The 72,089-nt window shown below is 38.3% G+C and overlaps 2 protein-coding genes and 1 long non-coding RNA gene across 7 annotated transcripts in view; 1 reads left to right on the top strand and 2 right to left on the bottom strand.

The window, feature by feature from the left end:
* Window positions 1–293, top strand: part of LOC136833381 (myelin transcription factor 1) — an 862,112-nt gene extending 861,819 nt beyond the window's left edge. For all 5 annotated transcript variants that reach the window (XM_067095437.1, XM_067095439.1, XM_067095438.1 and 2 more), the window contains one exon: window positions 1–293. This exon is cut by the window's left edge and continues 3,189 nt beyond it. The gene's annotated coding sequence lies outside the window, so the exon portion shown is untranslated.
* Window positions 294–4,262: 3,969 nt separating this feature from the next.
* Window positions 4,263–8,921, bottom strand: LOC136833550 (uncharacterized). The gene is made up of 3 exons (XR_010851502.1): window positions 5,734–8,921; window positions 4,710–4,815; window positions 4,263–4,446 (listed from the first exon to the last, which is right to left on the bottom strand). It is a non-coding gene; the product is annotated as an uncharacterized lncRNA (long non-coding RNA).
* Window positions 8,922–22,485: 13,564 nt separating this feature from the next.
* LOC136833380 (glucoside xylosyltransferase 1-like) lies at window positions 22,486–48,929 on the bottom strand. The gene is made up of 7 exons (XM_067095436.1): window positions 48,190–48,929; window positions 47,071–47,212; window positions 36,982–37,116; window positions 28,317–28,509; window positions 27,723–27,872; window positions 27,004–27,176; window positions 22,486–24,923 (listed from the first exon to the last, which is right to left on the bottom strand). Exons 1-7 carry the CDS (start codon window positions 48,552–48,554, stop codon window positions 24,786–24,788), a joined length of 1,296 nt encoding a protein of 431 aa, XP_066951537.1. The 5' UTR covers window positions 48,555–48,929; the 3' UTR covers window positions 22,486–24,785.
* Between the last annotated feature and the right edge of the window lie 23,160 nt (window positions 48,930–72,089).

The raw sequence follows: 72,089 nt of genomic DNA, 5'->3' as shown, positions 1-72,089 counted from the left end.
GAAAAAATTAAAATGTTATATTTGAATGTTTCATATGCTTTGTTTTCCATAAATTTTGTTAGGAGTTATTGGACAAAATTGTTTAGACTTATTAGGTTTTGCCTGGTTTCTAAAATATTTATCCCTATTGCCAGCAGTTGAAAAGATACTCAGTCAGTGGATGAAGCCGAGTTATTTTGCGGCTGTTGTTTTAACTTGTGCCCATAATGTCAACTCTGCACCCTTGGGCCATATTTTTTGTATAAATGTACCTTATCACTGAATGTATTAAATTGTCATTTTGAAAAAAAAAATGATTATCCTTCACCAAGTGTTATTTTTTAAAACAAAATTTTGTGCATTGGAAAGGTCATATTTGAAAAGGAGTTCCATCAAGATGTGGTGACCAGAGGTTGGAAAATAATGAGATTTCATACCCCAAGATGGTTCTGCATGATGTGAAGTACCAGGCCCAGGAAATTTTGAACAATAGTATTGACAAACACCTGGCTCAAGGAAGAGCAATAGGCTTCACCCCAGGGACTAAAAGGGATTTATGTCAACAAAGGTGTACAAGTAAATCCATGATCTGGTGCCAAGTAGCTCCCATCTGTAGAGACCCCCATCTACAACACTAATCATAGAAAGGTCCACGCCCTGGTTTATGTTAATTTACTGAGACTACTTCAAAACATGACTAACAGAGAACAGTGGACCAAAGGGGATCCTCTGGGTACCTTGACCAGTGAGGAGCTAACAGGGATATCTGAGACATGGAGCAGCCAGAACAGAAGTTAAGACTCTACTACTACATAGTTACATTCCATTTACGACCGCTTGCTAGTACAGAGACCCCCACTTTTCCTAGTCACTTTAAAGATTGTGGACCCCACCACCCTAGTTATTCATTTTTTTACAAGAAACCTTTCCTAACTAAATAGCTACTGAGACAATGGGACATTTACGGGGTTTTAAAACAAGTTAAGTTTTTGTACATTTTTAAATACAAACCAATCAGTTTGCTAGCAAATATCCACCTCCTTTTTCTTTCAATATAATTTCCATTAATCTGTTAGGTCCCCAGCATTTATGTAGCAGAGCAGCCACCCCATTATGAAAAGACAACGGGAGATATGTTAGTCCCTTGTTTGGTCAAACATATCTCCCTTTGTCTTCTCAGAATGGGGTGGCTGCTCTGCTAAATATAAACTGGGGACCTTACAAATTATGGAAATTATCTTGAAAGACATAAAGGAGGTGGATATTTGCTATCAAATTGATTGGTTTGTATTTAAAATGTTTTTAAAACTTAGCATTTTTTTTTAATTTAACATGTTTTAAAACCCAGCAAATGTACCATTGTCTCAGCAGCTATTTAGTTAGGAAAGATTTCTTGTAAAAAATGAATAAGTAGGGTAGTGGAGTCTACAATCCTTTAAATGACTAGGAAAAGTGAGGGTCTCTGTACTAGCAAAGGGGTCGTAAATGGACTTTAACTTTGTAGTAGTAGGGTCTTAACTATTGTTTTGGCTGCTCCAGGTCTCAGATATCCCTGTTAGCTCCTCTTGCTGAGTGGTATCCTGATCTTCTAGCTCCTCTGGTCAAGATGCCCAGAGAATCCCCTTTGGTCCATTCTTCTCTATTAGTCATGTTTTGAAGTAGTCTCAGTAAATTAACACATACCAGGGGGGTGGACCTTTCTATGATTAGTGTTGTAGATGGTGGTCTATATAAATGGAGCTACTTGGCACCCAATCATGGATTTACTTATACACCTTTGTTGACATAAATCCCTCTCAGTCCCTGGGGTGATGCCTGTTGTTCTTCCTTAAGCCAGGTCTTCTAACTGAAGGAAAAGGACCTCTTTTCCTTGGTAGAGTTGTCCCTGCTTATAGGAGCTTTGCATGACTGTAGCCTCTGAAGTGGGATGCGACTCTCATCCTCCATAGCCTAACTCAGGTGCCAGAGAGCCCTTGTGATTGACAGTTAATTGTACAAGAGTAGCATTTACAGATCTATCAAGGGAGCATCTCAATCCCCCACAATCTTATACAGACATCTTGGTAGGGGAGACATTCGGCAGAAAGCTCTCCACCAACTTGCTAAGTGAAATGGCTAAAATTTTGTACCAGCTTGAAACATTCATGGAATTAATTTCAAATTTACTCCTCCAACTTTAACCACCTCCAGCACTGAAGATTATGGCCCCTCCATTTTTGAAGCATATTGGAGGTACTTGTAGACGGTACTTTTAACTTATCCCAAACAGAAATCCACTCCTGGCTTCTTGGAAAATGAGAAACCTGGGGTCACTGTCATGGGTCTGAGGAGATCTGAGCCTTCCTGATACTGGGCACAGAATATGTGACTGCCCCTGATAATTTGGCTACACTGTCTTCTGATGCACCCGAGGACTCGGAGACTGCACAGTTAATCAAGGTACATGCTTGTCGGGACACCTCTTCTCCACCAACTTTACCTTCGGAAAAGTAAAGAGGAACCCAAGACTGACCTGTTCCACAAAGCAAGACTGCTCTCAGCCAAAGCTTGTTGTGTGAAGAATGTAAACACGGTGTCATGTCTCCTCATGGCAAAGTTTGCCCATATGTCCAATGGAAAATTCAGTGGCTTTCCTCCTGAAACCAACCTCTACAACTTCACCCTCTCCTTTGCAGACAAGATTTCAGTGGTAGAAAAGCCAGCAAGCATGCTCCTCTTATGTCATTATTGGCATCATAGGATATATGCCGCTACAAAAGTTAAATAACAGGGAACCTTGTAAATTGCAGATTAGACTACCATGACCCAAAACACCACAAGCCAACTGCAACCAAAGCACTCTTAAGCGACAAGGGTCTCTCTCTCAAAGTACACCCCAGAGCTAGCTGTGTCAAATCTATGAGATCGATTCAACAAAGGAGCTGCAGTTGCTTTCCCAAGGTCATAAATGTCATGAGTGAACCAACAATCCCTTGAAAGTGTTCCAACTCGGGCTGCAGAATTTCTAAAGGACCCTCATCACCCAGTAGGTTTCTCAAAGCACAAGCTGGATACTCTGCCAAAAGAGTCGTTGACACACCAGTCTCCCCTGGTGAGCTCTCTTGGGGCTGGACACAAACAATCAGACCTAGTAGTACTGATCACTTAGCCATGAGCCAAGGTTGGCTCACAAGTAGAAAAGGCAAGCTCCAAACTGTGGTCTGCATTTCCATACTATTCTGAATGACTGAGGCCAAACTAGTACAGGCCATGGATGAATGCTCAAGTGTATTACAGTGCATCTGTGCCTCAGGAGTTTTAGACAAACCAGGAACATCCCAAATGTCTGCACAATTACAAAACATGAAGCTCACCATGATACCCAGCAGTATTGTACCGCTGCGACCTGTCCCCATGTGAACCTGCATGTTCACAATCTGGTAAGGGTGGCTCTACTCTGTGTACCTCAATTGAAGTGCAAATATTAGAGAAGTTCAGGGCAGTCACTATGGTTAGGGAGGATAGGAGAGACTATGGTTTGTAAGCACAGTCAGAGAATCCAGTGTCAGCCCTATTTAAGGCAGGCATCCCACCGAAGATGAGTGGACACTGCCACCAACCTCCAGAGAAAGAAGGTGCACAACAGCAACATGGGATCCTTAACCAAAGCTAAGAGATCCAAAAATGTCGCAAAAGTTGAGTAGTTCAGAATACTAAGGAATTGCCACAATGTGAAACTTATCTCGCAAAACTGCTGAGAAAGCAGAGGTAAGCTTTGGTGAACCATGAGTACTTGCCACTGTCTCACCTGGGGAGAGCTCAGCATGTGGGCAGGGAAAGAGGGAGGGGAGTCTGGGAAGAATGAGCTGAAAGCATCAAAGGTAGGGTACACCTTGGGCCTCACAAAGACATTGGCAAAAGTTTTTAATTTTTTTTGGCCATCTTCCACTGCTTGCTGAACCTCTTCCACTGTAAAGACCAGCCAACACACTCCTTGCAAGGCATCAAGACCTACACCTACAGAACAGCATAACTGGTTCCACTCGTGTGCATCACAACTTCACTGTTTACATTTTTGGTCGTTAGGCATTTGTTTTTAACCGAGTCAGCAGACAGCTGCAGCGTGCTCTGCACTGGTTACTCCATCTATGAAAGCACAGAATTGTATCCTAGGAAAAATACAAATGGCTTTAAATTTGGTATTTTGCCTTGCAAAAACAAATATATACAGAGAGGAAATAGTTTTATTTCCAAGTTTAGCAAAGTGCACAAAAAACATACCATCACCCAAAAAAAAGTGCAGGGTTATGGCAAGTGAGAGGGAGGGAGTCCCCCCCCTCATTTGCCCATCACAAGTTTCTAAATATTTTAACAGGCTTATGAAAAGAATATGCAGGCATGGAAATCACTCACATTTCTAGTCTTGTATGGTTGCCCCAAATATTTTATTCTTGAATTAGACTGGACCTCAGTAAAGATATAACCAAGCTGGACAGTGAGGCACAAAGAGATAAGGGGAAAAGATAAAAGATTAAAAAGGCAGGAAGCAATGCAGCTTTAGTAAGTAGTGGAGAACTTTTAATTATGCCAATATTGCATCATGCGTGGTAAACTCTTGGACGTAATCCCATACTGGGAGATGATGTCTAATGAAATCAAGAAGGTGGTCTAATATAACCAAAATCTCATCTATGCATATCCTAGGAAACACAAGACTATCAGTGAAATAAGGCAACATCACAAACACTTACTTCAAGTTCAACTGTGATCCTTATCTGACACCAAGTGAATTTTCTAATCGAGTTCTTTCATCCACAAGGAAAGAAGTACTCCTGAGAATTGGTCTCTGGTCAACATCTGTAGGAATAAACACAAAAGAACATCAAACATCATGACACTCTTCACTTGATTATCACCCAAAAGCTTTTACAAACCATAATAAATCATCATCAGGTTAATCTACAAAATCATTACCATTCCTACATGTTAGTTAGCTGCTCATGTGTAAAATTAAATCTTGCACAATAACTTGCCTACCATGTGTATGAGTATCTTAAAAAAATACTGATTATTAAGAGTGATAATAAAGATACAAGTACATTATGCATCAGTAAAATATAAAAATGCCCCAAAAATGTTGCTAATGCCTGTATAAATCACCAAAATGCAATTTTATTTTCTTTAACTCTGTTACTTTAAATAAAATTTATACATTTTAGAGTACATAGATAACCACCATGGCAAAATCATGTCATGGTGCATTGAGATTTTAAGCATTTACCAGTATCAATTTATTAATGAAGTTTATTTTTAGAGCAGTTTAACAAGACCCCAACTTCAATTTCAAGACTGATAAGGCTTACCTGAAGGACTTAAATAAAAACTGAAAATAAGACCAATGTAAAGTTTAAGAAGTTGGAATCTATGTAGAAAGAAACCATAGTAAGTAATTTGGGGTTGTCCTATGTTGAGACTGCCTGGATCATTGAAGTTGAACAGTGGATAAAAGATTATAACAGATAGGTTAAAACTAACCAAATGTATGATTCACTGATGTAAAATGCAGCATACAAGCTATCTGTATATTAAAACATGAATCTATTGTAGAAGGCCAGTTTCTGCAGTAGATTTTAAAATACCATTCTTATTAGTAACTCATCCCCACCTTAAGCCTCAGAAAAAATTCTTCTCTCAAATCCCAAGACAATTATTCCATTAACAAATGCAATACAAGTAAAGGGAACTAATAATTGCCATCATCATAAACATTCTTACCTCAGCTTTTCCCTTAGTGAGGTTACAAGAAATGTGTTCAATCCATCGTCTTCTGTCTGTTGCACTTTCTGCCTGAACTCCCATGTCTTGGTCTTCCTATATAGTACTATCCCCATTTTTCATGATTCCTGAAAGTAAATCCCATATGTAAAGACCTCAGGTTCGTATGTTAGGAGAAATACAAATTATTTTAAAATTTATTTTGTAATATTCTCTCCCCATTATACTCCTGCCATGAATCTTAACATCCTATATTTACTGATTTCCAAAATCCCATCCATTTTCCTTGCCAGTGACCAAACTTCTAATGCGAAGAGAGTACAGGTATTACATACCACCTCAAATGTCTTTGTTCTCTCTGCTGGTGGAATATGTATTTGCTTTTTACTGGTAGTCTATCTAGCTTCTAGTTTCATCCATGCTGCCGTTGCTCTTTCTTACTACTCTCTAAACTCTTGCTTCACAGTCCAATTTGTCACAAAGGTAATAGAAATGTTATACCTCTTCTATGAACTGTCCATGTATCACAACACATTTCACAAATCCTCTCTCTTCTCCCTTTTGCCCTTCAATACATCTCGGGAATTGAGAATCTCTTGCTCTTTATATAATCCTGTAATCCTGAGCACTTGTGCCACCATCTGTTACAATTGGTATATGGTTTAGTTTACCAGCACACCTTTCTCACAACCACATGGCCATTTTCCTGACTGTAATCTTTCTTTGTTTTCTTTCCTAACACCTCAAGCTTTATTTTGCACACTGAAAATCATTGTGTGCCTTTTCAACCACCCTAGCTGTTATGTTCACTCAGTCATGTCAACATCCTCCAATTCATTTCCTCATTCAGGTGGTTTTTGAAATATAGTGCTACATCTACTATTCCAGTAGCCTTATTTTCAGTTTTAATTACATTTTTTCCATCTTTCTTCACTTTCTCGTCCTGAATATTTTCTTTTTTTATTGTTGTGCTGGAGATTTTTATTCCATTCCTCTCTTCCTCCTTGCAACTACCAACTGCCTTTTAGCCTCCCTCCTCGGTTCCGTTTAAATCTATATCCTCTTGCTTGCCTGTCAGAGCATGAACAATCCTTTTCCCTTCAATTACCCATGTACATCTTTATTTCATAAGTCAACTTGCTTATTTCTGCTGCTGCCTTTTAAAAGCCTTCTTTGAAGTTTCCACTGACCACTTTTTGGTGCTATATTTCCTGACACTTTCTTAGTACCTCCTTTCTAAGAATACAAATTACTTTAAAAATTTATCATTTTTCAGTTTCCATTTTTTTATACTTATTCTGCCAGGCTCTTTTCATCTTCTTTCTATACCTCTCTGTTACTAAATTAGCTGCAGCAGTCCATGTTGTGCTAACCTACCTTCACCCAGTATAACAAAGCCTTTTTCTTTGATGCCATCCATAGTTTTTGCCACTCAAGTCAACCTGGGTATCTGCTTCTCCACTTGTACATTTACCAACTTCTCCCTGGGCTTTCTTAACACTGTTCTTAGCAACTCTAGAATATAAAATTGTGGCCAAAGGCCAAGTGCTAGGACCTATGAGGTCAATCAGCATTGAACGGGAAACTGAAAGTAAAAAGATTTTAAAGGTATAACCCGGATTAAAACCAAACCTTGCATTGCACTATGATACTACTATTAGGAGAGGGTGGAAAGCATGAGGGAAGAAAGAGAATATGAATGGAGGTACAGTAAAAGGAATGAGAGGGATTCTAGCTGAGGGCCAAAGAGATGCTGCTAATAACCTCAAGTAATGCCTACAGTGCACCTCGTGAGATGCACTGATGGCACTAACCCCCATTCCCTACATGGGTTCAGCAACTTTAATCCTTGGCTATGATAAAATTCCAATATTGCTTCTCCACCATTTCTAGATTTATACTCACATAAAATTATTGAAAACCATTTCATCCATTCCTTTGGCCATTTAGGTCTCCTCCTATCAGTATCCCAACTGACTCTTGTACTTTTTTCAGTGCAACTGACAGCCTTTCCCAAAACTGGGGAACTTTGCAATCATTGCATAAAGCTAATGAGCACCATCAAGAAACCGCAGGCAAGACTTTTCCATCACCTGAGGATACTGGTATACCCCCAGAAAGAAGACATCACTTTTGGCCTCCTGGATTTCATTCAAACCTACTAACCTGTTAAGTATCTTCAACTTATTTTCTAATACTATACTTAGTAAAGTATGAGATCTTGACATAAGACAGAATATCTCACTGGAAGTAGTTTTGGTGCCACTTGCTTGGCAAGCTTATCCACTCATAACTCTTGTTCTGAAAAGTGTGAAGCACTTGCAAAATTCTCAAAACTTAAAAGGATTAATAGAATTACAAACACCAAATGCTTCCGAAATCAAGGGAATTCCACTTGGAAGTCACCAACAGAAAAGGAAAGAATGCAGGCAGCATGGATAGCAGGCAACAATAATAAGTTTTGTAGCATGTGGTGGCTTTATGCTGTTGTGGGAATACAGTAAGACAAATTAAAGTAAATTGCAAAATTGTCTTCAGATGGCATGGAAAATTATTTTGAGAGAAATTTAAAATAAAACTAATGTTGGAATGTAAAGTGACAGCTGCATTTTACTTGTTACAAAAGTGTGCACAAGAGCCCTACTTTTTAGAATTAATCTTTGGCCATAAGTTAAGATGGGTTGCTCATTTGGAATCCCTTAAATGCTTCGATACATTAAATATTCTAAAAGACAATACTGCCACATATATCTTGAGTACATGTAATCAGATTCTTTTAATACTAAATGAACTACTTACCATAGTTTATCTACTTTCTTTGGATGTAAAATATCCATATATACAACAGCAACTCCACCCACATCCAAGATTTTAAGACTGCACTATGCTAGCATCAAATTATTATGCATAAATGGTACCTACTGTTCTTACCTCCAAGTAGTAAAAAAGATTGAGATTCACTTAAATCAACTAGTCCTGATATGTTGTTATCATTAGAACAGTTATAGGGAGCATATAATATACCCCTGAGAAGTTTCATTCTGTACAGCTGCTGCTCTGGTAATGTAGTAAAACTCAAATGGTATCCAAGGGATAACACTAAGCATTACAGAGACTCCAAAAGTGGATTACAAGTTGTTCTATACCCCACATTCTCCTTGGAACACAGGGTATTACCATCTGACATCATATCCTGTAAACAAACAAGTATAGGAGGCAGGTTAGGAACTATTACTTTCAATTTTCCATATTCAGCCCAGTCTAGAGCAAGATTAAATAAGTAAAAAATGCGCCGAAGAAATTAGTTTTCTATACAGCCACTACAGAGTATAATCAAGGCCACCGAAAATAGATCTATATTTCGGTGGCCTTGGTATAATGCTGTATATGCTGGTGGTGGTCTGTCCTGTATCATTGCCAGAAGCATGATTATGGCTAATTTTAACCTTAAATACTGTAAACTAAAAACTATTGAGGCTAGAGGGCTGCAATTTGGTATATTTGATGATTGGAGGGTGGATGATCAATATACCAATTTGCAGCCCTCTAGCCTCCATAGTTTTTAAGATCTGAGGGCGGACAGAAAAAAGTGCAGATGGACAGACAAAGCCAGCACAATAGTTTTCTTTTTTATAAAACTAAAAAGCTATAGAATTTTTACATTTCTGGAAAGCCATATATCTACAATGAATTAATGATGAAATTTAGGCACTTTCAGTAATTTTGTGCATTAAAGAGTTTGAATATCCATAAAATTATTGCTCAGATATAGGCCACAAAATTATTCATAGTGTCTTGGAAAGATTCTGTTCATTTGTTGTGGCTCGGAAAGACTATTACTAACTCTAACAAAATGTAAAAGTCAGGGTAAATGAAACATTGGTCAAAACCTTCCTTTAATTATAAATTACAATTTCAAGAAATAAACATATAATTTAGAAACAGTACTTTTTTTATAAATATAGTAATGAGCAGCATCCTACAAAAAAAAAATTACAAATGGCAATGTGATCCATTGCAGCTTGCACCAAAATGACTAGACCAGATAAAAATAGTAAAACACTACACCTACCCACAAAATGATACAAAAATTTCAGCCTAAATGAGATAAATTGGGGTATAAATACCTTACCTACAGTCAAACTGGAATTTCAGAGGTGACCCAAACATAACCCATAAGCTGACCTCATCAAAGATGAAGTTTAAAATTATTACATTTTATCAGTAATTGAAATCCAAATTAACATAGTCCCCCTGTCAACCTTGATCCTTATAGTAATCTCTAATCTGCTTTATTTCCTAGCTCTAATGAATCTACCAGATAAAAATTAACACTAACCCTTCATGGCATTCACAGTTTCTCTGGAAAGATATCCATCCTTATCCCTGTACTGTATTTCCCCTCAGTAAGAAACTTTCATGCTCATGTCCCTGACAACTCCTAGTTCTTTTAGATGATGACTACATCATTCTATGCACCTACATTTTCAAATCTTTGAACACTTCATGACAAGACCACATATATAAATATTATTATTCAAAGCAGCAAGCTTGATGCCTTACAGGTAATGAACTAGATCAGCACTTATACTATTATTACTGGATCAAAATTTTACTGTCTTACCCCTATCACTAACATTCACACATGTATTAGCTTTCTCATTAATTAAAACAAAATGCTACATATCTTTCTCATTTATAATTAATGACCTGACCTTTAACTATACAGCCCTTTGAATGCACTGTACTGTCCCTTTTATGATGAACAGTTCTGAAACAACTTTCCTTAACAGTACCTCAAAATAAACATCCCTGTATTAATGTCTATTTCAGAATTATTCTACCAAATACATGAAGAAAGTATACTAGGCCCTCAATCTTTCATTCATTTATTTACAGTTACAGTATATAGAAGCCTTTGGAATCTCTTGGATCTATTGGGTATAAACAGCGCTCAAATCAATTTTATTTACTGTTCAACTTTACCCAAATACTCTCAACCTGTACCCTCAACAATGACAGTAATACTGGGATACCAAAAAAAAGAATATTACCCATACTGTACTACTAATATCTCATAGTCATTAACTATTCAGTTAATGTACATTTTTGAAATTTTTCCTACCAAGATTAAGTAACTCCAGATGATGACCTATCAATCTTTCTAACCACTGTGCGGTCAAGCATTCATTAAAAAGAATTTAGTTTATATCTCAGGTTCCAAAACAGTTCTACGAAACCAACTCCTATTTCACATATGACAGCAATTACACACTGAATTCCCCAATCCTAAATATTACACATTCGGAATCCTCGTTTTAAAATAGTGTCTTACTGACTCTGTTCTCCTCCAACCCCTCTATGTTTTTCATGCCTTTGCAAAAATCAAAGTTATATCACTCAAATATATGAACTTATCAGTCTGGAAATAAGACTTGCGGATCCTGTTAAAATCTAATTATTATATTAATAACTGTGTAAACTAATAACAATGATACCCCATTAAAGCTAACAATATAGAACATCACTGACAACTAAATTTCAAGAGCCAAGCAAGAAATTATACTCTAATTCATTCTCAAGAACAGAATAACCAAACGATCACCTTAAAAGAGATGCTTCTCTAAAAATTTTTGCCTAGCTGAAATTGTAAATACAACATATAACCCCATTCAGCTCTTGGAAAACCATCAGCCTACCTCATTCTTTCTCTTTAAAAAAATCCATTTCAAATATCTCGCACACATGAAAAGATGAAACACAAAGAGTGTGATATTTACAGCTTTATACAGCACTCTTTTACACTGCTGGATTATCTCTCTACATAAAAAATTATAAAGGCTCAATGTTCACTTGAGTCACTTTATTGCATTTGCAAGCATATGATTAGATGTCTTCCACATATTACATAACCACTGAAGCCATGGTATGGGCAAACTTGAAACTACATCACATGGGGATAGTTGTATATCACTTTTACAACCTGTAGCCCAGTTGTTCTTAAGAGGAAAATCTTTCAAGATTGTTTTATATTTCTTTGCAAAACTTATGACTGTTTTGTGACCCCTCCTAGCACAAGCCACCATAATTTGAACAACTTGAATCTATACTGCATGAAGAAGACTTCAGATCAGTTTTTTGGTTTCAGCCCACAAGCCCTAGAGAAAATTAACCAACCACACCCAATTTTGACTATTTCTTAATCATCTCCCCTTAGATGAGGTTATGGCCCTCTTTTAGAAAAACTTCAATCCCCATTACCCAGTGATGCTTTGTGCAAAATTTGACTGAAATTGATCCATTTGTTCTGAAGGTTCTGAAAACATAAGTTTATGCCAAACAGACAAGACACTCACATCAGCCAAATTTTCATCTGATGAACTAGTTTGATATTTCAACTCAAGTGACCTAAAATGAAACATGATTTCAAAGTTGACCTGTCAACTTAATTTTATTAAGGTTGATATAAACCATAATATTTTAAACTTTCATGATACATGTTAACCCTTAAACGCCTAGCCTCTATTTACAAAAACGTCTCCCGTATGCCGGCAGTGTTCAGGAGTTAGCACCGAAGTGGAAAAAAAGTTTTTTTCAAAAAATCACAGCACGCTTAGTTTCTAAGATTAAAAGTTCATTTTTGGCTCATTTTTTTTGTCATTGCCTGAAGTTTAGTATGCAACCATCAGAAATGAAAAAAATATCATTATCATATATAAATATTGAAATATATGACAGTGCAAAAAAAATTTTCATATATAATTTTATACAAATCGCTGTGAGCAAAACGTTAAAGCTAACGGGTTATTTTTTTCTTTGTATTGTACACTAAATTGCAATGATTTTGGTATTTAACAAATTGTAAAACGATCAAAGCAACACAGAAAATATTATCACAAAATGATGCATGAATTACTTAACGCTTGGATGTAAAAAAATTTTGTCAAAATTCACCATAAATCGAAATATTCTGCTAGAGACTTCCGTTTGTTGAAAAATGAAGCTAATTGATTGAATATTACTCGACTGTAAGTGTTTTAGCTTACAATTGCAGTTTTCGACCATTTCAGTCGAGTTAAAGTTGACCGAAAGTAGAATTTTTTCTATTTATCGTGATTTATATGAAAATATTTCAAAACTGATAAAAGCTACAACCATGAGTTATTTTCTGTTGCATTGTACATGAAATTGCGCACATTTTCATATATAAAACTTTATGTAACGACTAATATAAAACGTTACCAAACATTATGACAAAGTGACGAAAAGAATTTCTGTGATGTTTGGCGAGTTACGCTAGCGGACGTAAGGAAAATGTTTTTTCAAAAATTCACCATAAATCGAAATATTGTGCTAGAGACTTCCAATTTATTGCAAAATGAAGGTAAATGATTGAATATTACTAGAATGTAGAGTTTTAGCTTACAATTGCGTTTTTTCAACCATTTTGGTCGAGTTAAATTTGACCGAAGGTTGAAATTTTGGCAGTTATCGTGATTTATGTGAAAATATTTCAAAACTGATAAAGCTACAACCATGAGCTATTTTCTGTTGTATTCTACATGAAATTGCGCACATTTTCATATATAAAAGTTATGTAACGACTAATGTAAAACGAAGCAAACATTACGACAACATGGCGAAAAAGAATTTCGAGATGTTCGGCAGAGTTACGGCGGCGCAGGGCGTAAGGAAAAGTTTTTTTTTTCAGAAATTCACCATAAATCGAAATATTGTGCTAGAGACTTCCAGTTTGTTGCAAAATGAAGGTACATGATTGATTATTACTCGAATGTAAGAGTTTTAGCTTTTAATTAAGCTTTTTACCATTTGGTCGAGTTAAGTTGACCGAAGGTTGAAATACAGCAGATTATCGTGATTTATATGAAAATATTTCAAAACTGATAAAGCTACAACCATGAGTTATTTTCTGTTGTATTCTACATGAAATTGCACACATTTCCATATATAAAACTTTATGTAACGACTAAAATAAAACGGTGCAAACATTATGACAACGTGACGAAAAAATTTCTGGCGCGGACGTAAGGAAAAAGTTTTTTTCAAAAATTCACCATAAATCGAAATACTGTGCTAGAGACTTCCAATTTGTTGCAAAATGAAGGTAAATGATTGAATATTACTAGAATGTAAGAGTTTTAGCTTACAATTGCGTATATTGACCATTTCGGTCGAGTCAAAGTTGACCGAAGGTTGAAATTTTGGCAGTTATCGTGGTTTATATGAAAATATTTCCAAACTGATAAAAGATACAACCATGGGTTGTATGTTGCTGTATTTTACATGAAATTGCACACATTTTCATATATAAAACTTTATGTAACGGCTAATATAAAACAGTGCAAAACTTACTATAAAATGACGAAAGAATTTCTGAAATTTTCGGCCGAGTTACCACGCGGGCGTAAGGAAAAGTTTTTCAAAAAATTCACCATAAATCGAAATATTGTGCTAGAGACTTCCAATTTGTTGCAAAATGAAGGTAAATGATTGAATATTACTAGAGAATGTAAGAGTTTTAGCTTACAATTGCGTTTTTCGACCATTTCGGTCGAGTCAAAGTTTGACCGAAAAGTTGAAATTTTTTTAGTCGGCGTGACGGATGCGTCCACTCGGCATAACAGACAATTTTAGCGGCGCGTATGATCGTCCAGTCGACGTTTAAGGGTTAATTGTATTTACTGTATATGAATCAACTCTAAGGCACATAATCATTTGTACTTCGCACCAGACGAAGTTTAACGTTTTTGTATAAGAATATTAGTATGCATGTAAAAAAATTACATGATTATTATTTTCGAATTACCTATATAACTATAATAAACAAGTTTAATGTTGTGCCTTCCTGATAAGTACAGGTAATCAGTGAAAGAAAAGTTAGATTTCCTATCAGATATAAATTCATCTTAAGAGCATACTTTTGAAAACTAAAAAATTATCTTTATCTTCCCATAAATCCTCTCAGTTTGGAATGTTTCTTTACACTTCTAAACATTTTTATCAATAAGGAATGTTTCTTCAATCAAATTTAAATTTGTCTAGAAGTGTTTATAAACAAAAATTTGTTACCATTTTCCATCAGTTGGAAATGTGCTTGGCCATAACAGTCTTATACGAGGTAACAAGAGTTTATGACAGCATACAAGTTAAAACCCCATTACACAACAGCTGCAAGAAAGCTCCAATGAGTAGACTGTAATACTCATTTCCTTAACATTTATGACCTTACAAAGGGACAAAATGCTTATCTAAAAATTTGTCAATACGTTCGTAAAGCGCACACTACACAACACTAAACCATTCTGCTGCACTAACAAACATATAATTGGACTTTTCCTATCTATTCATACACAAAACTTAAACATGTAAAGCTTAATTGTGGCCCCATCATGGACCCCTGATGATATGATCTGAATGAACTTTAATTTTCATGAGAACAATTGTATATAAGTTTCGTCAAAATATGGCCCTCTTGTTCTCTTGATTTTTAGATTTTCCACATTTCAACTCCTTTTTTTGACACCAGCCTAGTACCAAAAGCTGTGGTTTGAACAAACATGGATCTATATTGCATTTGGAACATTACATACTAGTTTTAGTTAATCAAGCCAAATAACTCTGGGAAAGATGTTTATATAACCACACTCATCTTTCACTGGTTCTTAATTATTTCCCATTGGAAGGAGTCTTAGGTCCCTTTTGAAAACATCCTGAATCTCTTTTATTCACTGACACTATGTGCAAAGTTTGGTTGAAACTGTTCCAGTTGTTCAGAGTAAGTTGAAAATGTGAAAAGCTCACACTAGACAAACAGAAACAGAAGTCGAGGCAAATTTTCTTCTGAAAAACTTTCTTTAGGTTTCACATAAATTTAAAATTATATACCCCTACTCAATGTTGCTTTGTCAATCACTAATGAATAAAAATGCAGTATTTCATTCATGGTTAAGATATAGATAATAATGATTTTTATGATAAAATAAATTTTTCAGGTACCTATCCTCTATCATTAGCTTTGTCTGCGCAAAGTTGCTGCAGTTTATATAAAGCTAATGATACAGAGGGTAGGTTTCACCTCAAAAATAACATTTTAACTTTCATGATATATGAGCATTTCATGTTTCTATGAATCAATTTTGTCTACGGAAGCAAAGCACTCAAAACTTGCAACAGTAAAGCTTCAGCACTGCAAAAAGATATTATTATCATGATCAAAATGCTACAGTATTACTCCCAAAAAATGTTTATCAAATTACTAATCTAGCTATAAAAGAAAATCTGTCTTTTTCTGATAAGCAAAGTTATACATTCTGATGGAAACAGGACTTTCTAAACAAGATCTTTCACTAATCCCAAAAGAATAGGATATTTCTTGAAATATATAAATTATGCTGTCATGCCCATTCTCCAATATCTATGGCCTTCCTTCAAGGGGATGTGAACCATCCACCATCAAGTTGTTGATACAAAATACCCTAGAAATTTCCTGAAAACCTAGCAATACATCTGCAATCTTTCACAGGATGTTTCCTTTAATGTCCTTGATTTGAAAATATACAAAGTACTTATAAAACAAGATACATCCGTGGAAGTTCATTCAACAGGAAAAACATTCAAGACCCCAGAATGCAAAATCTGACCACTGAATCTCACAATGCTACCTGTATGCTTAAGCATATGACCAAACCTTCATGTTACAGGAGATCCAACAAATAAACAAAAAACTTTCACACTTGGCTTAAAAGCTGAGATACCTCTTCATTACAAATAATAGCTGCCCACTACCTATATCACAATAATGGAAGCATACATGATAGGAAAAAGCTTTTGGTAAACTCAATATAGTACCAGTAAGATTAACTTTCCTAACTTTGTACTAAGCTGTTATGTAACCTTTTGTTTTTTAAAACCACCACACATTTCCTTAATACATACCTGACAACAATATGGCACTTGAATGAAAAAAAGGAACTGAATGTATGTTACAAATAAACTTACTGCAACAACTACATATGAAAAATACCTCTCTTCAGTACAATTCCGAAAATCTACATATTAGCATAAATTCTACACTGTGTTGGATACACAGGGTGTCTTAAGAGACTCGATCCATGAGTAAAATCAAATTTTTTTAAAACAAAATACAAATGTCTCCATACAATTGCGTTTGCCAAGCACTGACATATAAAGAAATGGCAATCTGGTAAAAAAAGTTTTGTAAACAATTTAATATTTTCCTCGAATATTAATTTTCTTTATAAGAGACTTTCATGACACCCTGTACTAGAGCAGAGATACAAAATATAACACCTTTCCCTAGAGATGTACAGTTTACTGACTAAAGAAGAGGGAATCTGTCTAAAGCAATACACATTGACTTCAAAAAGTAAGAAAATAACCTGATGTTTGCTTACCACTAACAGACAACATAAATAATTTTCTGTAATGACTGTTCCCACAATTTATGGTTTACAAAGTATTTACCTCTTACAAAGCAATACTTGTTGTACAATTATGTAAAAATTTTAATCTAAACTATACTATTAACAAAGTAAAATATTCTATAGTGAAAAAATTTTCCCATTTATGTTTTCATTCAATTACCATTCCAAGTATAACCAGCAGTGAAACTGAAAATACTCAAGTTATTAAAGTGTTCTGACTTACTTAACACAAACTCTCCAACGTTATCCAAGTTACAAAATAACCTTAATGCTCTTATTTGAATTCTCCTTTGCTCCAAAGAGGAATGGCTGCCAAAATTGAAATATGCTGGAGAAGTCCTTCAAAGTCGGTTCTTGATTTGACTACCCCCAGTTCTAACAACATAACTTAATCAAACTACTACACTAAAAAAATACCAAAACTAATAGCTGTATATGATTGTGTCATTTGCCTCCAAAGCCTGCTATAATTTCATATTACAAAATAGATGTGGGTCAAAAAAATCCAGTACTTACAGCTGACCCACAATTATAGTCTCCATGAATCATTGAAAATCCATTCCAGTTTCAAAAAACATTGGGTGCTAGCCTGCAGCACTGTCCATGCAACTCACAGAGCCTATGATTCCAGGCAACCAAGAGCTTCGCTTTCCATGTGTCTAGCAAGTTGGTAACAGGCTTTAATTTTCTTAGGCTTTTTAGCTGATAGTTTCACAAGAATTAACAATTCATACTGCTTTTATTTTAGTCACACCAGCATTCATTCCTTTCAACACATCACCTTCTCTTACTATTGCATGAATAGTTTTAATGTAATTCCAACTGGATTATTTCAATACCACGAATGTACTACACAGATAACACACTGTTTTCTTGGACTGAATTCCTCTGCTTATTTCAATTTCAATCCCTGGAGCTCTCCAACACACATTACATTGAAAACAACCAATTCAGGAGTTTTAACAGCTTGATCAAAATCCAATCTTTTATACAGGCCTGTAACTTAAATCAAAATTCCTGCTTCCCAACTAAACCATTTTTCTCAAATTTATCACGACTACATGAAAAGTGCAGCTCTAAATTGCCTGGAATCTCAGGATCCATGAGGTGTATGAGCAATCTTGCAGCTAGCAGATGACATTGTTTCAAACAGGGAAGTGTGTTAAGATTAAGGCAACAAATGGTTTTGTACAAAAAATTTATTCACATGAAATCCTATTAATATCAAATGGCCATAATCAAATAAAATGAACCCAGCTACACCAACTTGAAGAACTGAAAGAGCAAAGGTCGTGCTGTACATGCCAAGCTCACAGACCACCACCACCTGCCTGTAACATCTCTCAATCTTCTGCACAACTTCGACTGCAGTTTTTTGGGCGAGGTTTCCCTTCTTGCACCTTCTGCTTTGGCAGTGTCGTCTCATCATCACCACTACATCCCTTTGAGTACATGCTATTTCTCTTTTAGTATTCATAAGTTTTTTTATTTCATCCTGCATAAGGACTTATCCTGCTTAGATAGTAACTTTTACCATTAGTTAGCCCTTATTGACAATTTCCATTAGTTAGCCCTTATTGACAATTTCCATTGCTTCTCCAATGTCCTGCAATGTTTCAAGTACAGTATCTCCTGCATCAGTGTATTTTTAGCATAACACTCTTTGTATGTTTGCTTTTACCAAACTATAAGCACCAGAGGTGGGGGCAAGTTTCAGGGCAAAAGTCGTGACATGTAAGTGCAATGGAACAGGATGCTATGGAGTAGGATAACATGGACAGGTGGGTAAGCCAAGTTCAAAGAACTGCATCAGTTGAGGGCTGGGGTCAGACATGTAGGCAAGCGTGTCAAAATACAGGGCTATTCACATTAATGCCACAGAAATGCTAAACAGTGGCTAGCTGAAGCTAAAATGCATTAACTCACTAAATACCCGCCATCATTCAGCAAGATGACAATTACATGAAACACAAGTGATAGAACAGCATTTGATCCCCAATCAAGAAAGCATAGGAACAGTATGGATGAGTATCTCTTTTCTATGACGAGTTTTCCTTTCACAGATGGAACCAGTAACCTTTCCACATGGGTTCTGATCCTCGTTCCTTCAATGAAGCTGATTCTTCCCTCTGGAACTCTGACAATGTTGAGTTGGGTGTGATCCAGTGTCCATTATTACTCCATTATTATTATTATTATTATTAAAGTAGTTTAACCAGACCACTGAGCTGACTTTCAGCTCCCATAGGGCTGGCCCGAAGGATTTGATTAAAATACTAGGTCCAGGCCTGAAGTCAAGCGCTAGGACCCAATAGATCATTCAATACAATGATGAATGAATTAAAATAAAATTATTACTCCAGTTCACCCTTTGTGTTTCGCTGCTGGTAATGATGATTCTCTCATTTTGGTCACATCCTTGTCCTTAGTCACCCTCAAGTCGCCTACTTTGGATTCTTGATGGCCTCTGGGAATCTTTCTGCCTTTCATGTGGTCACATGCTAAATCATTTTTATGCCTGTTAGGTTCAACATTTTCAATACCAAGTACTTTCATGCCCTTTGCTGTACCTGTCCTGGTGAATGTTCATATAGTTACCCTCAATCTTAATCCTCAGGGTCTCTTTCCCTCTGTCCTAGTTCACAGCTCCTTGCTGGATAGTGGTTCTGTGGTGGAATGTCTACAACCATTGCCCTTGAAAACCCCTTGCTCTCAAGACTCCCTTGCCTTTGTAACCCTTACTGTGTTCATGTGTCAAAATATGGCTTCCCGCTTCTCTCCTACAGCCTTGATTAGAGAAGGGCAAGATCAGCTTGCTTTCTTTGTCACTTACAGAGTCCTCTGCGTAACAGGTTTAGTACAAGATCTGTCATGCTTCAATATACTTGTCACATTCCTACCATCAGTGCCTTCCTTCAGGGTAATTCTTTCCTTCCAAGGTCTCCAAAAGTCCTGTGACATGAGTCTGGAGGTCCTGAACATTCCTGTTTAAGTTTGTCTCTTGGACTTCCTTAGTTCTGTTCCCATCAGGCAGGTTCATTGGCTTTGGATACTGTCACAGCCTACACACAGTATCTTCATGACCTCTTCTCTTAGGATGATTCTCATCACTCGACTCGTTTCCTTCTTTCTGTCTCTTCCACAGCAACCTCACTCTGTTTTTAGAGCCCTCTGTGGTCACTGTACCTTCTCAAGTCACAATCTTTTCTCATAATCTTAGAGGAAAGCTCTCCTTGGTTGCAGCGATGACAGTTCAGAGGATGACTGATTCTCTCTCTTTGCCCTCCACATATTCCCACTTGGATTTGTGGCTGGTCAGATGTACAGGGTTCTCATCTACCATGGTTTTGGTCCATGTAATACCAATTTCTTCTCTCCAAGGAATGTTGATTGACTATTGATATTCTCTTTTACCTGATCAGGCCCTACCCTCTCTTCAGGTTGGCAAACTAGTGACAGCAATGGAACTTTTCATGCTTGTTCACCCTGTAATTCTTACAGTTCCAAGGTTTCCCATGAGCCTTCAAGCTACTTCTTGTCTACATCCTTCTCAGCCCATTCCTCTTTGCCATGTCCCTTGTTAAGTGCTTCAATGGGCTTCAAATCTCTTTCAACCAAACTTAGTAAAATATAGGCTTTTCAGTTGGGGGAGCTTCCAATCCATGCCTCCAGTGGTTTCTCATTTCAGACCCACACACTTGTCCTTCCTTTGTCTCAAATTTGCCAGAATTTTACTTTAAAGTTTTCCCTTCCCTTATGTGTTGCTTCAGTGTTTTTCTGCTCGGGTATAATCAATAGATTTTCCCCTACGGGAACTTAACCAGCTCAGAATCAATGTTCTTGGGGTTCAAACACCCTGCTCTTCTCTACTGTTTAACTTTACCAGGAGGTGTTTTTCTTAATACACTTCGGTGTTTGGCACATGCTCTATTCATGGATATATCTTCCATTTCATCTGTTACTTCTCTACTGTTTAACCTTAACCCTTAAACGCCTAGCCTCTATTTACAAAAGTGTCTGTTGTATGCCAGTGGCGTTCGGGAGTTAGTGCCAAGGCGGAAAAAAAAGTTTTTTAAAAAAAATCACAGCACGCTTAGTTTTTAAGATTAAGAGTTCATTTTTGGCTCATTTTTTTGTCATTGCCTGAAGTTTAGTATGCAACCATCAGAAATGAAAAAAAATATCATTATCATATATAAATATTGGAATATATGACAGTCTGAAAGAAAAATTTCATATATAATTGTATACAAATCGCTGCTGAGGCAAAGCGGTTAAAACTAATGAGTTATTTTTTTCGTTGTATTGTACACTAAATTGCGATGATTTTGGTATATAACAAATTGTAAAACAATCAAAGCAACACAGAAAAATATTATCACAAAAATGATGCATGAATTAAATAGCATGGGGCGTAAAAACAAGTTTTTTCTAAAATTCACCATAAATCGAAATATAGTGCTAGAGACTTCCGTTTGTTGAAAAATGAAGGTAATTGATTGAATATTGCTAGACTGTAAGTGTTTTAACACAATTGCAGTCTTCGACCATTTAAAATTAGAGTTAAAGTTGACCGAAGTCGAATTTTCTGTTATCGTGATTTATATTAAAATATTTCCAAAACTGATAAAAGCTACAACCATGAGGTATTTTTGTTGTATTCTACATGATATTGCACACATTTCCATATAACACCTTATATGAGCCTAATATAAAACGGTGCGAAAATTACGACAAGGTGACTAAAGAAATTCTGAGATTTTCAGCAGAGTTACATTGCGGAGGCAAGAAAAAGTTTTTCAAAATTCACCATAAATCGAAATATAGTGCTAGAGACTTCCAATTTGTTGCAAATGAAATGATTGAATATTACTAGAATGTAAGAGTTTTAGCTTACAATTGCGTTTTCGACCATTTCGGTCAGTCAAAGTTGACGAAGGTTGAAATTTTGGCACTTATCGTGACTTATATGAAAATATTTCAAAACTTATAAAGCTACAACCATGGGTTTTTGGTGTATTCTACATGAAACTACGCACATTTTCATATATAAAACTTTATGTAATGGCTAATATAAAGCAGTTGCAAAAATTACGACAAAGTGCGAAAAGAATTTTTGAGATGAGTCACTGATGCTCTGTAGTGCGAGAAGAAAAGAAATTGCAGCGCATGCGTGACTAGATGCTTGCTTGTAAACAAAACAACAGCGTGACCCGTGAACTCAGCATCCCTCAAGCGGCGTGATTTAAAATCATTCGCAAACTAAGCCTATAACTATTTTTCCACGAATATTTAAAAAAACTTTTTGTAGTCGATGTACCGTACGTCCACTCGGCACCCGAAAGACAATTTTAGTCGACGTATGATACGTCCAATCGGCGTTTAAGGGTTAATATTTGGTGTGTTTTCTTAATACACTTAGATGTTTGGCTCATGTTCTTTCCTGTTATGTCTTCCGCTGAATCTGTTACTTAAAGAAACTAGCTGGATCTCCAAGGTCATCGCTGATTCCACTGTCAGCTGTCTACATGAACTGAACTTCTTTCATTTCAGTCTTTATACTCTCCAAAAGGCTCTTCTGCTTCATCCTCCCTCCTAAATTGCAATTAAGGTTACTTAAAGGTGTTCATATAACAAACTATGTTTTTCAACACGGGTTGTAATACAAACCTATTAATCCTCATCTCCTCCAGTGCCCTCCTCCCTTCCCTTCACACCTCCAGAAGGGTGCTGGCATAACAGAACGAAGACATGTTGCATGCAGACAGTGGACTGCGGGTTGGGCATGAGCAGTAGAATTCTTCTTCTGACTTTTCAAACGGGTGTAGCTAGGTCTGTTTTGTGAGGAATAAGGCTGGTTATGCTTAAGGGGTTTGTATTATAACTCCATTTTTAAAAAAGTTTTGGTTTAGGTTTAAAAACTAAAATTAGATATCCACCGAACAAAATATCTCTCTGACACAATTTCATATTTTAGCTATAGTTTACTTACCAACAATTAATAAGGCCTCTCAACTGTTACACTGAAAATATCTCCTATGAGGATATAATTCCTAAGGATATTGTATTGCCTGTGAAGGACTAGGATGAGCTGCACATATACACTTCTGCAAAATCTTAAAAGTTCTTTTACTAACTCTGCTACTTGCAATGAAAATAAACAGTATATCTATCACTTCATACTTCATATATAAATGACAAGAATAATCAGTGGACCTTTAATATCATTGGGCATTTTTACAAAGCAAAATTTAAAATAATACCAAAAAGCACTTACAAAAAAAAATACCTGAACTGAAAAGATATCAGTATATTCCTGATTATAAAACTAACTTTATTAATCAGCCATTTCCATTCTAAATGGCTGTAAAAATTCACATTTGACATACATCCCTAATATGTACATACCACAATAAGACCATGATCTTACTGGAAACATGTTACCGGAATATTAAAAAAATCATACATTCACATCTATGGAAATATTGATAATTCTACCAAAATCCTAACCTTAGGTAGTTTCAGTATTAGAACATATAAAATTACTAGTACAACTAGAGATTATGGTTTTAGTGATACTAACATGGAGCTATACTGAATTTGATTGCATAGGCTATTACTAACCTAAAAACCCTCAAACCTTTTACTCCCACTAGCAAATTTCAAAATACAGTACTGTAATCATTCCACAGAAAAGTTCAAGGAATTCCCTTACAGCGGTATCAAATTTATAACTAAAGCATTTTGTACTTACAAAAATCCGTTTTCCCTCAAGATGTATTAGCCAAACCAGGTTTTCTAACAGCCATCCTACTCCTCACTAAAATATTGTTTGTAAACAGAACACAGTAGCAATGTTCCAATATTTTTGCACATTGCTAATGCCCGTTAATTCTTTATGTAGCATATAAACCAATTTTGCACAAACTTCCTTAAACAATCATAAATAAAATAAAGCACTTTTAAGACCCATCAGTGAAGACACTTTGAAATACCATAGGTTTAATGGTCATAAAAGGCAATATTATTATTTGAAAAGATTTGGAAGCCTTTGAAATAGGCTTTGATGTTAAATAAGTTTTTCATATTTTTTAATCTGACAAATACTTAATAACTTTCAAGTCCGGTAATGAGATGGCACTTAAAACTAATGAGGTAGTCTTTATCTCTGACCAATACCTCAATCTTTTTATTTGGGTGACAAATTCTTGCTAACCTCATCCACGTCAATAAACTAAGACAAAGGCAAACACAAATTGAAAGTGACAAAAATTCAGGCCATAGAAGAATGCATTTGCTTGATCCACAGAATGATAACCCCCCCCACCCCCAAAAATTAGGGTGAATGGTCCCAGACGACAGACAAGAAAACCTAATGGCATTAAAACAATTTCCATATGCTTTAAGCATATGACTTTTTTTATAATATTACCTAGATGGCCCCTAATACGAGATCTTCATTTTGCTTTCTATAAAAGGCACACATATAAAAGGTCACACTGGAAGCATGGATCTGCATAATCGTAACTAAGATATATTGAACTTCAGAAAAATTTTTTATATACTTCTGTTTTAATTTAGACCCTGTCATCTTAACCTTACTCTAGAGCCAAGATTCTTTAAAAACGCATTATAAATTTTACCACACGTGGTATTGGAGACCTTCAGAAGATACCGTTGCATAGGGTAATACAGATCTTGCCTCAGGTCTTCACCAAGATGGTACTGCAAAGCAAACACAGTTATTCAGAATTTAATTCTTGAAAGTTGAATTCAACTGACTTATAAAATTAATGATGTCCTTACATCATCAGAGTGCAGTATTATTCTGCACTCATGTCATTTAATGCCAAGGCATGCTACCTATGCATTAATGAAATAGTAACCCTTCATAACACTCTATATTTGAATACAACTGCAATTCACTACTGCTTAATCTAGAACAGTTTTCAACACTGCGCAAATCTTTATCATTCAAATCTATATATCGAAGTTGCAAAACCTTGCATAATTTGATGGTTTGGTCCTCCCCTCAATGGAAGACTTACTAGAAAACTTTGCACTGCAAACACATCACCTCACACAGGTATATTTTACACTGTATTTTGTAGGCAACAGTTGACATTCTTGGCTCATCCCTTCATCACTGCCAGCGTTGCTTTCCATTTTTATCCATCCTCTTAACCCTTCTTCTATCTGGTTACACTATTCTTTGAATTGTTTCTTGTTAAACTTCCAGAACCACATGTAAGAATGGGTCTTTAGTGCAGTACTATAAAAGTCTACAAATTCAATAATGTAACCAAACTGAAAAAATAGACAATACATGAATTCCCTCAGCACAAAAAATACAATCAAGCCACTTCTTAAAAAAACCTCATCAACTTTTTAGCAGATTTAATTCTTTTCTGAAAGTAATCAAGATTAGGTGATTAGTTTTCAGCACCGAACAATTTGGATTGATTAGGTTCCTTCTTACAAAACAACTTTAATAAAAAAGCAAGCTCAGGATAATGCTCTAAGACAAAAAAATTAGCTATAATTGGTACTCTTACACATTTCAGCATACTCATCAAAAATTCTCAAAATAATACATAACAAAGAACCCTAGCAGCAATATTCAAATATTGTTAAAGAACTTTCACAGCCATGGTATAAGAAAGCCTTTCCATCACAAACTGGTAGTTACTTATGTTTTAAAAGATTAAGAGCACCTTCGGTACACAATATAACTATGTAATCTCATAACAAGGATTAACTGACTGATTATGGTTACTAAAACTGGCGTCAAAACATCTAGGTTATTGATGCCTCATAACAAAACTAGCTCTCTAGAGGGAGGGAAGCACTTATACTATGCTTTTACAGGTTCTTTGAAGCGACCCTTCGCCCCCATACTGCATTTCAGTCTGCCTACTGCTTTTCATTCACTCCTCTTACCTATTATCAGCTACCATCTACTTCAAACTGCACTTTGTTCTAGTTTTCAATTTCCACTTAAGTACTGGTCTTTTGAGCAAGTCCTAGGAGTCTTAACATGTCACTTGGTGGGTGGATGGATGGATTTTAAAATTTATACTTTAAAGCTATGCAGAGTAAAACAAAGTCATTTAGTGCTCAAGAAATTTTAAAATTTAAAACATCTAACAATTTTCTTTTTCAACTGAAAATTTTCATCAATCTAAAATCAAAACAAGTGATAAAATTACATTCCTTCTTCAAAATGCATATAATTCCTTCTACTGGATTAATTCCCCTAGCAATTCATTTATGGACTTGCTATGCAATGAATTACCCCTTGTCTTACAGACAAAATTTGTCCATTTCTAATAATGTGCTGCAACATACAATTTATAGAGAAAATATCACAGTCTAATGATAGTCTGTAGTCCTCGCCAGTAATTTTACTTCCTGTCCATATACTGTTCAGGCATCTTTCATTCTGTAACAGTGTTACAGATGATCTACATCATCAGAAGGCTTCTTAAATAATTAGAGAATTCTATCATCCTTCAGTGCAATTAGCATCAGCTATGCTATTCATAATGCTATGGCCCCATGAAGACCACCAACGTGCTGTCTTGTCTTATCATAAAAATGTAACTCTTACAAACCTAAGGATTACAAAAAACCAAACAAATACAAAAATTTCAGCAGCAAAATTACCTAATTAACAGATCCACTGCCTGCCTGCCCTGCCATAAATAAGTGTCCTAATATCACTTTTCATGTCCATATTCCATTCTGTTGCTTCATGAACTAAAAGAAGTTAAATAAAGATAAACATAGCTAATGTTGTCCTTACCTCTTCCCATGCCCTGTAAACAGCTCTGAAAGCAGGCTGCTTATCGCTGTGGAAAGTTCCTCTGTTGCCATGAAGTACATATACTCCCTTCTTCTCTGCTGCTTTACAAACACTCATGTACATGCAGTGATCAGGACGGAGATTATATTCACAACCGTACACATACAGTTTATCTGAAATATGAAAATTTTATAATTTCAAGAGAACTTCAAGAAAATAAAAATATCACCCATCAAAATAATTAACATGGGCACAAAATAACCAAAACTATTTAACTGAAAACCCGTATTAATGAACAGCAATGAGTCCGATAAGCTCAATGAGTCGAACAAAATGTATTTACATAATTCTATTTGCCAGGAAATATCTTAAAAGTACCAAAATTTACAAAAACTTGCAAAATAATTTCTGTCTGGCTAGACCTTATAGTATTTCCTGTCAGTTCCAAAACCTTAATGGCCCAATGAGAGAAATATCAATACAGTATTTTAATTCATTATTGATACTGGGTTGCAAGTCACCAAGTGCTAAATGATTGGAAGTCGTCATTCCTCCCCTTTAATTTTAGGGCCTAACAAAAACTAACAATAAACTGAAGGTTCCCAGCAATCTAAATAACTGCAAAAAATTTCATTGGTAAACAACTGTTTCAAAAGACCTCCTACCTCCCATAAGGAGGACAGCCATAAAGTTAAGCTTAGAGTCACTGGAATACAAACCAGGGTGATAGTGAAATATTATGTTGATAATATCCTGATCCCCCCACGTAATGGACAGCTTGTAGTGCTTGTAAATTGGAATCACATAATCCTCCCAGCCAAATTTACGAAGTCGAGTCAAATTCATCAGCATCACACCTGAATTAACACCTGCAATTTAGAATTTTATTAACTTTATAGGACATGCACTGTAATTCCTCACCTGTATTCCACAAGTAACAGTTGTCCATATGTATCAAGTCAGTGTTGCTACCACAGTCCAAACAAGCAAGAAACTTAATTATTTTGAGAAGCCTGCTCCATTCCCTTTGTTACAGGTAGGGCATGGGGATTCAAGTTCTCAAAAAACTTAAATTATTACTGGTATTACACAAACGTTATTGAGTACCTGTAACCACATAAAAAGTTTTTACAAAGAACTCAAATTAGCACAAGTTCTACATTATGGCAAATAGCTCCCTAAGGAGTAGACTCATACCTAGAATGCCTGTTTACAAATGAACTTTACATCTACCCCAAATTGCATGAATTACATCCAGGTTATACGAGATTACCAACAGCACTTAAAGTGCAGTAACTGTCTTTTAAACTCACCTAATCTACCATAGTAAGGGTGTTTAGCAAATCTATTATACCACCCTGTAGCCAAGTCTTCATGTTCTGGAGCCATAGCAGCCATTTGTGATGAATTCATGGCAGAAAAGTGTTTCCATAACTCTTCAAGTGGTGCCAAGAACAATACGTCAGTGTCAACATAAATCAGAGAATCCACCTCCTTCAGCAAAGACTGAAAAGTAAAACAGTACATGATAAACCATAACAGTAAGTAACCAAGCCTGGGTGAATGATGTCATTCTAATATACAGTAAATACTGTCTAACTTTGTCATTCTAATATACAATACACACTGTCTAACTTAAACAATAATTACTGTCAAACTTAAACTTATATAAAAACTGAACTTTTGAGGTTTTGGATACAGCGGCATTAGGCCCCACATGCTAAAAGAACTCAATGTCACTAGCCAACTAAGCAGGCTGAGCATCTTTACTAATAGGGGCAACCTGAATAACAATCAAACATAATGACTGAATTTCTACAAAACCATAAAAAATGCCTCAATTATATACTGTCCAAATTGATTCTCATTCCCTGCCTTTGTTTACAAAGCAAAAGGGAATTTACATGACACTAACACCAGCTAGACCCCCAAGGATGTATAAGCCAACAGCCTCATATTTCAAGTCTGACAAGTAGCAACATCTCTGTACTGTCCTCCCTAGCTTGTTTTATCTGACTGGATACACTGGTTATCTTGAATTTAATGTTAATCACCACCTGTTCCAGCCTTTTCACAACTACTGTACTTTAAGAGGATTAAGAAAGTGTAGTAACTGAATACCTGACTATTCCACCATTTCCCATTTTTCCTTCATGCCAGTCAGTAATAAATACAGTACAGTATCCAGCATGCAGATGCAGTCAAGCAGAAGGGAGCATGAGTCTCAAAAGGCATAAAGCAGAAAGGGATACTGATACTGAAAAAGACAGTTGGTGGTACAAATGGAGCAACAGATTTGCAACTTAAAATTATAAGTAACTCATTCAAGGATAAATCAACTTCAACTTGTAACTGGTCATGAATGGCAGAAGATATCTCAAGACAGGAGATGTTTGATGTCCCTTACATTGTTCACTCTTGACTGTAGAAGCAGCATGGCAGAGGAGGAAGCCTTACCTACTGCAGTGCCAGAAAAAACATGTTTAAACAGGGGACAAGTTTACAGGAACCACTGACCTGAGTTGTCCCCACACATTAAACATCTAACACAAAACAAGAACCAAATGTAACCACTAATATGTTAAAAATGAAAAATTTTACAAGGCAAACAAATCTACCTTGACAAGGGCTAAGCAGAGGAAAAAAAAGTTACTTGATACAGCTCCCTTGAAATTAAAAAAATACATTAGAATTCAAGTAAAAATTATGTATGAATGAATCATGTACGACTGAAAAAAGTAGTAGAAACCGCACCATTAGAAATTATAGATGGATATGTAAAGTGCACTAAAGTAACAATAAAGTCACCAAATGCAGTAGCAATAAAGTCACCAAGTGCTGGGCTTAACACTTCAAGTTGAAGCAAATTAAGTGAATAGATGAATGAATGAAATGACTGGCACAGTGCAGCAACTCAGAAAATCACAGTTAGCCCTGGGAAGCACAGCAACACAGCCAACTTTACAGGAGTCACATAAAGGAGTGACTTATAGCCTTGCAGGACAGCTGAGTGTGACTTCAGCATGCATGGCACAACTTCTCTTCCTACAAGATCTGTCAAGTAGGTGTGAATGGATCTGTTTCCATGGAGTAAAGCTATTTTTGATTAATGGGTTTGCAGAAAAATTATATTTTCATAATAAAATTAAGTTTCATATATAATTACCAAGTAATTACATTGCTATAGTTTCTAACTCGCACAGCAGCCTTTATATAAAAAATCACGTTGGCACTTCAATAGTTTAGCTTAGGTGACAAGCCCCGCCCACTAACGGGAGTACTGGAAACAGCTTAGCAGAAAACCTCATTCTGCTTGTGCCCTTACGTCCATGAGAGGGGAGGAGGGCAGGCTCTGATTCTGTAATTACTTGGTTAAATACATATGAAACTTAATTTTATTATGAAAATATTTTCATATCAGTAACTTACCAAGTAATTACATAGCTGAATCCCACACTGAAAGGAGGGTGGGTTACATGGACATATTCTACTTCAAAACATTAAGGCAGGGTAATGACTCTGAAATAGAAAAATTGCTAGTATTGAAACAATGCTTGTCGTTTCCTTACGTGGTAAGAGAGGTACTGCAGGTGGATACTGCCTCTGGTTCATGCTCACCTTAACCTGTAGTGGTGTGGCAGTAAAGCCATGGGGACCCTCTACTTAAGTGGGAGCTCTGCAGCGAATGATAGAACCAATGGCTAACAAAGCATATACAAGTCCCTTGCCCTGGGCGCAGTAACAATATAAAAAACCACCAGACAACTCTTCACCTACACTGAACAAACCACAACCTATCCACTGAGACTGGTGGGTACTCCAGGTACACTGTATCCCCTAGCTCCTGAAAATTTGACACCCTACCTAAAGCGATGAGATAGGAGAAAAAGAGATTCCTAAGCTTCCTCCCCCAATACCATGCCAGCCACTGATAATGGCCCCAAGGCACTGCAATTTTCAAACACTTTTTCAACTTCTTTTAAATAGTGAGAAGCAAAGATTGATTTGCACTTCCAGTAGGCCAAATGCAGAATGGAAGTGAGGGACGTATCTGCCTGAAATCTAGTAAGGTAGAGACTACCCTGACATCATGAGCTTTCACTTGAAAAGTAGGCAAAATGTCCTCCTGAATCTGAGAGTGCACCTCAGAAATTAAGTTTCTGACAAAGAAGGACAATGCGTTCTTAGTCAGAGGGTGAGGCATGTTCTTGACAGAGCACCAGAGGTTACTGGATGGTCCTCTGATCTTCTTGGTCCTGCTCAGGTAACACCTTAAAGCCCTAGCAAGACAAAGAAAACTCTCTTCTTCCTCAGAGCCAAGGTACCCATTAAGGTCTTAATGGAGAAAGAATGGGGCCAGGGCTTGGAAGGGTCCTTGTTCTTGACTAAAAATCTAAGGGTAAAGTAGCAAACTGCATCTCCTTGTGAATAGATCTACCCTTTATCGATGGCTTGGAACTCACTAATATGTTAGCAGTAGCAAGGCCACAAGGAAGAGTGTCTTCCGATTACGGTTTCTCTGAGAAGAGGAATGAAGGGGTTCAAAAGAGGGACCTGTCAGTCACTTCAACATTACGTCCAGGTTCCAAGAGACCGGATCTTCCTTTCATTGCTTGGACGTATCAAAGGATTTGACGAGGTTGTTAGAATCTGGGATTGCCAAAAGACTCAGGACCCCTGTGTTTAAACACAGAGCTAAACACAGCTCGATACCCCTTAATGGTGGAGGATGAGAGATTCCTGGATCTCCTCAGATAAAGAAGGAAACCCGCAATTTGGGTCACAGACGTCTCAAGAGAGATGTTGGATCTGAGACACCAGCTTCGAAAAAAACCCTTACGCTCTGACAAGCTTCCAGACAGTCTAAAGCCTGTCAGAGAAAGAGCAGACAACCCTTTGGCATCCCTTAGTGAGGCTGTCTGAGTAGACATGGTTTTTAAGGTAAGGAGTCTTGGAAAGTCCACCCACAACTGTAGCAAGTCCTGGAACCATTCATTCTTGGGACAGAATAGGGCTATGAGAGTCATCGTAATGTTGCGATAAGCCCAAAACTTCTTCAGCCCTTCCTTGACCATGTTGAAGAGAGGAAAGGCATAGTGGTCGAAGTGGGGAACCAATCTTGCAGTATGGCGTCCGTTGCCCATGCTAAAGGGTCCGGGGCCTGAGAACAAGAGAGAGGAAGGCGATGGTTCCTTGAGGTGGCAAACAGGTCCATTGTCAGCATGCCCCATAGTATAGCAGATTCTGGTAGACCAGGGGATCCAAGGTCCACTCAGTGGAATGGACCTACTTTTTGATGGTTATGTTCGTCCGCCAGAATATTTAGTTTGCCCTGAATGAATCAAGTGACTAGACTCACTAAATTTGATCTGTCCACAGTAGAAGGTCTCTTTCTGTCTGGAAGAGGGAAAATGAGTGAGTGCTGCCTCGCTTTTGTATATACATTAGGGCTGTGGTATTGTCTGAATGGACTACCAGTCTTGTTGTGAACTAGGATCAAGAAGCATTGAAGCCCTAAGTGAATTCTTTCGGCTCTCCGACGTTGATGCGAAGGTTCTGTTCTTCCGGTGAACACATACCGGAAACTTTCCAGTTCCCCAAGAGGACTCTCCAACCTTGAACTGAGGAGTCTGTATAGAAGTCTAGGTCTGAGCTCAGAGGATTAAGGGCTTTCCTTCTGTAAGTCTCCGTTTGGACTGCCACCATGCTGGTCCAACTTGATCTCTGGTTGGCCTTGGGGAATAATTAAAAAACTCTCATGAGAAGTCTGCCTAACTTGATGAACGTCTTGATGGATGACCAGAGTCCCAAGTAGGCTCATCCAAAGATGGGCCAAGCAAGACGAAGGGGCTAGAAACTTGTGGACCATCTGAAGGGAGCCAGCAATTCTCTTGGCAGATGGAAAAGCCCAAAAAGTCCGAGAGTTGGGACTCATCCCCAAATAGAGTAACTCTTGTGACAGGGCCAACTGGGACTTCTGAAGGTATATGATAATTCCCAGTTCCTGAGAGAGGATATGTTCAAGTCCTTCGTGCACTTTTCCTTCAAAGGTCATCGAAGAGGCAAGTGGTCCAGATATAGAATGACATTTATGCCTCTTAAATGAAGTCGCTAGAGAAGCAGGGGGGACTCGAGTGAATGCTTGAGATGCCGTAGAGAGGCCAAAGCAAAGGGCCCAAAACTGGAAGATTAGCTGGCGCTGGGCACTCTGAGAGGAGACAGGCATTTTGTTGCTGACATGGGGCTCCTGAGAGTGTGTCCTAGAAGACGAACCTTAGATAATTCCTGGAGTCTGATGGATGAGGAAGTGGAAGTATGAGTCCTCCATATTCAAGGTTATCATCCAATCGCCCTGGAGAATGGGTGAAAGGACTGACTGGTTCATCTCCATCTGAAGTTTGTCTGGCAGATGAAGAGATTGAGGGCGCTTACTTTGAGGATTGGTATCCAGACCCCGATGATTTGGTGACCACAAGCAGACAGTAGTAGAAGCCCTCAAGTTAATGTCCTCAACTTCTATGACTAACTTTCGAAGGAGAGAGAGGAGACCTCCTCCAAAGAGGGGCCGAAAGTTTCCTGAGCCTCTTGAGTAGGCTGTCAAAACAATGGGAGAAGGGACCCAAAGGGAGGCTCTCCACTAACGGAATGGAGGAGTCCTCCCTTAGAACCTTGACAATTCACTGTTCTGTCCCTCCGATCCTCCACTTCTCCCAAAACTCGAGAAGATTGGCTCCCAATTGTGCATGGAGGAGGACTTCCTCATTTTTTGGGCAAGGACTTGAGCTCCTCTTGATAGTTCTGGCTGAGAAGTGGACACTGAAGCGGGTCCTAGACTGGATTTAAGCTTACCCCCACGAAAGAGATGTTGCTGGAGAGGAGAGACCCATCTTAGAAGCAAAAGCGGAAGAATCCTTGGGGCGTTGGAAGAATGCACCAGAAGATCCTAAGTCGACTTCTATTGGAGGTCCAACTTCCAGGCTTGAGTGACTCCTTTAGTGGAACAGGAGCACCAAAAAACTCTTTTCTTCAAAACCCCCCCCAAGAGAAAAGATCTGCAAGTTCAAGAGAGCCATCCCTGATGGATCTGTCTGCACGAGAAAGGACTCCTAGCCAGTCCGAGGCGAAGTCTCCAACTAAATCGTTGCAATCTTCAATCTTCGTGGGTAGCGCTCTCACCATCCAGTCCAAGAAATTGAAAGCTTTAAACAACTCAAAGAGGTCTTTGACAAGGAGGTCAAATTCTGCCAACGAAAAACAATTTTCACCAACAAAAACGCCGAGCATCAGGAAGAAAGAGCTTCCCAGTGGCGTATGAAAGAAACCTCCCATGGATTAAGCATGAGGGAGGAAAGATGACGGAAGCCTTACCTTGCTCCCTCTTAGCAGAAAACCAAACTTCAATCTCCTTAAGTGCCTTCCTAGAAGACAAGAAAAGCACCATTGTGGAGAGCCTAGGTCTGTCACCTGGATGGCTCCTAACAGGAAGGGTAAGGTAGGCACAACTGGGGCTAGCTGGAGCCAAAAAAGGGTAAGAAAGCTCCAAAGCTCCCTGCAAATATTGAAGGAGAAGCGAGACACGCGATCAGCAATGGGCACTTGGCGATCCGAGCAGAGGATTGATACTGAAGAGTTGGCACTGGGTGCTTGGGAGCTGGCACACGGTGCTTGGCAACTAGCCCCAGGCACTTACGAGCTGGCATCAGTTGCTCGGAAACTGGCAGCGGATGCTTAGGAGATGACGTCAGGCGCTCGAGAGAAGATGGGCACTTGAACGAAGACAAAGGGCGCCTGAGAGGGATCATTGGGGGCTTGGGAACCAAATACGGGCAGTCCCCGGTTATCGACGTGGGTTCCGTTCCCGACGGCGTGATGATAACCGAAAATCAGCAATAACATCCCTGGTTATCAGCACTGACAACTGGGGATCTGCGCCCCAGGTAAGTGGGGATCGGCACCGATAACCGGGGATCGGGCCGAAAATCCAGTTATTATCATCACTGCACAAGGGTCAAAACCGGATCGCTAATAACTGGGAACTGCCTGTACTGGCGTCCAACAGAAGCAAGCTCAGGAGAGAAAAACTCCGGGCTGCCCCATGCACTGCAGGAAGGTTGAGGACTGCACCCGGCTCCTTAAACCGCTAACTGGGTATCGGAGAAGAGCAGCCAGCATCGCCTACATACCTCTTCAAAGGACGAGACGAACCAAGTCCAGGCAGAAGTCTTGAAAGTCGGACAACAACTGACACACATCCACAGGGATGCCTTTCCAACAATTGTCTGTCGAAGCGTGGGAGCAATCAACAGGCTCGACTGAGGGGGTGACTACCCATGGGCAAACCCCACCAGCCTCCCTTGGACCTCCAGTATGTCTTCTCCCAGGTTTAGGGGAGTATGACAGGGACCTTTGTCTACGAGAACTGGTGGGACAAGCAGCCTCCACCTGCATAACACTTTCTCCTGTCAAGATGCCTTTCCAGTGGCTGCCTGCCAATACCTGGGAACATGCAACAGGTTTGACTGAGGGGGCAACTACTGTGGCCAACCCCTCAGCCTCAATTAGACTTTCAGCATGTCTTCTCCCAGGTTTAGGGGAGTATGACAGTGACCTTGGTCTAGGAGAACCGACGGAACGAGTAGCCACCTCCTCCACTTCACTGTATTCACTACTAGGTTAAATTTCTTGTTAAAGCTAGACTTGAGACTGGCAAGGGCAAGGGTCGGAAGCAAGGGGGCCAGGCGCGGGAGTAGGTGGATTAAAAGTAGGAGGGCTAGTAGCAGGAGAAAAGGTGGGAAGGGGGAAAGAAGGAATTGCAGGGTTATCTTCTAACCTGGGCTTAGGTATATTTTTAGGCTAAGCGAAGTACAGGCAGTCCCTGGTTATCGGCAGGGGTTCCGTTCTGACGTTGTGATGATAACCGAATGGCGCCAAAAATCACCCATTTTCGGTTATCGGTGCCTCTGTTAGGTGTGTATCGGCGCCAATAAGCTGAAATCGCCAATTTTCATGCTAGACAAGCGCCGTAAAACTGTTCTGCCGATAACCGGGGACTGCCTATACTTTTCTCGGAGCTCTAACCCACATTCTTCTTTCCATCACTAACTTGTCTAAGTGAGATTTAAGTACCTTCCACTTAAGCTCACTTGGCTCCAGGTGCTTGAAAGCAAGCGCCGGGCACTTGGGAGCTGGCACGGGCACTCGGGCAATCATTACATTCAGCACAAGTTCTCTGTTTACTATGTTACTGCACCCTATACTTACTGCAAATTATGTCTCCTTACTACAAGAGTCAAATGAAGATTTGATCAATCTGTTTGCAACCTTCACCACAGCAGCAAAAACTAGGTGAACTTGAATCAGACAAAACAACAACAAAAGCTGGAAAACTGATACTGAAAGCTATCAGGACTTGAAGACTACTCAAAGCGATAATACTTCACCAAAATCCAGTTATTCAACCGAAAACCAATGAACCATTATTGCAAACCCGATGTTACTTGAGGCCCTTGAAACAGAATGAGGTTTTCTGCCAAGTCGTTTCCTGTACTCCCGTTAGCAGGCAGGGCTTGTCACCTACACTAAAATATTGAAGTGCTACTGCGATTTTCAAATAAAGGCCACCGCACGAGTTAGAAACTATAGCTATGTAATTACTTGGTAAGTTACATGTATGAAAACATGTTTTATTGTAAAAACATCATACTGTATATAGTTCATGGTTCACAGTATTTTTTTTAATTCTGTTACTTCAATTTTGGATGAATTATTTTACTACCAGCTTGAACTGTGAGACTTCTGTAAAATAGAGAGGGTTTCTGTTCATGATAAATTCTGCAATACAAAGGAAGTAAGCACTAGAATACATTACTGCTGAGTAAATAACTGCCTACAATGTACATACAGTATACTGTACTGTACTTAATAATTCTACAATACGCACATAGCTGCAGGATGACCGATTACATTTAATGTACATACCGGCATAAATAATCTCTGTGAGGCACATGGTTTGAACAGTTTCCTCCATGCTTCAGAATCTTGTCCAGGAGGATATGTTATACTGTGTAGTGTTAAGGTGACTCTCTGGCGTATGTCGGAAGGCCATGAAGCATGCTGAAACAAAGAAAAAAATAATGCTGAAACAAAGTAAAAAAATTATTCTATGATATATTAAGTTCCATTCCTCAAGTCCATTCCAGGAAAATTAGTTAACCTGTAAACTAAAATTACTTGCATTCCTATCACAGTGAAATTTGCAGGACAAATACAGTAGAATTAAAACATTTACATCCTAGAACATGATCCCAACAACTTACCTCATGTATAAACAATTTCAATAAGATAATCAAATAAGAAATTAAAAAAGTATTCATGCAAAAATGCAAGTGGAAACCAAAACACATTGCCTTAATGTTCGGAGGTTCATTTTTCAAGAATTTAATATATCTCTGTTCTTTTTGGAACCTTGAATATTTGAATTGTAATTATTTAATATTTTTGTTTACCTCTGTTCATATCTAGACGAGTATATTTTCTGTTAATCTGTTGGTCCCCTCTATCATTCCCCTACTGAACATGTGAGGGGAAAGTAGTAATGTGCAATACCTTACCGTCATCAGTCCCTCACATTGAATGGAAATGGATTTTGACAGAATGTGATGGTTCTACAGCCCAATCAGTATAATGTAATATCTACTGCATTCTTTTCCGTTTCCCAGCTTCTCTATTGGACATGTGGGGAAAAGAAGTGTGAAATACCCCAAAAATCAAACTATGTATCAGTTCGGGTCTGGTTTTGAGAGGATATTTTTTTTTTTTGGTGGTGGGGGGGTGTTTCTTTAAGGGAGATTGTCATAATTTCTAAAAGAATGTTGGGCACCTGTGAACAAAGAAACAATACCCACTCAACAAATTTTGATACTAGGGAGAGGAGAGCTGAGCTAGGCACCTAATGTTCATAAGAAGAAAAGGTACTGTAGTCAAGGGGGTCTGTATTCACATGCAAGGTTTTCTATGCATATACTGTGTCCATACTTTTAGATGCTGTTTTCGTACATTATTAGTTCTTCTTTGGAGGAGTGGTAGAGCTTTCGACTGGCACGCTGTTTATTTGGCGTTCGACTCTCGGTGACCGCCAAGAGAAAATTAGAATTTATTTCTGGTGATAGAAATTCATTTCTGCGTCATAATGTGGTTGATTCCACAATAAGCTGTAGGTCCCGTTGCTAGGTAACCAGTAGGTTCTTAGCCACGTAAAAATAAGTCTAATCCTTCGGGCCAGCCCTAGGAGAGCTGTTAACCAGCTCAGTGGTCTGGTTAAACTAAGATATACTTAACTTTTTTTTTTTTTGTACATTATTATTAGTAACTATTTTAACCACCAGACTGAGCCAATTTATTTAGCTCACATATGGCTGTCCTTAAGAATTTGTCACCATAAAACTTGGATTTTACTAATTAAATTACTGTACATCTGTTCAAAAACTAACTGAAAACGATGACGATTCCAAAACTTGATAATCACTGTCAATTTTATTTTGGGCACACAAAAAAAAAATGTTTAATTGTTAATGTAACTATATTAATAAAATCTTTCCATATAGGGACTGAACAATATGGGATATTCATCAAACATCCATGGATCAAATGAGAATGACCAATTCTAAGATGTAAAAACTGCCTGTACAGTACTTGTGTGTGTCTGTCCTTTTGATTTAATAAATTCCATATTACACCATTATCATGTTCATTATTCCACAGAGCCTGCAATATATAGTTTATAGCCTTATGGGTTTTTGAGATGTTACATAATCACTACTGGTAATATCTGTGTGTGATATAGTCATAGCACTGTAGTTGCAGCTTTGGTTCTTTACTAGCTTCTGTTTCCTTTAATGCCTACATGGACAGGAATCAAACATATATCTACATTTTTTACATCTTCACATAATTTGTCAAGGAAAAATTTTATCTGTTTTGCAAGAAGGTTTTTTGGATCATAATTCTGAAGGGTTTCTACAGTGCTTATAAAGTTGCTAATGATAAGAAATTTTTGCGATGGTATATCTTCAGTAATAACAATGGCTAACCCTATTGCAAATAATTCTGCTCTAAAAACAGAAGTATTGCTGGACAGTGAAAACTGGTATGCTTTTTTGGGTGATATGGCTGCAAATCTCCCACCTATGGAGGTTTGGACACATCAGTGTATATTGCATTGAGGAACTTTATATCTTGTATGTTCTACTGCATGTTGTTTATGATGTTCTGGATATGGAGACTTTTTATATAAATATTTCAAGTCTACAGTATACAAGTTTATATCTTATAAATAGTCCAAAGAGAAAGTAGTTCTTCTACTTGAAGAAATTTTGTACTGATATTTGTTAACTCAGTCTATAAGCTCTAATTGGGTAGGCTGAAGAATGATTATTTATAAATTATTTCTGATAAAGAATAATTATTTATAAATATATCTCTGATCAAAAAGTTTTTTCTTCTTTTTGGTGAATCACTAGCTTGTATTTTCACTACACTACACATATCACTAGGTTTCCATGAAGAGTTAGAGGTGGTTCACCACTTTCAACTTGGATATAGGAGCTTGGGGAAGATCCAGAAGCCCCAGTGCACATTCTAAGTACCTCATTATGAACTGAATCGAAACTTTTTAAAGCTGCATCTGAGACCTAACTGTATATGTGACATCTATAGGCTAAAGCAGACATAACACCCTGTACAGCAATGCTAAGTTTAGTCTGTCAGCTCCCCCAATTAGTGTTTTTTTTTTTTTATTAAAATTACTGCATTTGGCATTTGGCTATTATACAGGGTATATGCACCTTCCAGTTTAGAAGTGTCAAAGATTGTGCCTAAGAACTTTGCTGTTTGACTTATGGGAAACCTAACGATGAAGCTCATGTGTCTACTTTTACTATAGCATTTTTGGTGTTATGTTCAGTATGTCATATGTCTGATGCTGTACAGTAGTACAGGTATACAGCATAGCAAATTTCTCCATATATTTATTTTTTGTTCAAACTAATAGTTGACTATTGATGTTATTTTTTTGCTTGCTTAAGTATTATCAATCATACCTGAAAGGTTTCAATGAAAATTCTTAAGTGACCATATATATCTTTTCTGTCTAATAATTTCAATAGTGAAAGGTGCAGTCGGTTAGAAAGTTTTCAGCAAAAATTTTTAAGTGACAATATACTTTTTGTGTAATATTTTTTATACTAAGAATTTCCATGTGTTCCGTATACAGTATCAAAGAAAATACCTATTGTGAACTGTTTACATTCAAATCCTCTAGAGGGGGTCTAGTACTCTACTATGGATCTATCATTCTGTTATCCAAACTGAGTAGGCAACAATGTCTAATTTTTATTTTTGGGTTACAGGAGTCATATACTTCAAGTTTTTCTTTAAATATTTGCATAATGCTTTTGTACAGTCAGTATTTATGGGAGAGAAAGAAAAACCAACACATTTAAGACTTCTTTGCTAAAGCTTAACCAAAACCCAAGTAGATTCTTTGAAACTTGTAAGGTATACCCTTGGTAAGCAGTGTTAAGGCTTCTTTAAATTTCTTTTCCTCTGTAGCATAAAGATGTCACGCCCATTTGTTTTGTTTATGCATGATGTAAAATAAATTGATCCATTTAAAATTGCTGTTATGATTTCCAATTTGATACTTCACTAATTCACAAATAGTATAATTCAAACTGTGACAAGACGATGCCGGCAATATGTAGTAGAGTAGCAGTTTACATCCTTATTATATATGCCAACCCTAGCTTAGGTTAGTTTCTCTTTTTTCTAGGTTAAGCTATTCTACTACCATACAATAATGATGCAGTGTCATTACTGGTGAGGCACAGTTACTGAAAAATATGTACGTGCTAAATCAGTATAATTTGATTTCTCTGATAAGCCTAAATATAAGAAAAATGAGAAAACAAGCAAAAGATGCACTGAAATTTCTTAGGTGCAATCGAGTTTTTGTAGAGCATATAATGCTGTAAGAAACTTTTAGCTGCTGCCCATGAAACTCTGCCACAGCCCATGAAACTTTTAGCTGCGGCCCATGAAACTCAGCCACGGTCTGGTGGTGGCCTGTGTTGTTGGTACTTATAATGGTTATAAGTTGGTACTTAAAACCTTAAACTTGGTATTTTTGATAACTGGAGGGTGGATGATCAACATACAAATTTGCAGCCCTCTGGTCTCAGTAGTTTTTAAGATCTGCGGGCAGACAGAAAAAGTGTGGACGGACAAACAAAACCGTCACAATAGTTTTCTTTTACAGAAAACTAAAAAAGTACCATATTTACTAGTTCTTTCATAAAAAATAAAAACTTGCTTTACAAATGCAATTAACCTTACTGGGGATCCAGTTCATTTTATATTTGCTCTCTGGACTATCACTTATCTTTTTACCATTCAAAATAAGAGGCCATGAACTTTTTTATAATCGACTCCATATGTATAAATAAAAATGGAAGAGTAACACACAAATGAAGGCACAAATAAATTGGCAATAATACTGTACAGAAATCCCTTGACCATCTGCACTATGCCCTTAACTGCACCTTTCTCACTGAGACTGTTTATACGTGCCTGACGTAAGTTAATGGCAAAAGTACAAATAAAATCACATAGGTGTGATATATAGGGGAAAGATAGAAATGTCTGGATGGAAGTGCAAAAAATACCACTCACCCAGGCATCCTAGCAAAGTTATGAGAGCTGATAGTCAGGTAAGTAGTAAGGTTAAACCATTTCAATAATAATAATAATAATAATGAAAACTTGTGAGCCGACTGGCTTCCTGATGACGAAGGAAGGAAAGAGGGGAGAAATAAGTAATCAAGTGTGAGTGAGGGCAAAGTCGCAAACTGAACCAGCCTCAGCCCAGTGGCTTATTCTCTCAGCAGAAGTCACCGACTTGTACTAAACATAGTTTATTCAGTTCTGTACTATGAATGCTATTGCTCTCAGTTGCATTCCCTGTGGTGCATGCAGCTGGCACTACTACTACCTGCTAAGCAGCAGAAAACTTTGTTGACCTTGGCCACAAAGCTGAAGATTCCAGTGAAACTCAAATGCTGGGTAGACTAGGCCAAGGGTAATTACACAATATTGTGTTGTTGTTGTTGCATTAAAACATACTAGCATTAGTTTTAAAAACAATGTTATGGACAAAACAACTGCTCTGTATAGTGTTGAACTCTGCATGGTTAAATCATTTTACAAAGTTCAATAAAACATTATTGGTTTTCAAAAGTACAATATTGCCAAGTTCCTACCGATATGCTTGCCAATTTGGTTTCATAACATACTTTGCTTTATTTCCACAGCATCATGCATGTGTGTACTGTACTGTATTAACAGAGGGAAACGTTATCAGTTTAATAAAACATTATTGGTTTTTCAAAAGTACAGTACGTATTGCCCAGTTCCTACTAATATGCTTGCCAACCGGGTTTCATATCAATTCACTTTGTTTTATTTCCACAGCATCATGCGTGTGTGTACTGTACTGTATTAACAGAAGGAAATGTTATCGTTTTTATAAACTTATGTCATGCATTTTATTCTGTGTTTACTATGTACTGTACTTATCTTTCAGATCACTGAATGACAGCAATCCATAAGGTAAAAGTTGAGAGACAAATAAAGCTGCTGCAGACTTGTATACTTAACATCTAGTCATGGTCATGATTGTTTCTTTCTATGCTGTGGTTATTTCTATGATGAACATATTTTTTTTATTGTTCACTAAGCAGTGAAGTATAACAGCTACTGTATTTACATAGCCTTTACATTGAAATGGGTATTCCTGTACAAAAAATCTACAGTTGATTTAATATATATACAGTACTGTACATAATACAGGAGGACCTGCGTAGGTTATGTTCATATATACAGTTGACCCCCGGGAGTTGAGGGGGATGTGTACTACAACCCTCGGCGAATAACTGACATCCCTCTAAAATGACTTATAACTGCCTATTTTGATAGTTCAAACACCAAAACAAAAACTTTAAAAATGCTTATACCTGAGTATTTTAAGAGTTTTATTGCAAAAAATGCATTTACTGTAGTCATGAATATATGAAAATACAGTAATAGGCAAATTTTCTGTGAATAATGTAGATATACATTCCACAGAAAAATCTGCGAATAGGTAAAGCCATAAATCCAGAACCGCGAATAGGCAGGGGTCCACTGTAATGCCCTGCACTATACAATTAACTATAGGGGGCTCGAACACTGGTAGATTTTGAGATCCCGCGGAGTCCAAAAACAAATCACCTGTACAGCATACACAAATTTCAGACAGTACTTTGGCTAACTGTTAACTTGGGAAGCTAATAATTACAAACATGGCAATCACTTCCATCTTTGACTACACACATTTGCATGCTTATTTAGGGTGAATATTCTTCTAACTACAAATAATGAGAGCATTCTTACATGACAAAAGCAAAAGAGAGTTGGCAATAAATTATATTGCTGTAGGCAAAATTCCTATACACCTATGTAAAACGCTAAGTGCTAGACATAGTGTACTTACACATCATTAAGGTAAAAAACTCTCACATACCAAAACCCAAAACTCACAAGAAATATGATCCCTAAACAACAGACCTTCAAGAATATCATTTCCCACTCTGGCATACCTATTAATGAAAACCACTTCAAAGTTATAAGTGTATTAAATAAACAAAAAACAATTAATTGAACTAATTCAGAAAAAACATATACTATATACTGTATAATGCTTTCACTCATTAAATCTGAACCTGACAAAAAACAATCAGTTGAACTAATTCAGAAAAAACATTTCCTATATACTGTATAATGCTTTCACTCATTAAATCTGAACCTGACAAAGTCTGAGCTCTACATTTCCTTATGACTAGTCACAAACACATTTCAACCTAAGTGATGTATGAACACTCATACAAAATAAAACACCCTGGTCTGAATCAAATAATGTACAATAACCTAACACTTTAATTATACAACCCAGCTTTAATTCATCTTGAAAGAAATTATAATCAGATAACATGAAGACATCAGTATTCCCCTATATGGAATACATCATACAACTAATGACACCACTGTTCATGTAATTAAATCCCAGATTAAAATGTCTAGCAACAAAATAAAAAGGCCAGAAAAATATCTAGCAACAGCTCCTTCTACCAGAACATGAGAGTTTGCATTTGTTACTTCACCAACAAAGCTGAAAGGAAATCATATTTCCATTCATAATATTTTTCTGTGCTCGAAGGATGTCTAAAAAATGGGAGAACAGAATTTGATACACTTGGCAGATATTCAGTAGGTGACATTCTTGAGATAATCTTTGGGCCCAAATCTGCACAAAATTCAAAATCTCTGTGGAAACCATAAGTTGTTTACTTAGAAACTGTCACCTAAAATCCTTAATTATAATACATTAAGAGAAACCTAATATCACTGAACTGGCCTAAATCAACAAGCCATCCATTAAGAGACACTGAGCAAAAGCAAAAATTTTTACTAGCAAAAGCAAAAATTTTACTACCTTTTCTTGTCCTCTATAAACAATCAAAGTAAAAGTTAAAAGTTACAGAGGGGTGATTAGTGAAAACAAAAGGCTTTAAATTTGTGGTTGGAAGACATGAACACTAACTATACTATGGTGGGGAGAAACATGATGCACTGAGCCTTTACAATAACTGCAAACAGCAAGTAAATAATGGCTCCACGGATTCCATATTTGATAAAGCTTAAAAAATATGAAATTTACGGAAGAATCTGAACCTGACAAATAAGAAGCCACCGGCAGATTTTTCTGCAACAATGAATTTGGAAAAAGTACACTTTCCTTAAGGGCTGTTGATCATAATAAAGGTGGGTTCCTCAACATGCTAGATGTGCATTTAAGAGATTCACAAAACACAATACACTTCACTCTACCTTAACACATACCATCATCACTTTTTATGAGTAAAGAAAAATTGTGAATACCATTGCTTTTATTACAGTACTTTAATTATGTAGTCTGGATGATCATCATACCGTATATGTATTGAGAAACATCCATTATTACTGGCCATGTACAGACAATGTACAGTATAAATCAAGATAATGTACGGTATAAATTAAGATAATGTACAGTATAAATTATATTTATATACTGTGCTGCAGCATAAAGAAAAACAGTAACACATACATACCAGGTCATCAGTTTCTTCTTCACACGCACACAAACACATACACCAGGTCATCAGTTTTTTCTTAACACGCACACACAAACACACATACACCAGGTCATCAGTTTTTTCTTAACACACACACGCAAGGTCTAATTTTTTCTTCTATTTTAGGCTACAGGCATCAACAGAGTAATTCATTATGTTTAACATGTACATTATAATCAGAAATAAACTCGTACAGTATTCTTAAATCTGCCCATAGCCTAATTACTGTACTATTTTACCGTTTTTGTTTCTACCTCTGTAATTGCAACAACTTTTCCTCAACATGACATGCAGCCCCTAATCATTGTAATCAGATAATGTGGCTTTTTCAATAGTTTTTCATGCTTCAAATGATACTGATATTGTTTTTATAAAAAAAAAAAAATGCTTGTTAATTCATTGCCCTATCCCTACATTTGTTAATTTCAATGTGGAACTGTAGCAAATGTTGGCAAAGTATAATCTTGCAGAGAGTACTGTATGCTGAAATGGGGATGCAGCTTTGTATATGCCACTTATATATATTCTATGGTGGTCTAGGTTAGGCAAGGTTGGAGGATTTCACCTTTCCCAGTAGGGACCTGGCACTCTAGGTTAAATACAGTGCATACCCATATCTTACTACCGGTTTTCCACATTAAGCACCAACTCGCCTATTAGACACTGAGTGGTATATGCTATGGGTTAACTACGACTTTCCTACAAAACCGAATATCAAATTCATCAAATCTGCAAAAAAAAAAAATTCCAAGCTAAACTTAATTAATGGCAATTTTTATGACTTAAAAAAAAAAAATCACTCCATTCCTGGATCTACAGTAATAATGTTGGTTCCAGCCTATCTTTGCAACCATGGATGATTCAAGTTTTCACAGAGAGGGTTCAAAAACACTTTCATGTAAAACCTTGCAAGTCCAATGACCCTGAGGTGGTGTGAAAACACATAAGTTTTCAGTCAACTCGTTTTAATCCTTAAAGTTCATTGTCAATAATTTATATAGTTAGTAATAACTATCAGGCTCATCTTCTGATTTCATGCTTATAACAAACTTAGGATACCACATATGTACAACAAGAACAAGTATAATTGGAATATGAAATTTAGGCCTGATGCCAAGCGCTGGGACCTATGAGGTCATTCAGTGCTGGATGGAAAATTGAGAGTAAAGAAGGTTTAAAAGGTGTAACAGGAGAAAAACCTAACAGCTGCATTATGAAACAATCGTCAGGAGAGGGTGGAAGCAAGAGGGTGGAAAATAAGATGGAAGAAAGAGTACATGCAGTCCCCAGTTTAAGACGGGGGTTCTGTTCCTGCGCCGCGTAGTAAGCCGAAATCGTTGTAAACCCAAAAATCGTATAAAATCATAAAAAATCCTAAGAAAACCCTACTTTTAATGCTCTGGGCATATTGAAAGCAATGTAAACTGCATTTTTATTGAATTTTTCATCAAAAAACCTCAAAATTTTGATTATTCTGCCGTTTTGGAGCCATATTTCTTCCGTCGGATCGGCATACAACGCGTCGTAACCCTGGAACATGCATTGTAAACTGGGAAATAATTTCTGATGAACATATTTGAAAAGCACTGTAACCTAAGAACGTTGTAAGCCAGACCCATCGTAACCCGGGGACTGCCTGTATATGAATGGAGGCACAGGAGGAGGAATGAAAGGGGTTGCAGCTAGGGGCCAAGAACCTCAAGTAATGCCTACTACACAATGCGTGAGGAGCACTGATGGCACAAACACCCTACAAGTATAACCAAGTATAATTCTCATTACCAATAATTATCCAAAGACTTACCATTTGTGTGAATATTGGTTTCTGAGAATCTTCAGCAAAAACTATTACTGTTAATGGAGAATGAGATAAAGTTGCTGCCGACTTCAACATAACGAGCGTTTCATTTATTCGGCTGCCACAGCATACCACGGCCAACACCAGTCTGTGAGGATACGGAGTAGTTTTCAGTCTTAGTATCTAGGGTTAAAGTTATTTTACTGAAATGCCTTTTATAATCTTTATATTATGTGGATACTTACTTACTGTTAATGATAGTTTATATCTCACTTAATTGACGCAGAGATATAAACCATTTTTAACAGTATGTAAGGTTCATCCAAATAATAAAATCTAGGCCCAAGGCCAAGCACTGGGACCTATGATGAGGTCAATTCAGCGCTGAAAGGGAAATTGACAGCATAAAGGTTTGAAAGGTGTAATAGGAGGAAAACTTCACAGTTGCACTATTTAACAGTTGTTGAGAGAGTGGAAAGTAAGAAAGATTGAGATATGAGCAGAGGTGCAGTAAACGGAATGAAAGGGGTTGCTTCTAGTGGATGAAGGTAGGCTGCAAGGAACCTTAAATGATGCCTACAGTACACCACATGAGGCCCACTGTTGACACTAGCCCCTAAAGAATCTAACCACTTAGCCTAGAGAAGAAATCATTTGATTAAGGCTACCCTACACATTGTGAAAGTCAAATTTAATGGAGAAATATTAAATGAAAAAATATTGAATGTTAAGCATTTTATCAAAACCAGCAATATCTAAGAGGAAAAATATTATGGCATATTTTAACAAGCATAGGCCTAGGCCTGTTAGCCTTGATTTACTAGGGACCCATTTGTCTTTAACTAAAAAGATAGGCCAACAGGCTACAAAAGGCTTTAGTTCTTTAGCCTACAGAAGTCCACGAAAGAGATTTGCTAAAATTAACCAATTAACCTTAACTCGACCCATACGCCCGAGTGGTTGGTAGGCCTAGTTTTGGTTAGCCTTAAGTAACCTAGGCCTAGACCCTGGATAATCCTAAAAAAAAATGGTCCTATTAACACATCTAAAATAGGCCTTATCCCCCTTAATCACTTTTAATACGGCAGTTTACTTCAACATAAAGAGTAAATATGGGATATTCACCTGTCATACGAGGCTTCCAACCGAGGGATCAGACTGGGTCTGCTCTTTGACCTTTGACCCTCAACTTTTTTTGGGGGGAGAGGAGCAGCATCTTCCAATTTAGACCCACTGCCTGGGCGATGAGGTGGCAGCTTAACAAGGCTTTCATTATTCAGTGAAGTCGGGCGGCCGTTACGGGGCGTCTTGGACAACAAAGTGCCATTGAGAAAGTTGGTGGACTTGCCCTCTGACCTCAAACTCTCCGACTGCGGCGCTGCTGGGGCCCTTATTTCGAGGATTTTGGGCAGGTCCCCGTTGATTCCCAACATCAAGAGGACGCCTATCGTTATCCCAATGAGCATCATCACCCGATAGGTGCACTTCATTTTCGTCGCTGGAGTCTGCGGCGAGATCACGTCATGGTTAATGGCACCTGCAAGACGCGCGGATACACGTCCTTTCACTTCTACAAGTTACGCTACACTAAAAACTGAACGCCCCTTCACTGATATTTAATAACACATTTCACCGAAGCACGCGCTGCCGGTGACCAATGGCACCACGTTATACGCCTTCAACATCACCTTACAAATTTCATATAACACTGTAACTCAGTCTGTAAGGCTTCGGTTGTCGAGTAAAGAAGACATTGAAAAAGGCTGCAACCATCGCCTGTCGGAATAATTTATTCTGATTATCCCTTTTATGAGATGCCTCTTGACGTTGTGCCAGACGTACGAAGTTTACACTAGAACTACTACAAGCGGAAAGGAAACGATACTCTGATACTGCAATTATTGTCGTCGTAATTAGAGAACCTATAAGGGTACCCTTTATTTTGCAACTAATGTCCAGTGCGCGAAGCGCGATGCCAAGAGGAACATCTGATTTAACAATTACGATCTCATTCAACTTCCAAGCTGTTGTTACCATTGGCCTCAGTGCGGTATGGCTGAGCAAATGCCCAGCTTCATATTGTAGACAACCATTTACTAACGGAAATCTTTATACTTGATACTGCAAAACCTTATTAACAGAACCTTATCCATATTATAAACAGAAATCACAACACAAAGGCAAAGACTTTTTATTTAGATATTCAGCACTTGCTAACATCGGCGTCCGATAAAAAGCAGGGGAAGGTGGGAAGGCAAAACTGACATATGCCTCCCCAGCAAAAAACCCACTCTCCCTCTAAAAAATTCACAAGAGTCGGAGGTTTCTGTGTATGGTTATATTCATTATTGGCTGGTAATTGCCTATGTGAATGGGAAGATCAGCAAATTGAGTCGGCAGCAACAAATCCGGTTCATTGACAACTCACTGTTCAAAATCTAGATAATTTTTTTTCCAGCGTCGCAAAATTAATTCAGGGGTCCTGGCAGAAACAGTGGTGTGAAATAGATTTAAAGAAAATGAAAGAAATTGCTTTAAATATAAAGTCTTGGGAAAACGGTTAATTGCCGAAAGAATGGTAGGCTATTATGCCGTTATCGTAATGGCCATACACGGCTGACCTTAGGCTGCGCATTCACTAGCGATTTGATTGAGAAATCAGATCGTAATGGGCGGGGCTTCGAAATTGTATCGGTGAACACTCGCACGACGATCAGATCTTCATAAACGTGTCATTTCAATCTCAGCAGTAGAGCAGTGTTAACACCTAGGGCGGAACCTCTCTAAAATAACGACCTTTATACCATTGCTTTTTTGACTTGTGAATATATAAGACTTAAGAAAAAGGACAGAAACAAGAAGAGATTTTGGGCTAAACGATGGCTGGAGAAAAGAGAGCTTTTTTCTCATTCGAATTTACTGGAGGAGTTGAAATTGCACCCCGATGATTGGTAGGCTACAATTATCTGCGCATGGATATGGACACTTATTATGAATTACTTAATAGAATAGCAACTTATATAAAAAAGCAAGACGCGCATGAGGAAGGCCATCAACACCCCATGAAAGACTTTCTGCAACACTACGATATTTAGCAACAGGACGATCATATGAAGATCTCAAATTCAGAGTGGCAAAATCTCCTCAACGCTTAGGTCAAATTATTCCAGAAACCTGTCGAGCCATATGGACTTCACTAAACAGGGAATACATGAAGGTAAACAACTACACTAAACAGGGAATACATGAAGGTAAACAACTACACTAAACAGGGAATACATGAAGGTAAACAACTACACTAAACAGGGAATACATGAAGGTAAACAACTACACTAAACAGGGAATACATGAAGGTAAACAACTACACTAAACAGGGAATACATGAAGGTAAACAACTACACTAAACAGGGAATACATGAAGGTAGACTACTAAGTTTTTATCTTTATTAAACATACATAATAGCAACATTCTCTCCAATAACATGGTATACATGATTAAAGTCAAACTTCACTGTACTGTCTTCTGTCAGTATTAAATAAGTGATAGCTGTCATCGTATGTTATTAAGATACATAGTAAACCCAACGTTATTTCCACAGCTTGAATAATTATTAACCCTACAAAATTAATATAAACCAATTTTCAGCAGTAGCACAGATTAGATATTATTAGGATATTCAAAGTGAGGAGAAATTACAAATTGGCAGTTTCGATTTAATGTTCCCAATCGGCCTTGAAAAGTACATCATTTATAAATCTTTCTGCCAATATTCTTGTATTATGGGGCACATTTCTTAATTTGTTGACAATAGTTTTTCCTACCGTATCAAATTCATCCTCTGAATGGGTGTTTTTCAATTTTTCACCCAAAATATGCATCACTTGATCAGTTTCTGTTGCTCTCTCATTTCTTGGCTTTTTACGTTGTTTGACATTTGACTGAGGGTCGTCAATTGCATCGTCATCCTCACTTACTTGCAGGTATGGCATTGATAGTGTTGAAGTGGTGGTATGGTAGTCTCATTGTCTGGTAACAGTAACTGTAGGATGTAATGAAACCTATTGATAAGACTAACATTAATAAGAATAGGGTTATTGTCAAACAAATTATGTACCATTGCGGAAAATCCAACTACTTCTACAATTTAAGTTAAGTATATCTTAGTTTAACCAGACCACTGAGCTGGTTAACAGCTCTCCTAGGGCTGGCCCGAAGGATTAGATTTATTTTTACGTGGCTAAGAACCAAATGGCCACCTAGCAACGGGACCTACAGCTTATTGTGAAATCCGAACCACACTATGACGAGAAATGAATTTCTATCACCAGAAATGAATTCTTCTAATTCTTCATTGGCGGCCCGGAGAGTCGAACGCTGAGCCAACAGCGTGCCAGTCGAAAGCTCTACCCACCCACCAAAGAAGAACTACTGCTACAAATGCTAATGATATATTATGATATATGATGTGATATAATATAGATAATAATCACTGCAGCTATTATTGAATTATATCTTACGTTATTCAAGTACTGCATTGTTTAAATATTGTATTATAATTATAAAATGTATATGAAAATTTTGTATTTAACATACTGATATGTAGTAGTAATAGTAGTAGTAGTAAGGCGACGACGAGGGGGAGTAGGAGGAGGATGACTTAGTGGATTGTTTTTTGACAAAATATTTTTTATGTCTAGTTTCCTGATACACACCAAGAATGGATTGAGATTGCCGAAGATTTCCATGAGATGTGGCAATTCCCGAATTGTTTAGGAGCTGCTGACGGGAAACATGTAGCCATCACGCCACCAAAGATGCAGGTTCCTATTTTTACAATTATAAAGGGTAACATAACCTAGTGTTGCTGGCAGTCGTCAATGCAAAGGGTGAATTTATCATGTGTGATTTTAGAACGAATGGAAGAATATCTCATGGGGGTGTTATTGAAAACACAAAATTTGGTGAAAAATTAGCCAAAGGCAGTCTTTCAATACCAAATATAGAATTTTCCTCGTGTCATTAACAGTGGTAAAGGGCGTTGGAAGAGTCTGAGATTGAGGGAATACAGAAAATAGACAGGAAATAGCTTTTCTTTTTGGGGGTGGTTAGACAGTTGGAGTAATATTTAATGTCTGAATTCACTGTATGAAAGTATAAATCAACTGACACAAACACACACACGCTCTCTCTCTCTCTCTCTCTCTCTCTCTCTCTCTCTCTCTCTCTCTCTCTCTCTCTCTACGCACACACACGTATATATATGTGTATAACTGAATCACGAAAATATGGAACGTGATGAATATATAAATAAAGATAAAATTCACGAAGGAAAGGGAAACATTGGAGTGCTGCGAGGCCTTTCTACTCTTTCGTCCTTTACTTGGCAGACTTTTATATTTCTTCAGTCTGCTAAGTAAAGGACGTAAGTGTCGAAAGGCCTCGCAGCACTCCAGTGTTTCCCCTTCCTTCGTGGATTTTATCTTTATTTATATATATGTGTGTGTGTGTATACCTCACATACCGTACATCATAATGATGTCATTACTTTTTCAAAGACGCTGAATAAAATGCACAGAGATTTAAAATGACTGTATTTAAAATACATGCATGAGAGCCTACGTTTAGTAACTAAGAGCACCTATATTATTTTTCCTTTCGCACTAATGCTTCCCCAAGCACGCTAAAATGTTACCTAATCAACGCTCACAATAAATAATGTAACTCAAGCCTTACAGAGGGAGAGAGAGAGAGAGAGAGAGAACTGTATCTTAGTGGACCGCATCATCAACGGATAAACAAAACACAAGACAACTGATTTGCATAAAACTGTATTTGACTTCAAAAGCCTCATCAATGAACATCAAAGTGCTGGGAAGGGATTGCTTTTTATGTAAACATAAATATCAATTAAATATATAAATAAACAAATAATAATAGCGAAGGCTTTAAGTCAAGGAGACAGCAAAATAATTATGTTTCTAGAATCAAGTGAAGTCTCCATTATAGATAAAATATAAAGAGAATTTTGTTGTTTGTGAAAATGCATATAAAATAATTTTTTATATCTCAAAGCTTTATTATAATTAAGATTTGATTCAAATTACTTCAAAATGTCCTGGGTAAGAAACGTCCCAAAAGTTGATCAGTCTTTTCAATATAGATAACTTCTGTGACTGACACCTTCAACAAAAAAGATGAAAAGAAGAAATTCTCTCCTATGCAGGAAAATATTAATGTATCAATCAACATCAATCATTTCCTGGTGATGGCGTTTTTCATTAACAAGAAAGTTACTTGAAAAGCAAAGAAAGAAAGAGAGAAAAATAGAGACAATTTTTTTTCGGTGAGCAAAATTTTAGAGAGGATGCTGGATGAGAGATGAAGAGAAATTGTAAAGATCGGGAGACAGCAGCATGGATTCATGAGAGGAAGAGGGACGGTGGAGGCCATCTTCATAGTAAGACAGCTACAGGAAAAGAGGCTAGAGGGAAACCAGGAGCTGTATTGTTCATTTATAGACCTGGAGAAAGCAGGAGAAGTGACGTTTTGGTGTTTGAGGAAGAGGAAAGGCCCAGAAAAGTTGGCTAGGCTGGTCGAAATGATATGTCAGGGAACGAGCACAAAAGTAATATTAGCAGTTGGGGAAACAGAAAACTTTGAAGTTAGTGTTGGATTTTTGTTTGTGCTGGTCATGGATGTGTTGAGATCAGGAATGAAGTGCTGTGGGAATTGTTACACGCTGATGATCTGGTGATTACTGCTGAAGATGAGGAGGACCTACAGAGAAGGGCTGGAGAGTGGCAGGAGTCTTTAGAGAACCTGTTAGAGGAAGAAGATCGAGAGGGAGACCGAGAATTAGGTGGCGAGATAAAGTGAAGGAAGATAGGGAGAGAAGAGGTTTGGTGGAGGATGATGCCTTGGATAGAAGGCAGTGGAGAAGACGCATCAGGCAACCGACCCCTCTCTCTCTCTCTCAGCCAGAATCCTTCACGTCTTCAGTTTATTACTATACTAATGCGAGGTCTTCTGAGGCCCCCATGAAGCTGGATTCGGAGCCAGGATCCTTCACATATAACACTAACAAGAGGTCCTGTGAAGCTCCTCGAAGCTGGACTTGAAGCCTGAATCCTTCTCCTCCTCCTCCTCCTCCTCCTCCTACTACCCGTCTTCAGAAATTACCAGAGGGCATATTCGAAAACTAAAGTATACATCAATCACCAAGAGTTGTTAAGCACAAGGTCGACACACAGATGGAAGTTGCAGTCCAAGAAACAAGGTTGGGATTGGGGAAAAGAAAGTTTGCCAGTGCCAACAGGCCAGAGATCCCGTGGACAAGAGAAGCAGAAAGAAGGGAACAAGATCCTGAATGAAGCAGCAGTAGCTTTCCCCCTGCTCATTATTTTGCACCTCTTAAAGTGGTGACCAGGAGTGGTTCCCGGAGCCATTAGTGGACTCAGACGGCGACTTAGTCTTGGCTCCATGAACTACCCCACACCCCTAACGGACTAAATACGGCGCTGTAACCAGCGTTTGGGCGTGCTCGCTCTCGTCGGCAAATCACCAGGGTCATTAGCGGACCCACACGGCGCACTCCCAAGTGTGTATTGGCGTGAGTATCCCACTCCAATTAAGAGGGCAATAGTGAGCATGGATGTAGAGTTTCCTGTGCAAGTATGTGTAAATGTGTATGTGAGTGAGTGGCATGTGAGCGCACTCAATTGTTTGTGTGTATGCAAGGGGGTGTATGTGAGGGGGTGGGTAGGTAGGTAGGAAGGTGGGAGAGGGTAGGGATAGGTAGATAGGTGGGAGGGAGGGTGGGTGTAAGAGTACGCAAGATTTTGTGAGTACTTGAAGTGTTCCTCTTCATTTCTGAATAATCCATCTCTCTCTCTTTCTCTATTTCTTTCTTTCTTGCAGTCTTTTCCTCATCCTTGTTTCTAACACATATTTTTCTATTTCTCCGAGCCGAGACGAGCCGCCAACGACACCTGGAGAAATGCAACGGCCGGGAAGGGCGAGCAACCACCAGTTGGGGGACTGGTAGCCGCTCACCAGACCCGCCACGCCACCGATAGGAGCAAGCCAAGACGAGCAGCCGCAGACACCTGGAGACACGCAACGGCCCGGAAGGGCGAGCGACCATCAGTTGGGGGACTGCTGGCTGCTCACTGGACCCGCCATAACACTGATAGGAGCAAGCCAAGACGAGCCAGCGACTACACCTGGAGACACGCAACGGACTGGAAGGGCTAGCGACCACCAGTTTGGGGACTGGTGGCCGCTCACCGGACCCGCCACGCCACCAATAGGACCAAGCCAAGTGGAGCAGCCGCTGACACCTGGAGGCACGCAACGGACGGGAAGGGCGAGTGACCAGCAGTTGGGGGACTGCGGGCCGCTCACCGGACCTGCCACGTCACCGACAGGACCAAGCCAAGACGAGCGTGGCTTGTCTTGGCTTGGTCCTATCGCTGGTGTGGCGGGTCTGGTGAGCGGCCAGCAGTCCCCCAGCCGCTGCTCGCTCGCAACAGCTGGAGAGGGCGAGCGACCACCAGTTGGGGGACTGGTGGCCGCTTCACCGGACCTGCCACAACGCCGATAGGACCGAGCCGAAGGGAGCCGCTGACGACACCAGGAGACACGCAACGTCCGGGAAGGGTGAGCGACCGCAGTTGCAGGACTGGTGGCGCTCACGGACCACCTGCCACACGCGCCCGATAGGACCCGAGCGGGGCCCGAGCCGCCGGCCACACCTGGAGACACAACAGACGGGAGAAGGGCTGGCGACCACCAGTTGGGGACTGCTGGCTACTCTCGGACCGCCCGCGCGCCCGATAGGACGAGCAAGAGGAGCGCTGCCGTTACCTGGAGACATGCGAGGCGGGAAGAAGCGGCGACCAGCAGTTAGAGGCTGCTGGCCGCTCCGGACCCGCCACGCCACCGAGCAGGGGACCAAGCCAAGAGGAGCCGCCGTCGACACCTGGAGACACACGCAACGGACAGGAAGGCTGGGTATTTACCAGTTGGGGGCTGCTGGCGCTTCTCTGGACCCGCAACGCCACCGAGCAGGACCCAGCCAAGAGGAGCCACCGCCAGGCACTCTGAGACACGCCGAAGCGGCCTGGAAAGCGCGCGACCAGTCAGTTGTTGGGCACTCTCCCGAACCGCCACGCCACCGAGAGGACCGAGCCAGAGGAGCCGCGCCCGACCTGGAGACACGCGAACTTAGCCTGGAAGGGCGGCGACCAGCAGTTTGGGGACTGCTGACAGCTCACCGGATCCGGCCACGCCCACCGATAGGGGACCAAGCTAAGACGCAGCGCGACACCTGGAAACACGCGAGCGGATGGAAGGGCGTGACCAGCAGCTGGGGACTGCTGGCTGCTCACCGGACCTGCCATGCCACCGACAGGACCAAGCCAAGACGAGCCGTCGCCAACACCTGGAGACACGCAAAGGACAGGAAGGGCGAGCGGCCAGCAGCTGGGGGACTGCGGGCCGCTCACCTGACCTGCCAAGACACCGATACGACCAAGCCAAGACAAGCCGTGGCCGACACCTGGAGAAACGCAACGGACAGGAAGGGTGAGCGACCAGCAGCTGGGGGACTGCGGGCCGCTCGCCGGACCTGCCACGCCACTGATAGAAACCAAGCCAAGACGACCGTCACCGACCCGGACACACGCAACGGACGGGAAGCGGCGAGCAGCAGCGGCTGGGGACTGCTGGCCGCTCACCAGACCCGCCGCATAGCGAGCAAGACCAAGCCAAAGATTAGCCGGCGACTCGTCTTGGCTTGGTCCTGTGTCGGGACGTGGCAGGTCCGTGAGCGCCCGCAGTCCCCCAACTGCTGGTCACCGCCCTTCCCGTCGCTGTGTGCCTCCAGGTGTCAGAAGCGGCTGCCCACTCTGGTTTGCATCATCGTTAGCGTGCGGGTCCGTGAGCGCCACCAGTCCCCAAACTGGTGGCGCTGGCCCTTCCAGTCCGCTGCGTGTCTCCAGGTGTAGTCGGTGGCCTGGTCTTGGCTTGCTCCATCAGTGTTATGGCGGGTCCAGTGAGCAGCCAGCAGTCCCCAACTGATGGTCGCTCGCCCTTCCGAACCGTTGCGTGTAATCCCAGGTGTCTCTTGGCAACTCGTCTTGGCTTTGCTCCTATCAGTGGTGTGGCGGGTCAGTGAGCGGCCACCAGTCTCCCAACTGGTGGTCGCCGCCCTTCCCAGTTGCATTTCTCAGTGTCATGCTTGCCGTCTGTCCGGAGAAATAGAAAATATGTTAGGAAACAGGATGAGGAAAAGACTGGTAAGAAAGAAAAAATAGAGAAAGAGAGAGAGATGGATTATTCAGAAATGAAGAGGAACACTTCAAGTACTCACAAAATCTTGCATACTTACACCCACCCTCCTCCTCCTGTCTACCTATCCTTACCTTCTCCCACCTTCCTGCCTACCTACCCACCCTCATACACCCCCTTGCATACACAAACAATTGAGCGCGCTCACATACCACTTACTCACATGCCACATTTACACTTACTTGCACAGGAAACTCTACATCCATGGTCACTATTGCCCTTAATTGGAGTGGGATACTCACGCCACTACACACTTGGGAGTGCGCCGTGTGGGTCCGCTAATGACCTGGTGATTTGCCACAGAGAGTCAACACGCCCCAAACGCTGGTTACAGCGCCGTATTTAGTCCATTAGGGGTGTGGTTGGATTCATGAGCCAAGACTAAGTCACCGTCTGAGTCCGCTAATGGCCTCAGGAACCACCCTGGTCACCACTTTAAGAGGTGCAAAATAATGAGCAGGGAGAAAGCTACTGCTTCATTCAGGATCTTGTTCCCTTCTTTCTGCTTCTCTTGTCCACGGGATCTCTGGCCTGTTGGCACTGGCAAACTTTTTTTCCCCAATCCCAACCTTGTTTCTTGGACTGCAACTTCCATCTGTGTCGACCTTGTACTTAACAACTCTTGGTGATTGATGTATACTTTAGTTTTCGAATATGCCTCTGGTAATTTCTGAAGACAGGTAGGGAGGAGGAGAAAGATTCAGCTTCCAAGTCCAGCATCGAGTGGAGCTTCACAGGACCTCTTGTTAGTGTTATATGTGAAGGATCCTGGCTCTGAATCCAGCTTCATGGGGCTTCAGAAGACCTCGCGTTAGTATAGTAATAAACGAAGACGTGAAGGATTCTGGCTGAGAGAGGAGAGAGAGAGGTCGGTTGCCTGATGCACATCTTCTCCCACTGCCTTCTATCAGGCATCATCCTCCACCAAATCTCTTCTCTCCTATCTTCCTTCACTTTATCTCGCCACCTAATTCTCGGTCTCCTCTCCTGATCTTCTTCCTCCAACAGGTTCTCTAAAGACTCTGCCACTCTCAGCCCCTTCTCTGTAGGTCCTCTCATCTTCAGCAGTAATCACCAAGATCATCAGCGTGTAACAATTCCCACAGCACTTCATTCCTCGATCTCAACACATCCATGACCAGCACAAACAAAAATCCAACACTAACTTCAAAGTTTTCTGTTTCCCCCAACTGCTAATATTACTTTTGTGCTCGTTCCTGACATATCATTTTCGACCAGCCAGCCAACTTTTCTGGGCCTTTCCTCTTCCTCAAACACCAAAACGTCACTTCTCCTGCTTTCTCCAGGTCTATAAATGAACAATACAGCTCCTGGTTTCCCTCTAGCCTCTTTTCTGTAGCTGTCTTACTTGCGAAGATGGCCTCCACCGTCCCTCTTCCTCTCATGAATCCATGCTGCTGTCTCCCCGATCTTTTACAATTTCCTCTTCATCTCTCATCCAGCATCCTCTCTAAAATTTTGCTCACCGAAAAAAATTGTCTCTATTTTTCTCTCTTTCTTTCTTTGCTTTTCAAGTAACTTTCTTGTTAATGAAAAACACCATCACCAGGAAATGATTGATGTTGATTGATTCATTAATATTTTCCTGCATAGAGAGAATTTTTCTTTTCATCTTTTTGTTGAAGATGTCAATCACAAATTATCTATATTGAAAAGATTGATCAACTTTTGGGACGTTTCTTACCCAGGACATTCGAAATAATGAAGTAATTTAATCAAACTTCTTCATTATAATAAAGCTTTGAGATATAAAAATTATTTTATATGCATTTTCACAAACCATAAAATTCTCTTTATATTTTATCTATAATGGAGACTTGACTTGATTCTAGAAACATAATTATTTTGTTGTCTCCTTGACTTAAAGCCTTCAATATTATTATTTGTTTATTTATATATTTAATCATTATTTATGTTTTACATAAAATAAATCCCTTCCCAACACTTGGATGTTCATTGATGAAGTTTTTGAAGTCAAATACAGTTTTATGCAAATCAGTTGTCTTGTTTTTGTTTATCTGTTGATGATGCGTTCCACTAAGATACAGTTCTCTCTCTCTCTCTCTCTCTCTGTAAGGCTTGAGTTACATTATTTATTGTGAGCTTTGATTAGGTTAAATTTTAGCGTGCTTGGGAAAGCATTAGTGCGAAAGGAAAATAATATTGGTGCTCTTAATTACTAAATGCAGGTTCTTATGCATTTATTTTAAATACAGTCATTTTAAATCTTTGTGCATTTTTATTCAGTTGTCTTTGAAAAAGTAATGACATCATTATGATGTACAGTATGTAAGGTATACACACACACACACACACACACATAAAATCCACGAAGGAAGGGGAACACACACTTTCGACACACGTCCTTTACTTAGCAGACTGAAGAATATATAAAAGTCTGCCAAGTAAGTAGAGACAGAAAGAGCCAAAATATAGCACTCCAGTATTTGCCTTTATATATTTTATCTTTATTTATATATTCATCATATATATTCCGTTATACACACATATATGTGTGTGTGTGTGAGAGTGTGTTTGTGTCAACTGATTTATACTTTCATACAGTAAATTCAGATATTAAATATTGCTCCAACTGTCTAACCTCCCCCCCCCCAAAAAAAGCTGTCTATTTTCTGTATTCCCTCAATCTCAGACTCTTCCAACACCTTTACCACTGTTAATGACACGAGAAATTTCTATATTTGTCCAAGAACGACGATATCCTTGCAAGCGACTGACTCGGACATTTTTCGCAATTAAGCGCGACCCAAAACGAAACGAGTTATAATTGCAGAACCTCCTCCTCATTAGCAGCGAAGCTCAACTGATTTTTTGTTTCTAGGAGGATTTTCTAATTAGCTTTGTCCGGCGCTTACTCATCCGTCAGTAGTGTAGCGCCCTGGCTGGATTTGTTTCTGTTCGTTGGCTCTGTCAGTGAAAAATGGCTTTTTACGTTCCTTGAGGGCCCTTTGCATGGAGTATTCTCCTGCTTTTGCCCTTCATTCTTAGGAATGCATGACCATAATTAAATTCTGTTGGAATTCAGGAACTTTGTTAGACTTCACGAAGGGGGCCTGTGAGGTCAATCAGCGCTGAAACGGAAATTGACAGTAAGACCTTTGGGGAGGTCATTCAGGAGGAAAACCTCAAAATTACCAGTAAGAAGGAGGGTGGAAAGGTGTAAGAAGGAAGAAAGAGAATTGAAAGGAGGACAGTAAAATCAAGGGGGTTGCAGTTAGGGACCAGGCATGCTGCAAAGAATATAGAAGAAGTGCAGAGAATATGAACGGTCTTCCTACGGGTTAGAGTAAATGAATGAATTCTGTATTGCATCTGTATTTCCTAACATAAATAATTTCTCATCTTTCACTCTCATGGTCGTCCGTCATTAATACTTTAGGCACCGCAGGGTGGGAGGCTCTCGGCTAGCACGCTGTTGGCCCAACGTTCGACTCTCCGACTGGGGTTAGAATTATGAGGATTTCTGTGATATTTCATTTCTGTCATAATGGTTCGATTAACAAATCTGGCCCTCGTTCTTTCACCTGAGGTTGTCACGCCATGAGCCCTAGAGAGGTAATCCAGCTCGGTGGTCTTGTATTGAAAACAAATATTTTTGGGGTTCATTGGTACTCACACCTTTCTGACCCTCAGTATTTTGAGATTTTTGTCTGTGTACGTAGGAACATAAAAAGATCATGATTAACGTTCATAGGATCTACGTTCAGGATGGTTACCAATGTATGGTTTCACCCAGCTACTTATTTAAACGCTGATTTGAGGGGAACCACATCGGCGCCAGTAGATCTTTTGCAGAGTGTAAATTTGGCGGCGTTACCCGGAATTTATTTTAGATTAATTTATATTTGTATTTCTCGGATGCTTGAGCATTTCATTAAGTCACCCATCGGCGCCAGGATATTTTAATGACTTACGCCACTCTCTCTCTCCTCTCACTCTCCTCTCGCTGAGCTTGTTTTCTTATGGTGACTATATATATTATTCAAGCTCGATTATATATATATAAAAATATATAGGTCACGCATTTATAATCATTTTTAAAAATATATTAAAAAAATTAAAAAATAAATAAATAAATAGAATAAATAAATAAATAAAAAATAGATAAATAAATAAAAATGAATAAATAAATTCTTAAATAAAAATAAATAAATGAATAAAAATAAATAAATAAATCCATAAATTAAATAGATAGATAGATATGTTTTAAGATAAAATAATTTTGTTTCTTTAGTACCAGAGTTCACTGAAAATATTATTGTAAATTATTGTTTTGATCTAGTTAACTAAATCTCAAATTTAAACAGATTTTATGTTGGATCTATCGGCATGATTTGTTTTCCTAGGCCGCCTTTTCCAAGGCGGTTGCTATTTGGTTTCTGTTGGGTTAGTTATTAACTTTCACGGGATGCCCGTTTATTTGAACAAACCGCAACAGGGGCCGTTTATGAATGCTGATTATTGAGAAAGGAATTTGGCAGAAAGAAGAAATCACTTATTAAAAAAGAAAATTTGTTTGAGATATTGAAATGTACATTATCATTATTTTATTGAAGATGTATTCATATGAACAAGTTAGGGGCATTGGTGAAATTCTTCCAAAGAATTTATGGTGTTTTAGAAAGAAGTAGCATGTTTTATTAATTGATTTATATTTGTATTTAATTCAAAATAATCCTGAAAATGTCAATTTTCGTACTAAGATAAAGGAGCCCTAACTTATTTCATTAAAAGATGTAATTGGTTTGTGAAAAGAAACATTTCGTTTACCAGCATCCAGCTGGTCTGGAAAATATTTTGAATTAGTATTCCACGAAGAACATTTTTGAAAAATGTGAAGGCATATATTTTGTTGTCAACTTTTATATATATATATGACATATACGGAAAACAAATGTTATAATATATATATATACAAAACAGGTCAAAGTTAATTCATTGTAGACTAAACAACATATTTAATATAAAATACAATTTCCCTCATTTGAAATATATATGTATAAACAATAAATGGTGAATTCCGCGATAAACCAATTTGATAACTCATTCATCCCCCTCCTCACATCAAAATAGTGAAACTGTCCCCGTCAGGTTTTCCCCGAGTCATTCAATTTGCAGCTTTTCAAGAGGCTAACGAGTCATCACATGAGAAACTGTTCCTTAACTTCCTTCCCTTCTTTTCTCCTTTGCTTTCACAGAGCTGAGCTTTAATGTGAACATAGTATTGCCGGTCTCAGTCTCTCAGCTTTAAAAAACAAGTAACACCTAGGTACTTACCTTGAGGGAGTGCTTGTAATTTACAGGCTTTTTCTGCTGTTTAAGCAATAAACGTGAGATATATGTTTAACTAGTTTTGGTTAATTAGGTGTTAGGTTACCTATGACCCTTCAGTAGACAATAGGAAAGCAAAATATACTAAACAACGCTCCTGAAACCTCCCGGGGGACGAGATGCCATAGTCTGCTGAATGGTCATTCGTAATATCATCATCATTTGCCTTTAAGATATTGGTAAGGATTAGAACAAAAAGAGTTTATTTAAATATTAGCGATTAATTTTGCCGTGAATCGTCACAGGACATTCTCGGGTTATTTTGCCCAACTTCTTTTGACATGTACAACAGCTAGGTTCACAGGTTTATCATGTATATGAAGAGAGTATTAATGACAGTTGTAATATTTAGTAGTACCAGTAATGGCAGTAATGATGCAAGTGATACTGGTGATATAATAGTGATGATAATACTAATGACAGTTATAGTGATAGCGGCGTTGGTGATAATTAGCAGTCATAATAGCGTTAATGACAGCGGCAGTTATATATTTTCCATTTGTAGAAGTTTTGGTAATATTACTGATGGCAGTTTTAATGGTACCAGCTTATTTTCACTAGTAGCTGTGGTAGTGCGGTTGATAGTGTACGTATATAACTACCATTACCATTACTAGTACTACTTTCATTGTTACCACTTACTACTTAGATTTAGCCAGCCTTGTGCTGGCACGGGCTCTTGCTCTACAGCAGCCCATAAATTACCACTTGATAAGGAAGGTTGAATCCAGAGACAAGCTAGGGTGTACATCCAAGAGATCAGGCAAAACAATCGAAGTATTTATGTCCATTTTAGGTTTACAGCAAAATGATAAACTACTGTAAAATTCTACATATGTTCATGTGCCCTATCCAGTCTCTATAAAAACAAGCATAGTTCCTGGAAGTATCACTTTGAAAGTTTTATCAAAGCAAAATTTATATATCTTTGCAAGGAAAATTTGTAAACAACAACTTCTGATGATATATTTGATAATTCACAAGAATTGATGCATGCAAAACGTTTGAGAAACAGTATATATATATATATTATATATTATATATATATATATATATATATATATATACACATACACACCTTATTCACTAATGGCTGACAATATTGTATCTTGTTCAAAGTAAAGCCAGGATGTCAGCATGCAAATACTTAGTGATAATTAGTGCAATCTCAATAGATTCTTGATAGACCTGAAATTACATGATTTTAAAGCTTTTACTATTTTAAAATTTATCATATCAACGGAAGAAAGTTAATTTCTGATGATTAGACGTAGTACTAGTTTTAGCATAGAGCCTACCTGTATTCATAAGCTATATATATTTTATATTTCACTTTCATGTGTGCTAAATGTCATGATTAAAAATGTATAATTGCAACATGCTGTAGTTTTTATTTCATCAATAATCACCAATAGAGACTAATGCAAATACTCAACCTAGACTGGCGAGTCAGTACACTAACTAATGGTATTGCAATTTAAATAAGATTTTAATATAGAAATCAGATTTCTTCAACTTGACCATATCAATGACAGAAGTATATTTCGTTTCAAGTTACAATTAGACCTAGTGCAGCTATAGTCTGACTACGATGGCATGAGAATCATGAGATTCGAACAAGCCATATTAATTAATTTACATCATAACCTCCTCAATTTACTCTCGTTTATTTTCAAAGACCCATTTCAAGAAATCTTACTGCGTATTCTCCTCGCCTTACTTCTCTGCAGCTTTCTCTCTGCAGTTTAGAAAACATCAGGTCTAATGGCTGAATCTCTCTCATCCCATCTAGAAAACATCAGCTCCTAATGGCACTAAAAAGATACAGGACACATTTCATCCATGCTCATCTAATATTTGTTAGACAAAAGCAAATAATGCTCGATATGATGTCGTTGTCAATGCTAACTTAGTGATTTTCTCTAATTGAACTGAGGAGTTTGTAACTGATATTCACTAAACTCAATATCTTACATGTTCAAGTTTGAGACATCACGTAAATTTATTCATTATTAATGATGTTTCATAAAGGCTTATTCATGGAGGTGGATTAAATATACATGAAAGTACACCTGCCTTACCTCATAGAGTAGGATATCTGAAAACCGACACAGACAACAAAGTTTCTGCCTCGTCAAATTTTCACGCTCCAGGCAGTCAGTGTAGAGTGAGTGATGGCCCAGTTTAAATGTAATTTTATTATCAGTAAACCATTCATAAATATAGAAATGGTTAAAAACTCAAATACAAAATTTTGGTATAAAAATTTCATTCTACAAGTGCTCTATTTTCCCTTCTTGCCATGTGAATATACATGGCGGAAAAACTTTTCCGTCATCTTCGAAGTGTGACGTCATCATCCGTTTCTCGGGCGAATTTCCGCCAAAATCCAGCCCTGTTCTGTAGTAGTTGTCTTGCTTGTATGTAGTATGGACTCGAAGGTCAGTAAAGCGAGAAAAAGTGTTTACTAGAACCATTCGGATAATAAGTGCTTCTGAATTTATACCAACTAAAAGTACCAACCTCTTGGTGAGTCATACATTTGTTCCATATCAATGTATTTCAAACATGTGTTATTTTAATATTATTACTAGCCAAAAGTGGTTGCGGTTATTGGCATTTAGGATTGTTTAAGAATTCTTGTCGGTCGATTATGGTATTAGGCTATATATTGTGGGGGTATTGTATACTCTTCCATTTTAAGATGAAAATTACTGGTATTTGGATGCAGCTTACATCTCTTTGTTTATAGCCGTCCTTAAATATTTGTAATACTCGAACCTAATTAGGTTAAGAAAATCGAGAGGTGTAAGTTGTAAATAGTAAAATGGGGCATTATAATTAGAAAGTCTTTCATTATATATCTCTCAAACCCAGTGGTGTTTTGCCTGTTAGGACAGAGTATTAAAAAGATTCATGTCTAACAGAATTTATGCTACAAAGTCTGATCATTCATAATTTGTTGCGGTTTCGAGAGGAGTTGGCCATTCCTAGTTCCTAGCCTAGGCCTAATAAAACCAATGTATTTCGTGTCAGTTTTTCTAGGTCAACTTTTTTTTTTTTGATTACGATGAATAATTAATCATTGTTGATCTTGTATTTCTGAAGCATAAGATGGCTTGTTTCCACGAGCCTTTGTGGCTTATCTGTAGGCCTATAAATTAACCACATTATGGAGAGAGAGGGAGAGAGAGAGAGAGAGAAGACTGCTCATCACATTTCATCATACATAAACGTTATTTAGTCACATGCAAAGATAATTTTTAAAAATTGCTCAGCTGTTCCGCGTATTTTGATTTTGTATATTTCTTAAGAAGGGTTGTGTCCATTCCAGTGTTCTGAGAAATGCTACACAATCATATATATGCACACGTCTGTATTGTAGATGTATGCACGCGTACTTCATGCATGTGTCATGCTTACTAAGCCACACACATGGTTATGTATAATAGTATCACAAATTTTTACACGACATTTACACATAATTGTTAAATCACAAATAACCCAATAACATCGAATTCACTTTACTTTTTTAAAGCCCCCTTGAGGTATAAGCTAATTCCATGCTAAAATTATTTTTGTGCACATATATATATATATATATTATATATATATATATATATATATAATATATAATGTATATATATATAATGTATGTTTATATTGGACCTCTTTCAAAATATCAATTTGTGGGAAAGAGAAGAGAAAATCTAAGAATCTAAAAGGTCTGACATCGGAAAACTTGTAAGATTTCTGAAGCTTTGTGAACTAGTTACTCAAGTCCCCTGAAGTTCTTATTTTTCTTCAGATCTTTCACAAACTTCGACTCGGCATGAATAGGCCTACTGGAACTGGAATTTATAAAATACAGGACGAAGGCCAAGCGCTAGGACCTATGACGTCATTCAGATCTGAAAATATTGTTGAAAGGTATGTTAGGAGAAGGTGGAAAGTAAGATGGAAGAAAGAGAAGATGAACGGACGAATTGTAAAAGGAATGAGAGGGCTCGGAGCCGATGGGACGCTACAAAGCTTGCCGCAAAGAATAAACCTTTAGTAATTCCTACAGAATAGGCCTATTGAGACAAGGCTAAATTGCTACTAGCAAAGTCAAACTGAACATTCAAATATCTAATATTCTTTTTGAATTACAAGTGTTAGAAGCAATGAATGGATGAGCTGTTGATGCACTTTTGGAACTTACTCTAATGATTTAAGTTGCATCTCGTTTCCCAAATGGCACACATGCGTTCTGCGTGTAAATTGTATACAATAACATTAGCAGCAAACGCGCTATGATAAAATATCAACACCATATTTTAAGATGAAGTAAAAAGAATCAAATCTTAGTACTTCAGGTTGATATAAAGAGATAATTTAATATCCATTCTTTCCTTCCTCCCAATTTTCCACTGCGTGCCTCGAAAACTGCAAATGGTGAAAAAGTTCACCGAGCTTATCACGAGAAAGATTACTGCAATTGATCCGGACCAAGGAACTAGAAGGAGGGAAGCCTTCTAATTTCATCCTCAAAGAGAGAGAGAGAGAGAGAGAGAGAGAGAGAGAGAGAGAGAGACTAGGCGGAAATTTCAGAAACATATAGTCAGCAAAATAATTTAAATCGGGTGGTGAATTTCTTTCACGATTTCCGACGTCGACGCCCAAGTTGTGACAGCTCTCTACAGATGATTCCTCACGAACTCATGAATCTTGTAACAACTCGAACAAAACGCTCACGCATCGTCATAGGGTTCACGGACTTGTAATTATCGATCCACCCCTTAATCTACCGTGGGACCACAACTGAACTCTGAAGCAGATTCCGGCGCTTGTCATTCGCTAAGTCTGTGCCAATTTTTAAAAAATTTCTACACTCATCAAACGTTTGTATGTTGCATTTCTATCTGCTTCGTTACCATGCCGCCTTTTCATCCGAGAATTTTTGTTCTAACGATTTTACGTCTACGTCTTCCATCACTAACAACAAACTAATCTTAGAAATGAAGAAGGTAACAAAAAGCATCTAAATTCAAGTCACGAGCAAGACGATCCGCGCAAGGAACATGCGCCGTCTCTCCCACATCACCTGTATGGGTTCTGAACTCATAATTCACGCATCGGCAAATACACCTTCTGTTTCCTTGAAGGTGAACCTAAGGGGTCATGATCGACAGGCGTTTCTAGACAAGCATATTGGGTGTCTGCGTAGCAAAAATGCAATACAAAACTGTACTAAATCACTTGCATATTTATTTCCGGTGGGTCCATTTCCGACCCTCTTTTATTTAAGAGAACCCGTGATGTAGATACATGCACAAACAATCACCCATACCCAAATATATAGAATATACTGGTCATTTTTACAAGATATGAATCAGTAATAGCCACAATGACCTGTTAACTTTTATATACTCGTATGGTTCCTCAGTTATGCCTGGAACTGGGATTGGTCGAGTGAAGGAGACAAAACCACTTCCGTAACAGATAGATGTACTCGCCCCTCCCCTCCCCCCAAGCACTGCGTCATTTACCTCTAACTTCCACATATATTCTTACTTCTTTGATGTCTAGGACCCCTCTTTCCAATACTTATTTCACTCCCTCCTATCTAAATCCTTTCTAGGTCTTCATCTCCTTCTTCCTCCCAATGCTTTTAAATGGTATACTTTGCTCTTTTAACTGACCTGTCATCCTCCATTCTTTCCATATGACCAAAATAGCTTATTACACTCTGATTTGCCCTGTCTGCTACAGTAACTCTAAAAGAAAACTACCTCAGTAATAACAGGATGCCACATTCATATTTTAACTGATGTATCATGGATGATTCCTCCCGGCTAGAGCACATTCTTGCACTCTCTTGATGTTGAGGCCTTTCCTTCTAATACCTTTAACTCATCTATCCAGGACTTGGTAGGTCCTCCTATCTTCCTTCCCCATGATACTTCTGAATTATACACTCTTTCAAACATCCTATCATTACCCATTCTTTCCACATGACCAAACCACATCAAACACCCTGACCCACCATTTTGCCTACATGAACCTTTTACCATTTCATGTGAACATATAATTTCCTACCCTATTAATTATTCTTGTGCAGTATATATTAACCATCCAAACTAACATACACAACTCATTTTTGTTATCTAACATACACAACTCATTTTTGTATCCTACAACCTTATAACTGCATCTTCTGTCCTTCCACTGACTTCTTGCATCACTCTTTAAAGATTTAAGCAGCCATGGAGACATAACACACCCTTGTCTCAAACCCACTTTTACAACAAACCAGTACTGTGCCATACATCCTGAACACCCATAATACAGTTCTCTTAATTCTATCATAAATTTTTTTTAGGTCCCTGTATACCGTGTACAGCTTTTACCTTTATTTTCACTCTACACAACTATTTCATAAAACACACTTGAACCACAAATACTACTCCTTATCAAAACACACAATGGTTTCCCCTATCAATCCTCTTGTCACCTTCCTTTCTCAATTACATCCTACCATACACCCTCTTGGTACATGTCATGTCCCTTGAATTGCTACAGATGCCTATATCATTTTACCTCTCAACAAAGGAACAATTTTTCATCTCGACCACTCCTTCCGGATCTTTCACTCATTATGACATGCTTACTAACCTTTGTCAGCCAGTCAATTGCACCGAATCCTTATGAACTCTTGGTGACTTTCTATCCTTAAACTCTGAATTGCCCTCTTGACATACTCAACCGTTATTTCAACAAGTATTCTCGGCTCCTCTGGAAGGCATTGTATAAGGAGAGGATAGATGTAGATTAATATCAGTGGAGGGAAAGATTGGGGTTTTGTGAAAGCAGAGCCACTATAAAAACAATGTTGAAGTTTTATGTAAAATGGTTAAAAGAGAGAGGAAATAATTTTCTGCTGTGTATGTTTCTAAAAAAGAAAGAGGAAATAATTTTCTGTTGGGTATGTTTCTTCTTCATGAATACTGAACCCACAGGTCTACACAATCAGGCCCACATTCTATGGTATTGCTCTTGGAAGGGTTAAGATGAACTTTACTATATTACGGAAGTTGATGACATACTTAAACTTTGCAAGGATGCTTGAAAACACTTGGGAGTTATGCATCTTCTTTTCAATCTCCTATTCCACTGCAAGCTCCCACTTGATGGCCATAAACTTATTGATCAGTGTTTGCTGTGACTCAAGCAGCATGGCAACATCCACTTCATCCACGTCTTTCAATCAAACTCTACATGAAAAACTGAGACTGTCCTTATCAATGATCTTCACAGAAGGAAACTCCATGAAATCACATACTGTACACATTTGAGCCATATCATCCCTCAGGTGGTGTTCTATGCGAACAAATGCAGCTCATCCCAAGCAAGAACTAGTCAACTGCATCTTTCACAAAAAAATTCCTCAAATACTACATGGTCCTGAGGCCTTTCCAGTTTTCATATTCCCAATTGCCCTGTTAACTCTTGCAATGTTATGTTTGTTGCAGACCACAATCATGCCAACATCCTCCAGTTCATTTTTTCATTCACAAGATTTTCAAAATGCTACTCCCATCATTCCAGTACTGTATCTATTAATTTTCAACTTTAATATTCTGCTTCTTTCCATTTTCCCATCTTTCCTAGCTCACTTTTGCTGTCCTGAATATTTTCTTTTGCCTCTGCTATGTTGAGATTTTGATTCAGTGCCTCCCAGCTCCTAATTTTTGCCCTTGATACTTGGTATTTTAGCCTCTCTCCCCTTTTCCCTGCATACATCTCTACAGTTTTCCCTGCTTGTCCTCTCTGCCATGGCTCTCTTTCTGTATAATATCTTTAATGCCTCTGCCATCTTTTGTCTCTAAACAGTTGTGTTCAGCCACTTTTAATAATATATTTTTTCTTGACTTTCATTTTTTCATCTCTTTTCTGTCCCCAACTATCAAATTAGATTGCAGCAATCTATGTTGTGTTATACAGTACATGTCTCACCCAGTACAACAGTGCAATCCTTCTTTGCCATTCAATATCTTACCTAAAATACTGATTGGTCTTTTCAAAATCCTTTGTAAAACTGCAAATTGAGTACCTGGAGACTAAATATTTGATGCTAAGCAATTTCATACAGTATGAGATGATAATTCATGAATAAACTCAGTGCTGCTGCTATTTGTCAAAAGCAGTATGCAGTCAAAATATGCGCCTTATAAGGACATTTACGTAATATATAATTCGGCTTACAGTCAGCGAGAATTAGATAAATTACTCCGTGTAAGCTACTGTGGTAGAACGTAGATAAAAATTTACAGTAACCAATAAATAATTTTCAAATTGTTTTAAGATGCAGTAGGTAAATATCCCAACACAGCACAGAGTATCGATGAATTTTGCCTTGCAGAAATACTGTACAGTGCTTTACAAGAGAAGCCTACTCATTCAGTTAATATAGGAAAATACTGTATTAAGAACTTTACAGTTCGAAGTGAATATTAGGAAAGAGATCCAACTGGTTGATCCTAGAGTTCAAGACCTATGCAAAATAAACACAACAGGAAAAATCGAACAGTGTTTATACCCTTCCACAAGCGATAAAATACATTAAATGCAATAAGCAAGCAATATTAGAGCACTATAGCATAAAATTATCATCTGTCTACCAAATATGTACAGGACAGCATACTTCACAGATTGATTATCTGAGTTGTTTATTTTAGTATAATCAAACAATTGAGTCATTTCTAGGCTTCCAATAACAATAAGTTGAAAACTGGAAAGAGAATACAGTAGCTACAAATGTTGAACAGCTAAGAAAACGTTGGTGTTGAAATGGTCCTGCAAAGAACTTTCATTAGTGCTGCAGTGGATTCTACAAGGCACATTACTACAGGTGGTAATCAGTATGGGAAGTATATAAAGTACGTTTTATACTTTAGACCAGTGTTTGTCAACCTTTTTACCCCAGGGCGCATCTATGAATTAACAGAAACTTTGGGGCGCACCTTTGATCTTAATATGGACAAAATACTTATGAAATTTGAATATATTGTGAAGTTTCAGAAACCTTAGATTGCTGGTACGGTAATACTTTCTTCCCGAGAGGACATTTTACTTTTTTTTTGTGCATAGCATTCACACATATTTTAGAATGTGTTTTTTTATATCACTGCATATTTTTATTTTTTTGTCTTTTCCTCCTTATTTCCTTTGGGGAGTGCTTTTCCTGCTAGTGCCCTCAGGTCCTTAGTAGTTGGGGTTCATAGTCTGTATAATAATAATAATAATAATAATAATAATA

The sequence above is a fragment of the Macrobrachium rosenbergii genome, chromosome 51 (genome assembly GCF_040412425.1).
Source record: "Macrobrachium rosenbergii isolate ZJJX-2024 chromosome 51, ASM4041242v1, whole genome shotgun sequence".
In the NCBI taxonomy this organism is placed as follows: domain Eukaryota; kingdom Metazoa; phylum Arthropoda; class Malacostraca; order Decapoda; family Palaemonidae; genus Macrobrachium; species Macrobrachium rosenbergii.
The sequence above is the reverse complement of the archived record's forward strand: the minus strand, read 5'-3'. Positions and strand labels throughout refer to the sequence as shown.

Bases quoted from the DNA above. Each gene is read 5' to 3' on its own strand.
- LOC136833380 (XM_067095436.1), bottom strand. From the start codon at position 48,554: ATGAAGTGCACCTATCGGGTGATGATGCTCATTGGGATAACGATAGGC. The intron at 37,117-47,070 runs GTAAGTCTTTGG...TCTTTGTTTCAG, and splicing joins AACCAATATTCACACAAATG to CATGCTTCATGGCCTTCCGA. The intron at 27,873-28,316 runs GTGAGTTTAAAA...TCTAAATTGCAG, and splicing joins CCCTTACTATGGTAGATTAG to GTGTTAATTCAGGTGTGATG.